Source organism: Rhinopithecus roxellana, chromosome 8 (genome assembly GCF_007565055.1).
Source record: "Rhinopithecus roxellana isolate Shanxi Qingling chromosome 8, ASM756505v1, whole genome shotgun sequence".
Taxonomy (NCBI): domain Eukaryota; kingdom Metazoa; phylum Chordata; class Mammalia; order Primates; family Cercopithecidae; genus Rhinopithecus; species Rhinopithecus roxellana.
The window spans coordinates 106331311-106383544 of NC_044556.1; the positions used below are offsets into that span (position 1 = coordinate 106331311).

The window sequence follows — 52234 nt, forward strand, 5'->3', positions numbered from 1 at the left end:
GAGTGCAGTGGCGCAGTCTCAGCTCACTGCAAGCTCCGCCTCCTGGGTTCACGCCATTCTCCTGCCTCAGTCTCCCGAGTAGCTGAGACTACAGACACCTGCCACCACGCCCAGCTAATTTTTTTTTTTTTTGTATTTTTTTTTTTCAGTAGAGATGGGGTTTCCCCGTGTTAGCCAGAATGGTCTCGATCTCTTGACCTCGTGATCCACCCACCTCGGCTTCCCAAAGTGCTGAGATTACAAGCGTGAGCCACCGCGCCCAGCCCTGTTTTCCATTTCTTTAGAAGTGTTTCAATCTCAGCTGGGTGCAGCGGCTCACGCCTGTAATCCTAGCACTTTGGGAGGCCAAGGCAGGAGGATCACAAAGTCAGAAGTTTGAGACCAGCCTGACCAACATGGTGAAACCCCATCTCTACTAAAAATACAAAAATTAGCTGGGTGTGGTGGCATGCATCTGTAGTCTCAGCTACTCGGGAGGCTGAGGCAGGAGAATCGCTTGAACCCAGGAAGCAGAGGTCACAGTGAGCCAAGATGTCTCCACACTGCACTCTAGCCCGGGGGTGACAGGAGACTCCATCTCAAAAAAAAGAAAAAGAAAAAAAAAGAAAAGAAACAAAAAGTGCTTGAATCTTCTGCAAATCTTCATATATGGCTTATGTGATACAATTAAAGCAACATTTTAAAAGAAAAGTCTAGATGGATTTCAGCAGTTAAGAGCAAAATTATACTTGCCTTTCAGAGTTGATACGAGGAAGCACTCATTCATTCATTCACATGTATTCATTCAAGTCACTCATTGTCAAGCTCATAAGGGGCCAGGCATAAAGGCCTGAGCAATGAATAAGACAAATGCAGTCCCTGGCTTGATGGAGCTCACATCCTAATGGAAAGACGGATGATAAACAGCTGAACAACAACTAACAGCAGATGGTGACCGGTTTGGTAAAGGTGCTCTAACAGAGAGTACCTCGGAAGACCCATTCACACAGAATGGTCGGTTCAAGCCCCCTCAAGCAAGTGAAGTTTCAGCTGGGGCCTGACGGGTGAGAAAGAGCCAATGGTGCTTGAAGAGCTTTCCAGGAAAAGGAAGAAACAGACTCAGTGAGAGAGCTCCATATGTTCTAGAGAAGAGAAGAAACTCCCAAATTTTGCACAGCTAAGAACAAACATTCTGAGCCTACCCACCTGTGTGGCTGGGCCAGGCTGGGCGAATTCCCAAGGCACCAGAGCAGCAGGGCACTGGTAGAGGCTGGCCCTTCCTCCACTCCCTGACCTACCATTGACCTACCAGAGAAGTTTCTCAGGAGGCTCCAGGGCCACATTCCATGGCCCAAGGGGCCAAGCGGACCCTGATGTGGTGAATACGAAAAAGTGAAAAATTACTCGGGATCTTTGAAAAAATATATTTGAACTACCTTTTCTGGCTGACTCCATGAATGTCTGCTGTCTTTCCCAAACCAATTCCCAAACTGTCTTTCCATCCCGTTAGCTGTTTTTCCCTTTCCTACTTTCCGGTGTGAAGGGATTAGTAAGCCCTGCAGTGCTTCTCCATGCCAGAGCATCATTTTTCATCCCCGAGGGTCCTACACAAACACCTGCAAGGTTGACTCATGAAAGGAGAGGAGCCAGGGCTTTCTGGCAGAGGAGTGCAGGAGTGTGAGACAAGGTCATAGCTGTTTTTACTTTCACCACAGCTATTGCAAGCAGCCTGATCATCTTCACTCTGGGATGCTGGTCTGTCACTAACTACGCTATGTATGTGAAAGTACATAGGGAAAGAAGGAGCTCTGAGCAGCTGACCATTTGCATCCTGGGGGCATCTGCGGCTGATTTGTTGATGTAGAACTCCTATTATGAGATCTGTTCAGCAGGAGGGTCTGATAATTTTTTTTTTTTTTTTTTTTTTTTTTTTTTTTTGAGACAGTTTTGCTCTGTCACCCAGGCTGGAATGCAGTGTCTCGATCTCGGCTCACGGCCACCTCTGCCTCCCGGGTTCAAGCAATTCTCTGGCCTCAGCCTCCCAAGTAGCTGGGACTACAGGCGTGCACTACAACGCCTGGCTAATTTTTCATAATTTTAGTAGAGATGGGGTTTCACTATGTTGGCCAGGCTGGTCTTGAACTCCTGACATCAGGTGATCTGCCTGCCTCAGTTTCCCAAAGTGCTGGGATTATAGGCATAAGCCATGCGCCCGACCAAGAATCATGTAACTAGGGCTACCGCAGTAATATTCGGTTAGCATTTCTCTAAAGTCACTGTTTTATTCTATCAACTTTTGCTTTACTCGTCAAATCCCAGAGTTGTCATGTTCTCATAGAAAGCACAAAACTTTCAATATCAAATATACGTGGGTTCAAATCCCAGAACCTGAGAGTTCCTGATGTTCAGCATTCTGATATCCTTTTGCCTGTTTCAAAATTAAAATGAGAAAATATATGTAAGGTAATTGTATCTATTAGTCAGCCTTTGCTGTGATAATAACCCTCAGTTTTAGTGGTTTATGATCCAAGCATTTATTTCTCAGAGTTTTGCAGGCTGGCATTGGCTGCGCTGGGCTGGGCTCTAGGTGTCTTCTCATTTGGAGAACGAGGCTGAAGGAGCAGCTGCTACATGGGGTATGATGCTCTCGTGGAATACAGCAGGACAAGAAGACTAGATGGAAGGTGGCCTTGGAACTAGCATGCTGTCACCTCAGCCTAGTCCATTGTCCAAAATAAGTTCCCATGTAGAGGGAAGGAAGGGTGAATGTGTGCAAATGATAATGCAATTGTCACATCAAGGCTGGGAGCATGTTAGGTGCTTAACAGATGTTAGCCTCCACCCCTTCCCCAATGCCGACAATAGAATTTAATAAATGAATAGTAATGACCATAAGCCAACTCTGTTGCCAGCCCGTATCTTTGCTTTAATGACAGTCTAAGTGCCTGGATTCACCTCCCTCAGCTTCCTCGCCATTCCCAGATCCATTCCTGAATTCCTTATTCCACACCCTTGCCTCACTTGCCTTTGAAGCACCTCACTTGGCCTTGTGCCCTGACACCTGGTGACGTCCACATACTTTCCACCTTCATGGTAACCCTAATAAGCCCCAGGACCACATGGCTTCCTGCTCTTCTGGTCCTCCCTGGTCTCTGTTGGCTAGGCTCACTGTGACTTTGTTGATCGAGTATGGCATCAATCACCACCTTTATTTTTATTTTTATTTTTTATTTTAAGTTCCGGGATACACGTGCAGAATGTACGGGGGTATTACATAGGTATACGTGTGCCATGGTGGTTTGCTGCACCTATTGACCTGTCCTGTAAGTTCCTGCTCCTTGCCCCTGAGCCCCCAACAGGCGTGGTGTGTGTTCTTCCCCTCCCTGTGTCCATATGCTCTTATTGTTCACCTTCCACTTATGAGTGAGAACATGCAGTGTTTTGGTTTTCTGTTTCCATGTTAGTTAGTTTTTTTATTTTTTTGAGACAGAGTTTTGCTCTTGTTGCTCATGCTGGAGTGCAATGGTGCGATCTTGGCTCACCGCAACCTCTGCCTCCTGGGTTCAAGCAATTCTCCTGCGTCAGCCTCCTGAGTAGCTGGGACCACAGGCGCCTGCCACCAAACCCGGCTAATTTTTTGAGTGCAGTCATGGTGCCTAGAAGTCCTTCCACAGGAAGGAAGGGAAAAAAAAGAAAGAATGAAATAGATGTGGAGCATACAAGATGGTTTTCAACAGTGTCCTCAAGAGGTGCACAGGCCAGATTGAGTGGCTCACACCTGTAATCCCAGTGCTTTGGGAGGCAGAGGTGGGAGGATAGCTTGAGCCCAGGAGTTCAAGTCCTCAGTAAACTCTGATCATGACACTGCACTCCAGCCTGGGTGACAGAGCAAGATCCTATCTCTAAAAAAATTTTTTTTAATTAAAAAAAACGGCACACAGTCCAGTAGATGGGTGGACATACAACAGATACCATCTGCCGATATTAAGAGACACACGTGCAAGTGCACTGGTGAAAGTGTTGTCAACCCAGGGCCGGGCGCGGTGACTCGCGCCTGTAATCCCAGCACTTCGGGAGGCCGAGACAGGCGGATCACGAGGTCAGGAGATCGAGACCATCCTGGCTAACATGGTGAAACTCCGTCTCTACTAAAAATACAGAAAATTAGCTGGGCGTGGTTGTGGGCACCTGTAGTCCCAGCTACTCGGGAGGCTGAGGCAGGAGAATGGCTTGAACCCGGGAGGCGGAGCTTGCAGTGAGCCAAGATCGCACCACTGCACTCCAGCCTGGGCGACAGAGCAAGACTCCGTCTCAAAAAAAAAAAAAGAAAGAAAAGAAAGTTGTGTCAACCTTCACAGATTTGATTGGCTTGCAAGAAGTTTCCGACCTTCAATTGGCATTAACTCCCAACATTTCAATATTGATCATAAATAGTTAATGATCTAGAATACACACTAATCAAAGATTCATTTGTAGAAATTCTGTGAATCCTTTTGCAAATAGATCGTATTTGTTTTATGTGTATAATTTCCCTAAGTTAGTGCTGTTGTTGTACATTTATATTTTATTTTTATGGCATAGTATTAGCTAGAAATGAGTGCTCTGGGAAGAGGCGGGAGCTCCATGCCTTTAGGCTGAGTGCTTCTAAGCGTTAGTCACAGCATGTGGAATCAATCAATCATTTACTGAACACTTACTTTACACCACCCACTGTGCCAAATACTGAGGAGCAACATGTATGTGGCCTTGCCCATGTTTCTTATTGTGAGCAACACTTAATTGCTAGCATTAAATCCATTTCACAGAGATTAACTAAGCAGACTGTGAGCTTAAATGACTTCCTACATCAGCAGCTGAGTTGGGACAAAAAGTCGGAATCTTGGCTCTTTTGATAGTTTGAGCCTTGAAAAAATACTCTCCTTCCAGCTTGATCCAATTAACTCATCTACAGTCTTTTGGCAAAGAAAATCTGAAAGGATACCTGGTTAGTCTGAAACAAAACAAAACAATGCTTGACATTCCTTTTTAACTTTTTTTTTTTTTTTTTTTTTTTCTTCGAGATGGAGTCTCGCTGTCTCCCAGGCTGGAGTGCAATGGCATGATCTTGGCCCACTGCACCTTCTACCTCCCGGGTTCAAGTGATTCTTATGCCTCAACTTCCTGAGAAGCTGCGATTACAGGCTCCCGCCACCATGCCTGGCTAATTTTTGTATTTTTAGTAGAGACGCGATTTCACCATGTTGGCCAGGCTGGTCTCAAACTCCTGACCTCAGGTGATCTGCCCACCTTGGCCTCCCAAGGTTCTAGGATTACAGGCATGAGCCACCGCGCCCGGCCTCCTTTTTGACTTTTTTTTACATAAACCACAAAGCTGAGCATCCCCGTTTTTAGGAGCAGAGTCTTCCCAAGCTGTGTGAGGCGTATCTGCCCTAGGTTTCTGGCCTCTGCAGCAGCAGAAGTCCTTCCTCAGATACCTGACATCTCTCACACTGAACTCTGTGAAGCTGCAGGCAAAGTCTGCAAAGGTTTATAAAAGAAACAGGGGATACTCTCAGGCCCAAAAGCCAGGGGAGCCTGAAGGTTTTTTAAAATTGTTGTATGAGGCCAGGTGCGGTGTCTCACACCTGTAATCTCAGCACTTTGGGTGGCCGAGGTGGGCGGATCACCTGAGGTCAGCAGTTTGAGACCAGTCTCACCAACATGGTGAAACCCTGTCTTTACTTAAAATACAAAAATTAGCTGGGCGTGGTGGTGCACGCCTGTGGTCCTAGCTACTTGGGAGGCTGACTGAGGAGAATTACTTGCACTCGGGAGGCAGAGTTTGCAGTAGGCTGAGACCACACCACTGCACTCCAGTCTGGGCGACAGAGCGAGACTCTGTCTTGAAAATTAAATAAATAAATAATAAAATAAAAATTGTCGTATGATATACATTGGCTCGGCACGGTGCCTCCCACCTATAATCCCAGGACTTTGGGAAGTTGACTTTGGCAATTGGAGGCAGGAAGTTCACTTAAGCCCAGGAGTTTGAGGCCAGCCTGGGCAACATAGTGAGACACCATCTCTAAAAAAAATTGTAGTATACATAAAATGTACCACTGTAACCACTTTTAAGTGTGCAGTTCAGTGGCATTAACTGCCTTCACACTGTTGTGCAGCCACGTCACTATCTGTCCCCGGGATTTTTCATCTTCCCAAACTTCAACTCTGTACCCATTAAACATTAACTCCCACCCTCCCTTCATCCCAGCTCCTGGAAACTTCTGTCCTGCTTTCTGTCTCTGTGAATTTGAGACAAGTGGAATGAGACAGTGTTTGTCTTTCTGTGACTGGCATACTTCAGTTGGCATAAGGTCCATCAGATTCATCCACCACCTATTGTTGATCCATTCATGCATTGATGGGTACAGGGTTGCTTCCATATTTTAGATACTGTGTTTTTTTTTTGTTTTTGTTTTTTGTTTTTTGAGACAGAGTTTCACTCTTGTTGCCCAGGCTGGAGTGCAATGGCATTATCTTAGCTCACCGCAACCTCCGCCTCCCGGGTTCAAGCGATTCTCCTGCCTCAGCCTCCAGAGTAGCTGGGATTACAGGCATGTGCCACCACACCCAGCTAATTTTGTATTTTTAGTAGAGACGGGGTTTCTTCATGTTGATCAGGCTAGTCTCGAACTGACCTCAGGTGATCCTCCCACCTCAGCCTCCCAAAGTGTTGGGGATTACAGGTGTGAGCCACTGCACCCGGCCTAGATATTGTGTTTTTGTTAGTTAGTTTGTTTCTTTTTAGAAACAGAGTTTCACTCTTGTTGCCCAGGCTGGAGTGCAATGGCATGATCTCGGCTCACTGCAACCTCCACCTCCCAGGTTCAAGCAATTCTCCTGCCTCAGTCTCCTGAGTAGCTGGGATTACAGCTGTGTGCCACCACACCCAGCTAATTTTTGTATTTTTAGTAGAGATGGGGTTTCGTCATATTGGTCAGTCTGGTCTCGAACTCCTGACCTCAGGTGATCCACCCACCTCAGCTTCCCAAAGTGCTGGGATTACAGGCTTGAGCCACAGCGCCCAGCCAGATATTGTTGAATAATACTATACTATGAGCATGGGCGTACACAATCTTGAATTATCTTGTTTATTTATTATTTTTAAATTTCAATTAATTTTTATGCCTAAACTACGAACAACGTAGCCTTGACTTTTTAATGGAAGCTTTTATTCACATTTTGCAAGCTTCAGAAAAAGAGGAGCTTGAGAGCAGCCTGACCAATATGGTGAAACCATGTCTCTACTAAAAATACAAAAATTAGCTGGGTGTGGTAGCCCACCTGTAATCCCAGTTACTAGGAAACTGAGAGGGGAGAATCACCTGAGCCCTGAAGGCTAAGGCCGCAATGAGCCAAGATCGCACCACTGCACTCCAGCCTGGGCAACAGAGCGACACTCTGAAAAAAAAACGAACAAACAGAAAACAAACAAAAAAACAATTGTCTATATCAAAGCTAGCTTTTGCGGGGACTGGGTGTGACGGCTTAGATCTGTAACCCCAGTGTTGGGGAGGCCAAGGTGGGAGGGTTACTTGAGCCTAGGAGTTTGAGATCACCCTGGGCAACAAAGTGAGACCCCATCTCTACCAAAAAAAAAAAAATTAGCCAGTGTGGTGGCACGCACCTATAGTCTTAGCTACTCAGGAGGCTGAGTCAGGAGGATTACTTGAGCCCAGGAGTTTTAGGTTGCAGTGATCTATGAGTGTACCACTGCACTCCAGCCTGGGTGACACTGGGTAACAGAGACAAGACCCTGTTCAAATCAATAAATTTAAAAAAATATACAGATTTGAGAGTTTTTTTTAAATGCATAATCTCTTGACCAGATAAGGAGGGAGAGCCAGTGGGTCAAAATGGAAGCTCAGAGATCTAGAAGAATCTGAAGCAGCTATTCTCTGGAATCCAAATAAGAATATCTCCCCTCCCCTCCCCTCCCCTCCCCTTTCCTCCCCTCCCTTCTCTTTTCTGAGACTTTATTTTGAGACAGGGTCTCCCTCTATGACCCAGGCCAGAGTGCAGTGGCACAATTCCACCTCACTGGCAGTCTTGACCTCCAGGCTCAAGCAATCCTCCCACCTCAGCCTCACAAGTAGCTGGGACTACAGGTCTCTGCCACCACACCCAGCTAATATGTTTGTTGTTGTATTTTTTGTAGAGACAGGGTTTCACCATGTTGCCCAAGCTCAGTCCTCTTCTTAATTGACTTTTCATTCTTTTTGTTTGTGTGTTTGAAATGGAGTCTCGCTTTGTCACCCAGGCTGGAGTGCAGTGGCATGATCTCGGCTCACTGCCAGCTCCGCCTCCTGGGTTCACGCCATTCTCCTGCCTCAGCCTCCTGAGTATCTGGGACTACAGGTGCCCGCCACCACGCCTGGCTAATTTTTTGTATTTTTTTAGTAGAGATGGGGTTTCACCATGTTAGCCAGGATGGTCTCGATATCCTGACCTCGTGATCCGCCCCCCTCAGTCTCCCAAAGTGCTGGGGTTACATGCGTGAGCCACTGTGCCCGGCTGGCTTTTCATTCTTAAACATTGTAAATGATTGCCATTCTCTCCTCATTAAAAAAAAAAAAGAAAAGAAAAGAAAAGAAGGCAGTCAGCCTTCCTACTCATCCCCTGCTTCCACCTCCTCCTCCCGAGTCTCCCTGGTTTAGTCTGGCTTGCTGGGCAACATTCACACAGTTGATTGTGGCTGCACACCCACTCCTGACAGCAAGTCGCATATGGATGTTTCCACCTGACCAGCAACCATCCTGCCTCTCTAATCCCTTCACTCTCCTAGGTAACTGTCACACGTGTTCTCTCTTTCCTACCCTTACTTCTAGCTGAAGACCTTGCTTCCTAGTCTGAGAAAGTTAACAACATGGATAGCATATGTGACCTTAGTAAGAGGGGTTTCCATGGAGTGGTGAGGATAAAGACGGATTAGGTGGATTTAAGAGGGAATGTGCGGCCGGGTGCAGAGGCTTATACCTGTAATCCCAGCACTTTGGGAGGCCGAGGCAGGCAGATCACTTGAGGACAGGAGTTCAAGATCAGCCTGGCCATCATGGTAAAACCCCATCTCTACTAAAAATACAAAAATTAGCTAGATGTGGTGGCATGCACCTGTAATCCCAGCTACTGAAAGGCTGAGGCAGAAGAATCACTTAGACCTAGGAGGTGAAGGTTGCAGTGAACCAAGATTACGCCACTGCACTCCAGCCTGAGCAATGAAGAGAGACTCCATTTCAAAAAAAAAAAAAAAAAAAAGAAAAGAGGAAACGTGCAGAGAGGAATTGGAGACAGTGAGTACAGACAAATCCCTCCCAGGGTTTTGTGGCAAAGGAACCCAAGGAAATACGTGAAGTTTGGAAGGAGAGTTGAGGATCAAGATAATTCACCTAAGTGCTGGCAACATAGTAGTGCACAAAAACCCTGGCCCACATACACTTTGATCCAAAGAATTCTCCCTCTCGGCTTCCCCAACCCCTCAAGAATGAGATCTTGGGCCAGGCGCGGTGGCTCATGCCTGTAATCCCAGCACTTTGGGAGGCCTAGACGGGTGGATCACCTGAGGTCAGGAGTTCGAGACCAGACTGGCCAACATGGTGAAACCCTGTCTCTACAAAAAACACCAAAATTAGCTTGGCATGGTGGTGCATGCCTGTAATCCCAGCTACTCAGGAGGCTGAGGCAGGAGAATCGCTTGAACCCAGGAGGCGGAGGTTGCAGTGAGCTGAAATCATGCCACTGCACTCCAGCCTGGACAAGGGGGAAACTCTGTCAAAAAAAAAAAAAATAATAATAATAAATAAAACAATGAGATCTTGGAAATAGAAGGCAGGAATTGATGTCTATTGCCATACCACCCTGAATGCACCCGATCTTGTGAGAAGGAAGGAATTGAAGGGGGAAATCTCCAGAAATAAGAAGGGATTTCCTTTCCAACTGAGAGCAACGCTTCATTCAGCTGCACTGATTCCCTTCTTCACTGAAGAAGGGCTTTACAGATAGATTTTGGAGTATCCTGGAGGCATTATTCAGTTGGATAACCTAGAGTCGGAAAGAATTCCCACTCCCCTTCCCCACCATATTCCCTTAGCCTGTGGCATTGTCCCTCTGGGCTGACTCCAGCTCAAAAGGAGTCATCTGTGGCTCCATTTTTGTTTGGTTTTCATGAAAGCATAATTAAAATAAGGCATAGCCATTACCAGTGAATTTACTTTGCCATTCTACTTCCGGGGAATGAATCAGAACTCAGAACTGACCACAGCATTGAAAGCAGTTTAAACCTCATTCTGCTGCTCCTCAACCCTGTAGGGAGAAGTGTCAGGGTGAGGAAAGACAGATTCTGTGAGGATCCTTTCCAACTTTGACCCCAGGGGTCGGGCGTGGTGGCTCACGCCTGTAATCCCAGCACTCTGGGAGGCTGAGGTGGGAGAATCACTTGAGGCCAAGAGTTCGAGAACCAGCCTGGCCAACATGGTTGAAACCCCCTCTCTACTAAAAATACAAAAATTAGCTGGGCATGGTGGCGGGTGCCTGTAATCCCAGCTACTCCAGAGGCTGAGGCAGGAGAATCACTTGAACCCAGGAGGCAGAGGTTGCAGTGAGCTGAGATCACGCCACTGCACTCTAGCCTGGGTGACAGAGCAAGACTCTGTCTCAAAAAATAAAATAAAAATGTGACCCCAGGGCTAACACCCAGAGGGCACCATGCACCCCTTTGCAGTACTGTGTAACCCTTATTGCTAAATTCATAGCAAATGGAGGATTATTGCTTTAAGCTTTTTCAGCAATTGAGCTGTCTTCTGATCAATTATGGGGTAGCCTCATTTGATCCACTTGACAGTTTCTGTGGAATAGTGAATGACCTGGACAGAGGTAGGGGACTCTGTAGTCAACTTCTAGAGGATGCTCATGTTACCTACTGACTCTGGGGTATTTCTGAGAGGTCAGGAGGGCTAGAGAGACATTTTGACTAATTGTTTAATTTCTCCACACCTTAGTTTCCTTACTAGAAAGTAGGGATGTACTGTCTACCTACCCACCTCCCAGTGGTTTTGAGGTTCAGGTATAATACTGGGTGAGAAAACAATTTAAAAAAAGAGAAAGAAACAAAAGAGAATACTGGGTGAAAGATCACAGGAAGGATCAAGTGGTAACATGTAAATTGATAGGCCAGCGGCGGTGGCTCACACCTGTAAACACAGCATTTTGGGAGGCCAAGGTGAGCGGATCACTTGAGGTCAGGAGTCCGAGACCAGTCCTGGTCAACATGTCTAAACCTCATCTCTACTAAAAAAAAAAGTTAGCTGGGCGTAGTGGTGGGCGCCTGTAATCCCAGCTACTCGGGAGGCTGAGACAGAAGAATCGCTTGAACCCGGGAGGCAGAGGTTGCAGTGAGCCAAGATCACACCACTGCACACCAGCCTGGGCAACAGAGTGAGACTCTGTCTCAAAAAAAAAAAAAACAAAAAAGATGTAAACTGATGCTGCTGCCATGATGGGAACATGGATTAAATGGGGTTTGAAGACTACAGTAAAGGGTGGCCAGTGGAGACTGTTTCCTTCATATGTTTTCCTTCCACATTTTCCTCCACGTGTGGTTCAATGTAGCACAACTGCCTGATGTGCTGAAACGTGTGGAGTCCACGGCCACTCCCCAGTGAATGTGAAGGATGGCTTCCTGCCTTCCCTCAGTCCACAGAGCCTCCTCCTGCCAGAATAATAGATGTTACTGGCAGGCTGCCTCCTGCTGGACTCTAGGAGGAGTAGCTAACTTTTCACCCCTTACTGTGGTTTCCTGCAGATGAGGAATGTGGATCCTTCTGTGTGTGTTTATTTTATGCACTACCCCACCACGTCAATAACTACAGGTTAGAGGCTCATAGGTTTTTGCTTAAAGCAAGTACTTGGCCAAGTGCTCATGCCTATAATCCCAGTGCTTTGGGAGGTTGAGGTGAGGGAAGATTGCTTGAGGCCAGTTCGAGACTAGCCCTGGCAACATAGCAAGGTCCCGTCTTGGCAACATAGCAAGGTCCCGTCTTAACAACAACAACAAAAATTAAAAAAACAAAATGAGCCCAGTGTGGTGACATTGCCTGTAGTCTCAAGTACTCGGGATACTGAGGTGGGAGGATCACTGGAGTCTGGGAGGTGGAGACTGCAGTGAGCAGTGATTGTGCCACTGTACCCCAACCTGGGTAACACAGTGAGACTGCATCTAAACAAAACAATTGAAAAAATAGGCTGGGCAAGGTGGCTTACACCTATAATCCCAGCACTCTGGGATGTCAAGGTGGGCAGAATATTTGAGGCCAGGAGTTCGAGACTAGCCTGGCCAACTTGGTGAAACCCCGTCTCTACCAAAAATACAAAAATTAGCCAGGCATGGTGGTGTGTGCCTATAGTCCCAGATACTCGGGAGGCTGAGGCAGGAGAATCGCTTGAACTCCAAGGTGGAGTTTGCAGTGAGCCAGTAATTGCACCACTGCACTCCAGCCTGGGTGACAGAGGGAGACTGTCTAAAAAAAAACCAAAAACACAAAAGAGAAGTTAATTGTGGCTAGGTGTGCAGTGGCTCATGCCTGTAATCCCAGCACTTTGGGAGGCCAAGGCAGGGGGATCACTTGAGGTCAACAGTTCGACAAGCCTGGGCAACATGGCAAAAGCCCAGCTCTACTAAAAATACAAAAATTAGCCGGGCGGGGTGGTACACGCCTGTAGTCCCAGCTACTCAGAAGGCTGAGATACAAGAATCACTTGAACCCTGGACACGAAGGTTACAGTGAGTGGAGATTGTGCCACTGCACCCCAGCCTGGGTGACAGAGAGAGACTCCATCTGGAAAAAAAAAAAAAAAAAATTTGTCACAGAGCAGACAGCCTTAAATTGGGAGCCAGAGAAGGTTCTTGGAGAAAATGTCCTCTCTGAAATATTCCTGAATCAATAACATAAGCATCCTCTAGCAGTTGACTGCAGAGCCCTTACCCCTTTTCAGATCCTTCATTATTCCCTAGAACCTCCCATGGGCCAAACATGAGAGGCAACCACAATTGATTAGGAGACAGATCAATTGTTCAAAAAACATAAAACAATAATCTACTGTACACTGTGGATTTAGCAATTAATCAGCCCTAGAGGATGAGTGACTTGGCCAGGTGGAGAGGGGAAGGAAGAGTGTTCCAGTCAGAGGCAACAAAGTTACATGCTGGATAAAACCGAAATGCAACTAGCATGCAGGGACACAGAGGAGCCCATGGCTCAGGAGAGCAGGAAATGGGGAGAGAAGAAGCCAGGAAGACGGGCCCCGCGTTGGTGTTAGGTTAAAATGATTGAACTTTCCTTTTTTTTTTTTTTTGAGACAGAGTTTCTCTCTGTCACCCAGGCTAGAGTAAAGTGGTGTGATCTCAGCTCACTGCAACCTCTACCTCCTGGGTTCCAGCGATTCTCCTGCCTCAGCCTCCTGAGTAGCTGGGATTACAGGCACCTGTCACTATGTCCGACTAATTTTTGTATTTTTAGTAGAGACAGGATTTCACAATATTCGCCAGGATGGTCTCCAACTCCTGACTTCAGGTGATCCACCCACTTCGGCCTCCCAAAGTGCTGGGATTACAGGTGTGAGCCACCGCACCCAGCCCGAACTTTTATTTTCTTTCAAATATGTATGTGTGTGTGTGTGTAAAAGGGGCATGGGGATGAGGGGGTCGGGGTTGGGGACAGGGTCTCACTCTGTTGCCCAGGCAGGAGTGGAGTGGACCGTAGCTCACTGCAACCTCAAGCTCTGAAGCAATCCTCCCACCTCACCCTTTTAAGTAGCTGGGACTGTAAGCGGCCACCCCACCTGGCTAATTTTTTCACTTTTTGTAGAGAAGGGGTCTGCCTGTGTAGCCCAGGGTATTCTGGGACTACTGGCCTCCAGCGATCCTTCCGCCTCGGCCTCCCAGTGTACCGGGATTACAGGCGTGAGCCAACGCCCTCGGCCGAAGTTGATTGGACTTGATCTTAAGGTTAGATAAGAGTGTTAAACACTTGAAGGAGGGCAGTGCCATGATGAGATTTTAGTTTTAGCAAGATTACTCTTAAGGCGTGCCTTGGACGTGGTACAGGAGGAAAAGGAGATGATCAGATTTTCCTTTTGGAAATAATCCCGGGCCTGTAAGGAGCTGAAGGGGGTCTACAGGTACCGAGGGAGGGTACCATTGTAGGATTTTCAGTAGGAGAGTGACAAGATGATATATGCATTTTAAAAGGATCACTTTCCTAGAAAGACTCGAAAAGCTATAAAATGATAAGCAACTGGGAGCCAGAGGAAAATTAGACTCAAGGCGGGAGTCAGGCTCTCCGCCATGTCTTCCATCCGCTTCCTGTGCCACCGCTGCCACCAGGCTCTAAGGCTGAGCTGCTCCTCGGAGTCCGGGAGCCTCCCTGCAGCCCCGACGCTCACCTCTGGGCAGGCTGAGCCCGCAGACACCCGGGAGCCCGGCGCCACCACCAGGGAGGTGACAGATGTTGAGGAACAACAGGACGGCGCCTCTAGCAGACCCCTTCCAGGTGATGGCAGTGTGTCCAAGGACCATGCCAACATCTTCACCCTGCTGGGGGACCTTGGCCCCATGCAAACGCTCAGTAGCATCCAAAAGGCAGCTGGGGACATTTTTGACATCGTCTCTGGCCAAGAAGATGTGGACCATCCCCTGTGTGAAGAGTGCACCGACAGTCTTCTAGAGCAGCTGGACATCCAGCTCGCTCTCACAGAAGCTGAGAGTCAGAACTACCAACGCTGCCTGGAGACCGGGATGCTGGCGACCAGCGAGGACGAGACGACTGCGGCGCTGCGGGCGGAGCTGCGGGACCTGGAGCTGGAGGAGGCCAGGCTGGTGCAGGAGCTGGAGGATGTGGACAGGAACAATGCAAGAGCAGCCACGGATCTTGAGGCAGCCCAGGCAGAGGCTGCGGAGCTGGATCAGCAGGAGAGGCAGTACTACAGGGACTACAGTGCCTTGAAGTGGCAGCAGCTGGAACTGCTTGACCAGCTGGGGAACGTGGAGAACCAGCTGCAATATGCCAGGGTCCAGATGGACCGGTTGAAGGAAATCAACTGTTTCACTGCCACGTTTGAGATCTGGGTGGAGGGCTCCTTGGGCGTCATCAATAAATTCAGGTTGGGCTGCCTCCCCACTGTCCCTGTGGGCTGGAATGAAATTAACGCTGCCTGGGGACAGGCGGCTTTGCTGCTCCTTGCCCTGGCCAATACAATTGGACTGCAGTTTCAGAGGTATCGACTCATGCCCTGCGGAGACCATTCCTATCTGAAGCCTTTAACAGATGACCGCACTGAGCTCCAGTTGTTCTGTTATGGGGGGCAGGATGTTTTCCTCAATAACAAGTTCGACCGCGCGATGGTGGCCTTCCTGGACTGCATGCAGCAGTTCAAGGAAGAGGCTGAGAAGGGTGAGCTGGGCCTCTGTCTGCCCTACAGGATCCAGGTGGAGACAGGCCTGATGGAGGACGCTGACGGCCGAGGGGAGTGCTATTCCATCAGAACCCATCTGAACACGCAGGAGCTGTGGACAAAGGCACTCAAGTTCTTGCTTATAAATTTAAAGTGGAGTCTCATCTGGGTTGCCTCAAGGTATCAAAAGTAGCTTTCTTGAGTCTCGCTCTGTCACCCAGGCTGGAGTGCAGTGGCGCCATCTTGGCTCACTGCAACCTCGGCTTCCCGGGTTCAAGCAATTCTCCTGCCTCACCCTCCCGAGTAGCTGGGATTACAAGCGCCTGCCATCACACATGGCTAATTTTTGTATTTTTAGTAGAGACAGGGTTTCGCCATGTTGACCAAGTTGGCCTTGAACTCCTGGTCTCAGGTGATCCACCTGCCTTGACCTCTCAAAATGCTGGGATTACAGGCGTGAGCCACCACACCCAGCCTTCTTTTTTGAGACAGAGTCACACTCTGTGGCCTAAGCTGGAGTGCAGTGACACGATCTTGGCTCGTTGCAGCCTCCATCTCCTGGGTTCAGGCAATTCTCCTGCCTCAGCCTCCCAAGTAGCTGGGATTACAGGAGCCCACCACCACACCCAGCTAATTTTTGTATTTTTAGTAGAGATGGGGTTTCGTCATGTTGGCCAGGCTGGTCTCAACCTCCTGATCTCAGGGGATCCGCCCACCTCGGACTCCCAAACTGCTGGGATTACAGGCATGAGCCACCCCACCTAGCCCACTTTCTTTTTTTCTAAAGTACTGTAAATATATTATGAGATAAGCCTTCCCCAACACACCTTTATCCCTTCCTCCTTGTAACTTCCACTCCCCTTCTCCACCCGAACATTCAAAATGACAGGAAAAATTAAATCACAAGAGGCTAAGATTACTTCTGCATAAAGGGATAAAGGGACACAGAGGACAAGGACTAAGGGTGGGGAGGAAAGAGGGCATGGTGAGGAGCAAGGTGGAGGTTTTCAATTTTTTAATTTAAAAACATTTTGGGCCATGGATGTATGTAATGAAACATTGGAGTCGGGGGCAGGGGAAAGAATACTCAAAAATTTCGTTTTTGTTGTGAAGCCCCTCCTCTTCATCCCTGTTGTGTAAGCCCCTCCTCTTCATCCCTGTTGTGTAAGCCCCTCCTCTTCATCCCTGAGAAACTTTCAATAAATTTCGACTGTTCTTTAATGATTTAAAGTGAGAGGTGAGTCTTACTGGACTGTGTCATGATGTTGAGATTAACTGTGAGGTGAGGGGCTGAGGTGGACAGGAAGTGACTGGTAACATTGGCTGGTAGATAAATTAAGGGGTCTTGAGATGAACGCTTCCAGAAAGCTGAAGATTGAATCCTAGCACTTTGAGAGGTGGAGGAGGGAGAATTGCTTGAGCCCAGAAGTTCCAAGACCAGCCTGGACAACCTAGAGCAACCCCATCTTAACAACAATTTTTTAATTAATTTTATTTTATTATTATTATTTTTTTGAGACAGAATTTGGCTCTTGTCTCCCAGGCTGGAGTGCAGTGGTGCAATCTCAGCCCACGGCAACCTCTGCCTCCCAGGTTCAAGCAATTCTCCTGCCTCAGCCTCCCTTAAGTAGCTGAGATTACAGACATCCACCACCACACCCGGCTAATTTTTTTTTTTTTTTTTTTTTGAGACAGAATCTCACTCTGTCATCCAGGCTGGAGTGCAGTGGCACAATCTCAGCTCACTGAAACCTCTGCCTCCCAGGTTCATGATTCTCCTGCCTCAGCCTCCTGAGAAGCTAGGATTACAGGTTTGTGCCACCAAGCCCAGCTAATTTTTGTATTATTTTAGTAGAGACGGGGTTTCACCATGTTAGCCAGGCTGGTCTCGAACTCCTGACCTCAGGTGACATTTGAGAAGTAGTCGCCCTCTGTCACCCAGGCTTGAGTGCACTGGTAAATATTTTAGGATTTTGGGTCCATGTGGTCTCTGTTGTAACTACTCAATTGTGTCATTATAGTGTAAAAAGCAGCCATTATATTTACCACCTCTTTTGGTGGGTAGGATTTGGCCAATGGGTCATCATTTGCTGACTCCTGCTTTAAATGATAGAGCATATCAGGTCATGGACTCTTGTTTGCAATCAGGTGCCTAACAGCCTGCACGGCGCCTCCTGCAGAGTAGACATTCAAGTAATAGTTGAATGAATAAATCACTAAATTATACTGACTGGTGGGATTCTGGGAAATTTTATTGTCTTCCTTTTGGCTTATTAAATACTCTCTAGTACTTAATAGTAAATTAGGAGCACTTAATTAAGAGTATTTAATATTCTTAATTTCTTTTACCTTTTTTTTTTTTTTTTTTTTGAGATGCAGTCTTGCTCTTGTCACCCAGGCTGGAGTGCAATGGCACGATTTCGGCTCACTGCAACCTCCACCTCCTGGATGCAATTCCCCTGCCTCAGCCTCCCGAGTAGCTGGGATCACAGGCATGTGCCACAGGGTAATTTTTTTGTTTTAGTAGAGAAGGGGCTTCACCATGTTGGCCAGGCTGGTCTTGAACTCCTGACCTCAGGTGATCCACCCACCGTGGCCTCCCAAAGTGCTGGGATTACAGGCGTGAGCCACTGTGCCTGGCCTCTTTTATCTTAATAAAATATATATATTTTTTAAAATAAAAGAGATTAAGGGGTATGAATAGACACCAAGTTAGGCAGCTGTTACATCATTCTGTTTCATTTTAAGACTACCTTCATCCCCTGCCCCATCCCCAAATTTCTCACATAGGCACACATTTTCCACTGAAATCACGTGAATGGCAGAAACTGCTGGGCCAAGAGATTTTAGGTGCATGAAATAAAAGAGAAGTCAGTAATCAGTTTTACAAAAGAGAAGTTCAGCTGAGGCTGGAGCACTGTGTTGCAATCAGAGCTCACTGCAGCCTTGAACTCCTGGGCTCTAGCAATCCTTCCACCTCAGCCTCCAGAGTAGCTAGGACCACAGGCTTGCACCACTGCACCTAATTTTTTTTTTTTTTTATCTTGTACAGACAGGGTCTCCATATATTACCTAGGCTGGCATCAAACTACCGGCCTCAAGTGATCCTCTGCCTAAGCCTCCCAAAGGGCTGAGATTGCAAGTATGAGCCACCACACCCATGTAGGATTGTGTTTCTTAGCACTAGGCTGGATGAGATCATGTGACTAGTTCTGGTCGTTGTATGGTAAGCAGAAGTGACATATGTTACTTCCTGATCAGGGAATTTCATTGTTGATGTGAGACCCTCCAGTGATCTTGTTCCCCACCGGCATGGTGAAAATACTGGTTACGATGGGTGCGGTGGCTGACGCCTATAATCCCAGCACTTTGGGAGGCCGAGGTGGGCAGATCACCTGAGGTCAAGAGTTTGAGACCAGCCTGGCCAACATGGTGAAATCCTGTCTCTACTAAAAAATACAAAATTAGCCGGGCGTGGTGGCACATGCCTATAGTTTTAGCTACTTGGGAGGCTGAGGCAGGAGAATCACTTGAACCCAGGAGGCAGAGGTTGAGGTGAGTCGAGATTGCGCCATTGCACTTCAGCCTGGGCAACAAGAGTGAAACTCCATCTCAAAAAAAAAAAAAAAAAAGGAAAAAGAAAAAAAAAGAAAAGAAAGAAAAAAGAAAAAGAAAATACTAGCTGCTCTTTATGGAGTAAGTGAATTAAAGAGAAGGAGGATCGCTGATTTTTGGAGGTGGGGAACTGGAGCATTTGATCTCTAGTAGTCTTTCATTTGGTCTTCAAACAACAACCTGCAATAAGTAACATAAAACTCTTAGATTTCATTAAATATTTCTTTCTATAAAAAAGTTAGTATTAATTTTAATTGAACATCAGATACTGAGGGTATGAATCATTTTTCTGAGGTTTTTTTTTTTCATTTTTGTTTGTTTATTTATTTTTGAGACAGATTTTTGCTCTTGTTGCCCAGGCTGCTATGCAATGGCAAGATCTTGGCTCACTGAAACCTCTGTCTCCTCGCTTCAAGAGATTCTTCTGCCTCAGTCTCCCAAGTAGCTGGGATTACAGGTGCCTGCCACCATGCTCAGTTCATTTTTTAACTTTTTTTTTTTTTTTTTTTTTGAGATGGAGTCTTGCTCTGTCACACAGGCTAGAGTGCAGTGGTGTGATCTCAGCTCACTGCAGTCTCCGCCTTCTGGGTTCAAGCGATTCTCCTGCCTCAGTCTCCTGAGTGCTGGGATTACAGGTGCCCACCACTGCCACCCGACTAATTTTTGTATTTTTAGTAGAGACGGGGTTTCACCATCTTGGCCAGGCTGGTCTCGAACTCCTGACCTTGTGATCCATCCACCTCGGCCTCCCAAAGTGCTGGGATTACAGGCATGAGCCACCACACCCAGCCCTAATTTTTTAATTTTTAGTAGAGACGAGGTTTCACCACTTTGGCCATGCTGGTCTTGAATTTGTGACCTCAGGTTATGCACCTGCCTTGGCCTCCCAAAGTGCTGAGTTTACAGGCGTGAGCCACTGCGTCCAGCCCTGAGTTTATGTTTTAGATGAGATCAGGGAACATTGACCCTATTTCTCAGGAATCTGTGTCTCTCCTAAATGAAAACTTGCTTTTTGTTTGTTTGTTTTGAGACAGCCTCACTTTGTCCCCCAGGCTGGAGTGCAGTGGTATGATCTCAGTTCACTTGCAACCTCCACCTCTCGGGTTCAAGTGATTCTCCCACCTCAGCCTCCCAAGTAGCTGGAATTACAGGTTCGCACCACCACACCTGGCTAATTTTTGTGTTTTTAGTAGAGATGGGGTTTCACCTTGTTGGCCAGGGTGGTCTCAAACTCCTGACCTCTGGTGATCCACCCGATCACCAGATGGTCCAAAGATATTAAAGGAGAGAAATTGTTAACTTTTTGGTTCAGAGACTCCTTTAAGAATGGGAAAATTGGCCGGGTGTTGGGGAAGGTAAATGAAAACCAAAACCATCTTAAACTGTGATGAAGTGGATAAAGAAAACTAATACAGCCTCCTAAAATGCTGAGATTACAGGCATGAGCCACGGCACCCGGCCCCAAATAAAAACTTTTAAAATGAGAGTCTACATTCACTGAGATGAAAATCTAATACATAAACTTTTCCTCATTAAAAGACATGTTTTAATGAACATGTTAAAGCATGCTAAGCAATAGAAAAATAGTATATACAAGGAGCCTCAATAAACCACTACATAGATTGAACAGTTATGAATATCTTCATTGATTTTATTTTATTTTATTTTTTGAGACAGAATCTCACTCTGTCACCCAGGCTGGAGCACAGTGGAGCGATCTTGACTCACTGCAAGCTCCACCTCCTGGGTTCACACCATTCTCCTGCCTCAGCCTCCCGAGTAGCTGGGACCACAGGTGACCGCTGCAACGCCTGGCTAATATTTTGTAATTTTAGTAGAGACTGGGTTTCACTATGTTAGCCGGGATGGTCCAAAAATATTAAAGGAGAGAAATAGTTGTAAACTTTTTGGTTCAGAGACTCCTTTAAGAATGAGATAATTGGTCGGGTGCGGGGGAAGGTAGATTAAAACCAAAACCATCTTAAATTGTGATGAAGTCGATAAAGAAAACTAACACAACGAAGCAGAGGCCAGACGCGGTGGCTCACGCCTGTAATCCCAGCACGTTGGGAGGCCGAGGCGGGCGCATCACCTAAGGTCAGGAGTTTGAGACCTCATCTCCTCTAAAATTACAACAAGTTAGTCGGGCGTGGTGGCAGACACGTCTGGTCCCAGTTACTTGGGAGGCTGAAGCATGAGAATCACTGGAACCCAAAAGGCAGAGGTTGTAGCGAGCAGAGATTGGGTGACCGAGCGAGACTCCATCTCAAATAACTACAACAAAACAAAACATAGGTTGGGGGAAAAGGAAGAGAATGAAACCAATTTTGTGACTTTTCTTTTTCTCTTTCCTTTTTTTTTGTTTTTTGTTTTTTGTTTTTTTTTTTGTTTGTTTGTTTTTGAGACAGGGTCTCACTCTGTGGCCCAGGCTGGAATGCAGTGGCACAATCATAGCTCACTGTAACTTCAAGTGATCCACTTCAGCCTCCCCAAAGTGCTGAGATTATAGGCAGGCACCACCACGTCAGGTCTATTTTGTAACCTTTTATTATGGAGTATTTCAAACATACACAGAAGTTTCTAGAAGGATAATAAATACCCACCATGCATCTTTAACAGTCTTCAATAAGTAGCTAATTTTGTACTGTCTACAACCCACTAATTTACTCCTCTCCAATTATTTTGAAGCAAATCCATATCATTTCACCCATAAAGATTTTAGTATGACCTGGGTGTGGTTATTCACATCTGTAATCTCAGCACTTTGGGAATCTGAGGCAAGAGATTTGCTTGAGCCCAGGAGTTTGAGGCCAGCCTGGGCAATATAGCAAGACTCTGTCTCTATTTTTTAAAAACGATTTTCGTACGTATATTCTGAGACCTAGACACAAAGCCATTATCATACCAGAAACAGAAACAAACTCCTCTTTTACTAATCAGTGATTGAAACTGCTTTTGATATATTGGCTCAGGAACACCTCTTTAAGGAGGTGGCATTAGATCTGAGACACAGGGCAAGGCTTCCTAAATTATATGTTGTAGGGACTGGTTTTTCGGTTTTTACAAATTTCTAATCTGATGTGAAATACATGAAATGTGATAACAATTGCCTCAAGTAAATTTTTTTTTTTTTTTTTTTTTTTTTTTGAGATGGAGTCTTGCTCTGTCGCCTAGGCTGGAGTGCAGTGGCGCGATCTTGGCTCACTGCAAGCTCCGCCTCCTGGGTTCACACCATTCTCTTGCCTCAGCCTCCCGAGTAGCTGGCACTACAGGTGCCCACCACGCCCAGCTAATTTTTTGTATTTTTAGTGGAGATGGAGTTTCACCGTGTTAGCCAGAATGGTCTCGATCTCATGACCTCATGATCCGCTCACCTCGGCCTCCCAGAGTGCTGGGATTACAGGCGTGAACCACCACACCCGACGCCTCAAGTAAAAATTTTAAACTTATACAGAGCAGATATTATATAACCAACAATGTCCCTGGGCCCAAATCAAGTCTACAGTCTGATTGTTTATAGTTTATAAGCTTAGAATGTTTTCACATTTTAATGTGGTTGGTACAAAATAAAAAGATTTCATGACATGTAAGAATTATGTGAAATTCAGTACGGGTGCAGTGGCTCACACCTCCAGCACTTTGGGAGGCTGAGGCAGGAGGATCACTTGAGCCCAGGAATTTGCTGCTGCAATGAGCTGTGGTCAAGCCACTGCACTCAAGCCTGGGCTACAGAGCAAGACCCCGTCTCAAAAAAAATTCAAATATCAGTCATCGTAAATAGTGTGATTGGAACATAGCCACACTTGCTTGTTCATAGTATGCTCAATTTCATGTTTCTCACTGCAACAGCAGAGTTGGATATGACAAAGACCATGTGGCCCTCAAGCCTAAAATATTTGCTATCTGGTATTTTACAGAAAATTGTTGACTCATAATAAATCCAAGACCCAATTTTATATTCTCATATTCAAGAGACAAAACTACTCTGTCAAATAACTGTCAACTTTGCTCTCAATTTTTTTTTTTTTTTTTTTTTTTTGAGACAGAGTCTTGCTCTGTCACCCAGGCTAGAGTGCAGTGGTGCAATCTCTGCTCACTGCAAACTCCGCTTCCCGGGTTCATGCCATTCTCCTGCCTCAGCCTCCCAAGTAGCTGGGACTACAGGCACCCACCATCACACCTGGCTAATCTTTGTATTTTTAGTAGAGATAGGGTCTTCCCATGTTCGCTAAGCTGGTCTCGAACCTCTGACTTCACGTGATCCGCGCACTTCGGCCTCCCAAAGTTCTGGGATTACATGTGTGAGTCACCACGCCCAGCCTATTTTTGTACTTCTTTGTACAACAGTGGGTGCAAAATTATGGTGGTGGGAAAGATCTTGGCATGGCCTAGGCCAGAAGATGCAGACTGGACTTCCACAGACAGTGTTCCCTTAGACAGGTGTCTTTTGATCTCATGGTGTTTTAAAATGAATTAGTATTCTTTGCCAGCATTTTTTTTTTTTGCATGAGTGATTTCTTTTGAAAGCTGGAGTACTGACTTATGAAAAATCTGAAAATGTGACCACTATGGAATCACACAGGGACTCATCAGTCTCCTGGGGCTAAGCAGCATCTTTCCATTGGAAACAGGGTGTATGGGTGCATGACTCCACCACAGTCCCTCCATCACTCATTGGCAAGGGCTGCCTTGTAGACATCCGAGTTTGTGATCTCTGCTTTATGGCTCTCAGGAAGTCAGGGGGTCTGGAACATAGCAAGCAAGAGTGCAGACAAGGGAACTATTTGGAGAGGCAGGTGGGGACCAGATCTCTCAAGATCAAGAGTCCCTGAGAAAGGGATTAGATGGGATGCCCTGGAGGAGTGTTTAGTAAGGGGATGCATAAGGTTGTGTGGATAACAGACTGAGGCCACATGTGCCCCTAGGAGAATGGTAGGAAACTGCCCGGAGGTCAGGGAAGAGATGGTAGAGATGGGACTAGAGACCACCTGGGGAACTGTGGAAATCAAGACGTATCTTGGAGAAAAAAAATGATAGGATTTGTTGACAGATTTGAGGTGGCACTGGGAAAAGTGAGAAATCCAGAATGGGGTTTCTTATTTTATTTTATTTTATTTTATTTTTTTTTGAGACAGAGTCTCGCTCTGTCACTTAGGCTGGAGTGCAGTGGTGCAATCTTGGCTCACTACAACCTCAGCCTCCTGGGTTCAGGTGATTCTCATGCCTCAGCCTCCCGAGTAGCTGGGACTACAGGCATGAGTCACCACACCTGGCTAATTTTTTGTATTTTTAGTAGAAATGGGGTCTCATCATGTTGGCCAGGCTGGTCTCAAACTCCTGACCTCAAATGATCCACCTGCCTTGGCCTCCCAAAGTGCTGGGATTCCAGGCGTGAGCCACCGCCCCGGACCTAAGTTTCAGGCTTCATCCACTGTCTGGTCGTTCAATGGTGTCATTTGTGATGGGGAAGTACTAGCAGAAGAAGAAGGCTGGAGACGATGCTCAGGAGATGCCCAGAGTACCATTGTGGACCCAGTGTGAACTGTGTGAAATTCAGCAGTGAAGCTGCCATGTGGGTAGTTGACTAGAAGCATGTAAAGGTTGGTAGAGAGGAATTCCTCTCATTTAGTCTTAGAGGAGTAAACGTACAACTTTCTAAGATCACCACCCTCTGCCCCTCACTGCCCTACCTCCTTCAACACCCATGGCCACAAAGGCAATAAGCATTCATGGAAGGACCCTCTTTCTATGAGGCAATCTCTGATGAGGTCCAAAAGATGCAAAGATCCCTGTCCTTCCAAATCCCCCTGTCTGAGGAATGAATTCCAGGCTTTTAACCAAGCATAGTATTATTCTGAGTATCACAGCTCAGCTAACTCCATTACACATGAATGGAAGCTATGCCCTACGAGGATGGGAACGTGTGTTGGAGGATGGAAGGGTGTGTGTGTGTATATATATAATCTCTAGATTAAACTGGAATATAAATAAAAAGTGATAGATGACATTACTATATATATATTTTGTTTTGTTTGTTTTGTTTTGTTTTGAGACAGTCTCGCTCCATAGCCCAGGCTGGGGTGCAGTGGTGCAATCTCCAATCTCGGCTCATTGCAACTTCTGCCTCCCAGGTTCAAGCAATTCTCCTGTCTCAACCTCCGGAGTAGCTGGGACTACAGGCGGGTACCACCATGACCGACTAATTTTTGTATTTTTAGTAGAGATGAGGTTTCACCTTGGTCAGGCTGGTCTCAAACTCCTGACCTCAGGAGTTTCCACCAGGCCCCATCTCCAAAACTGAGGATCAAATTTCAACATGAGACTTGGCAGGGCCAAACAACCATATCCAAATCCTAACACTGAGTCAAGACAAAAACAAGACCACTCCATAATCATGTCTGAACACAGACAGAAACATGAACATTGTCCAAGCCATAAAAATGACCAAACAGCCCCCATCCTGGCTAGAATGAGTGACTGCTGCTTCTTTTCTTTTCTTTCTCCCTTCCTTCCTTCCTTCCTTCCTTCCTTCCTTCCTTCCTTCCTTCCTTCCTTCCTTCCTTCCTTCCTTCCTTCCTTCCTTCCTTCCTTCCTTCCTTCCTTCCTTCCTTTCTTTCTTTTTCTTTTTTTTTTTTGAGATGGAGTCTCCCTCTGTTGCCCAGGGTGGATTGCAGTGGCGCAATCTCAGCTCACTGCCAGCTCCACCTCCCGGGTTCACGCCATTCTCCTGCCTCAGCCTCCCGAGTAGCTGGAACTACAGGTGCGTGCCACCACGCCTGACTAATTTTATTTTTGTATTGTTAGTAGAGACGGGGTTTCACTGTGTTAGCCAGGATGGTCTCGATCTCACCTCATGATCCACCTGCCTCAGCCTCTCAAATTGCTGGGATTATAGGCATGAGCCACTGCGCCCTGCCCTTTTTCTTTCTTTTTCTTTTTTGAGAGGGAGTCTCGCTGGTGTTGCCCAGGCTGGAGTCCAGTGATGTGACTTCAGCTCACTGTAACCTCCGCCTCTTAGGTTCAAGCAGTTCTCCTGCCTCAGCCTCTTGAGTAGCTGGGACTACAGGCACACGCCACCATGCCTGACTTATTTTTGTATTTTTTAGTAGAGATAGAGTTTTTCCATGTTGGCCAGGCTGGTCTCAAACTTCTGACCTCAGGTGATCCACCCACCTCAGCCTCCCAAAGTGTTGGGATTACAGGCATGAGCCACTGCTCCCGGCCTGCTGCTTCTTTTCAGTTGAAGCCTTTACCTCCCTTTATTTTTCTTCTCTTATAGATAGAAGTATTAATATATCTAATTACCCCTGCTTCCTGACAGCATCCAATCCAGAGCAAAACCATTTCTCCAAGCCCTCCCAAAATTACCTAATATAGACCCAAACCCCATACCACCTTTCTATCTCCCATTTCCTGTAGCTCCTTGTGTGTATTCTCCCTCACTGTAATGGGTAATACACCCAACTTATTCAACTATAGATGCATTGCTGGTGGCCTTTGGCAGGAGAGTATTAACACATGTCATTCTGTTTTTTCTTTAGAGATGGGGCCTCACTCTGTCACCCAGGCTGGAGTGCAGTGGGATGATCATAGCTCACTGCAGCATCAAACTCCTGGGCTAAAGCGATCCTTCTGCATCAGCCTTCTGATTAGCTGGGATCACAGGTGCACACCACCTCATCTGGCTAATTTATTATGTTTTTGTAGAGATAGGGTCTTGCCGTGTTGCCCAGGCTAGCCTCAACTCCTGGGTGCAAGTGGTCCTCCTACCTTGGCTTCCCAAAGCACTGCAATTACAGGTGTAGGCCACCATGCCCAGCTGCAATAACACACTTAAAGCTAAACTATTCTTGGGAAAATGAACGAAATGGCCAATTGCAAATTTTTTTTGTCTCTCACCAAGAAGCTTTCTTGAAGTAGAATATAGTTACCTGGATACTTGTGCAAATGTAGACCATTTAACTCAGCATCTTAAAATTTAGAGATTCCCTGTGTATTGTCCAATACACATTATAAAGCCTAACATTAAAAAAAAAAAACCTAAATGAGTGATTCTGAATTGTCTGAAAAGACCTCCATTAGTCTGCGGATGGGCGTCGGGTTTGAGAGGGCAGCAGTGTGCAGCATACAAGAAAGTGCATTGCACAAGTCTGGAGGCTCCACTTCCACTGACCACGATGAGAATAGAAACCCCTGGGTTGGGCGTGGTGGCTCACGCCTGTAATCCCAGCGCTTTGGGAGGCCAGGGTGGGCAGAGCACTTGAGGCCACGAGTTTGAGACCAGTCTGGCCAATATGGTGAAACCCTGTCTCTACTAAAAACACAAAAATTAGCCGGGCATGGTGGCGGGCGCCTGTAATCCCAGCTACTCGGGAGGCTGAGGCAGGAGAATCACTTGAACCTGGGAAACAGAGGTTGCAACGAGCTGAGATGGTGCCCCTGCACTCCAGCCTAGGCGACAGAGTGAGACTCCATCTCAAAAAAAAAAAAAAAAAAAAAAAAGAATAGAAACCTCATATTGTCTCTCCTAAATGAGACCAAAAAAATTAGATTATACATGTCTGGTGCTTCATGAGGTGAGGGCTTTCTGGCCGTTGTGTCCCTTGCATTGTGCAACATGGCTCTCCTGAATGAGACAAAATGTTGGGGGGAAAAGTAGCGAGGCAAATTAAAAGAATTCCAATAGGACACGAATATTAACCAAAGGGCGTCAAATTGCCGGTCAATGCAGAAAGCTGAACTGCTGAGATGAGGAATGCAGCCACCTTCATGGAGGAAAACACAGCCACCAAACCCCTCATGCTGCCATGGCAACGGGAGCTCACACATGATGCAATTGCAAAGGCAGCTGGACACTCACGCATGTGACTGTTGGAAGCTGGGGCTGGGGGTGGAGGGGAGAGTGAGGGCAAGATCCCACCATGAGGGAAGTGGAAACCAGGCAAGGAAAATGTACGCTAATCCTGGTAATGAAAATAAAATTGGTCACAGCTGTGAGCTGTAAGAGACGGGAAAAGGGAGTAAGCATATTTCATTTGTGCATGATGTCTTTCACCAAATATTATTAAAATACACTTCACTATCATTAATTCATTCCCCTAGCACCATGCTCAGAGTGCAGTCACCCCATTTTATAGGCAATATGGTCAGCTCAGTGACTCATAATTAGGAAGAAAAGGAATTATATGAATAAAACATTCCACAGCAACTGGCCACAGTACTAAATATTGCTAACTCATTTAAACCTCCAAAGTTTTCTTTACCAAAATTTCTCTAAACTCATTCATTAAAATTTAACATTAGAAGGGAAATTTTCTCTCAAAATGGAGCAAAATAAAATTCATTTGTGAATCTTAGGGAAGGGCATGGGGAAGTTCCTTGTACTAATCTTGCAGTTCACCTCTGAGTTGGAAATTCTATCAAAATGCAAAGTAGCAACAAAATAATTTGATTATGAATGCCTGGCACTTCATGAGGTGAGAGCTTTCTGGCCATTGTGTCCATTGCTATGGCTAGTGCTGTTCCAGGAAAGGGGTCCTGATCCAGACCCCCAAGTGAGGGTTCTTGGATCTTGTGCAAGAAAGAATTCAGGGCGAGTCCATACAGAAAAGTGAAAGCACGTTTATTAGGAAAGTAAAGGAATAAGAAAATGGGCTATTCCATAGACAGAGCAGCCCCGAGGGCTGCTGGTTGCCCATTTTAATGGTTATTTCTTAATGACATGCTAAACAAAGGTGGATTATTCATTCTTCCCCTTTTTAGACTACATAGGGTAACTTCCTGATGTTGTCACGGCATTTGCAAACTGTCATGGTTCTGGTGGGAGTGTAACAGTGAGGATGACCAGAGGTCACTCTCATGGCCATCTTGGGTTTGGTGGGATTTCGCCGGCTTCTTTACTGCAACCTGTTTTATCAGCAAGCTCTTTATGACCTGTATCTTGTGCCAACCTCGTATCTCATCCTGTGACTTAGAATGCCTTAACCGTCTGGGAATATAGCCCAGTAGGTCTCAGCCTCATTTTACCCAGCCTCATTCAAGATGGAGTTGCTCTGGTTTACATGCCTCTGACAATGCCACGCTCAGGGGACTGGCCACAGTGGTGTTTAATCAATGCTTGTTGAGTGATAACAGGCACAGTGAGTGGTAAGGACTATTAGTAAAGCCAGCTTGCCAATGCCTTCTCAATCAAGTGCCAGCTAAGCAACCTCAACAGGCCTACAGTATGGGAAATTCTCCAATGACTTCTTTGGTCACTCATATTCTTTCATTCATTCTGCATGTATTTTCCAAGCGCCTACAGGTGCTAGGAGCTGCGCCAGATGCCGGGTGTTCGGGGTTGGTGAATATTCAGCACACACACTTGTTTAGTCTGGTAGAAGAAACAGAGATTGAACAAACAGCTCAAAAATTAAAATTGACCTACAGTGGTGACAAAGACTACAGGAAAGCCTGGGCCTGAGAAAAAGAAGAGAAGAGTAAGAACAAGCCACAGATACTGAGCAAAGCAGACGATGGTGTAAGGTGAAGCTAGAGGAATGAGTGGAACAGGCCATGCCAGGCCTTGTGGCTGCAGTCATGGATTTGAGCTATATTGTACATATTTAAGGTCCACAACATGATGCTTGTCTATGCATATGCATAGTTTAAATGATTAATACAGTAATTTACTCTCTTAGCAAATTTCCAGCATATAATGCAATGTTAACAATAATCCTTAAGCTGTACACTAGATTCCTAGACATCCATTCAACATAACTGCAACTTTGTACCCCTTGATCTACAGTTCCCCATTCTTCCCCCAAATCCCAGTCCTGCCGTTATACTGGTAACCACCATTCATTCTATTCTTTTCCTATGTATTAAACTTCTTTCACATGCCACGTATAAAAGAAATCATGCAGTATTTTATTTTATTTATTGAGACTGAGTCTCGCTCTATCGCCAGGCTGGAGTGGTGCGATCTCGGCTCACAGCAACTTCCAACTCCCTGATTCAAGTGATTCTCCTGCCTCAGCCTCCCGAGTAGCTGGGATTACAGGCACACGCCACCAAAGCTTGCTAATTTTTGTATTTTTAGCAGAGACAGGGTTTCACTATGTTGGCCAGGATGGTCTCAATCTCCTGACCTCATGATCTGCCCACCTCGGCCTCCCAAAGTGCTGGAGTTAAAGGCTTAAGCCACCGCGCCTAGCCAAATCATGCAGTATTTTTATTTCTGTGTCTGGCTTATTTAACTCAGCATAATGTCTTCTAGGTTAATTCATATTACACATGGCAGGATCTCCTTCTTTTTAAGGCTAATATTCCACTGTGTCCATATAAAGAAAAAAATCTATACACATATACATATACATCCCACATTTTTAAATCTAATCTGTCAGTGAACATAAATTGTCGTATTTTGGCTATGGAAATAATGCTGCCATGAATGTGGGAGTGCAGATATCTCTTTGAGATGCTGATTTCATTCCCTTTGAGTATATGATTTATTTATTATTTATTTATTTATTTATTTATTTTTATTTTTGATACAGAGTTTCACTCTTGTTGCCCAGGCTGGAGTACAATGGTACGACCTCGGCTCACTGCAACCTCTGTCTCCTGGGTTCAAGCAATCCTCCTGCCTCAGCCTCCCGAGTAGCTGGGATTACAGGGGCCTGCCACCACGCCTGGCTAATTTTTGTATTTTTACTAGAGACAGGGTTTCACTATGTTAGTCAGGCTGGTCTTGAACTCCTGATCTCAGGTCATCCGCCTACCTCAACCTCCCAAAGTGCTAGGATTACAGGCATGAGTCACCACACTGGCTGAGTACATAATTTTTTTTTTTTTTTTCTTTTTTTGAGACAGAGTTTCACTCTGTTTCCCAGGCTGGAGTGCAGTGGTGTGATCTTGGCTCACTGCAACCTCCACATCCTGTGTTCAAGCAGTTCTCCTGCCTCAGCCTCCCGAGTAGCTGGGACTATGAGCACGCACCACCACGCCCAGCTAATTTTTGTATTTTTAGTAGGAGATGGGGTTTCGCCATGTTGGCCAGGCTGGTGTGCAACTCCTGACCTCATCATCCACCCGCCTTGGTTTCCCAAAGTGCTGGGATTACAGACGTGAGCCACCGGAATTCTGAGGCATATAGGATGTTAAGTAACTTTACCAAAGGCACAGAGGGAGTGGGGAAAATAGGATTCATGTCCCAGCCGATTCCCAAACCAGTGATGATGGGAATGAAGGGGCTTAGGATACGTCGCCCCCAAATACACTGCCTCAGCATAAGGATTATCCTGAGTTGAAGGCACTTGAGAATCAACAGATGGAGGAAGAGTTCTCTGCCCTTCCCTTATCTGCCTAAAAGCAGGGCATACATTTCTATGTGTGATGGCACTTCCCCCGCCCCTCCCCAAAGAGCTACTCTCTCCACTGGAGGAAAAGAGTCAACGCGGAGGTAAATTTGCATAAAAAGAAATACCTTACTAGAATAGCCTTTGTCTTTCGCTGGCCTCCCCATTTATTTCCTAGTCACTTTCCTGTAACTTATTTTCTGTCAAATCCCAAACTCCTTTTTTTTTCTTTTTTTTTTTTTTCCAGAGAGGGACTTGCTCTGTCATCTAGACCGGACTGCAGTGGTGTGATTATAGCTCACTGCAACCTCTAACTCCCGGGCTCAGGGGATCCTCCCACCTCAGCCTCATGAGTAGCTGGGACTACAGGCACACTAATTTCTTTTTCTTGTTTTTGGTAGAGGTAAGATCTTGCTGTGCTGGTCAGGCGCAGTGGCTCACGCTTGTAATCCCAGCACTTTGGGAGGCAAAGGCGGGGGGGGGGGGGGCGGTGGATCACAAGGTCAGAAGTTCAAGACCAGCCTGGCCAAAATGGTGAAACCCTGTCTCTACAAAAAATACAAAAATTAGCCAGGTGTGCTGGCTTGTGCCTGTATTCCCACCTACTTGGGAGGCTGAGGCACAAGAATTGCTTGAACCCAGGAGGCGGAGGTTGCAGTGAGCTGAGATCACACCACTGCACTCCAGCCTGGCCAACAGAGCAAGACTCTGTCTCAAAAAAAAAAAAAGAAAAAGAAAAAAGAGAGAGAGATCTTGCTGTGTTGTCCAGGTTGATCTCAACCTCCTGGGCTCAAGCAGTTCTCTCACCTCAGCCTCCCAAAGTGCTGGGATTATAGGCATGAACCACTCACTGCACGCGGATCTCCTTTCTTTTGATAAAATGGCATATAAATTCCCAGAGCCTAATTGCTTTCTCAAGTTTCATTTCTTTTTGTGAACTTTCATGCAGTACTTATAAACATTAATAAAAATGATGTTATTTTTCTCCTGTTGAGCTGTTTTTTTGTTAATTTGATTTGCAGATCCCCAGACACTGGACCTAAGAAAGCAGAGGAAACGTTTTTCCTCCCTGATAATAGTAATGCGAGCCTGGATCACGGAGGGATTGGTCAGGTCCGACCGCCACATGGCTGCCCTGAGAATCAGATACACAGAGCCCTGGCTCCCATACCACTGTGAAAGCACTTTTGAAACACAAAATGATCATGAAGTAAGGCATACATCGAACACAATTTACCTTTGGTTTTTTTTTGTTTGTTTGTTTTTTTGACTCAGAGTCTCGCTCTGTCACCCAGGCTGGAGTGCAATGGTGGGATTTCAGCTCACTTCAAACTCTGCTTCCCGGGTTCAAGCGATTCTCCTGCCTCAGCTTCTCAAGTAGCTGGGATTATAGGCGCCCACCACCATGGCCAGTTAACTTTTTTTTTTTTTTAAAACAACAAACACAATTTAAAAACAATCTTGGCCAGGTGCGGTGGCTCACACCTATAATTCCAGCACTTCGGGAGGCTGAGGTAGGCGGATCACCTGAGGTCAAGAGTTTGAGACCAGCCTGACCAACATGGAGAAACCCCATCTTTACTACAAATACAAAATTAGCTGGGTGTGGTAGCACACGCCTGTAATCAAAGCTACTTGGAAAGCTGAGGCAGGAGAATTGCTTGAACCTAGAAGGCGGAGGTTGCAGTGAGCCGAGATCACACCATTGCATTCCAGCCTGGGCGCACGAAACTCCACTTAGATTCTGTTTTCACAATCTTGGTTTTCCTTGTCTCTGGTGAAGAAAGTTTTTGCAAAGATCATGGAGAGATTGTTCCTGGCCCCACACATATCCCAGGCCCTACCCTTACAGAGCCTGCTCCTGACCCTCTAGTGCATTGAGCTCAGGCTGCTTTGAACCCAGGGCAGGACCCAATCCCAGGCCAGAGTTAGGTGGTTGATTCACTGGCATTCCTAGAAGACTCAAGCTGCTCCAGCATCGACTTCTTATTCTCTTTCTGGACCTGTTGCTTGCCTAGATGGGAATACTTCTTTTTGTCTGGCTTCCCTCTTGCTCCAAGGCCCCTCTGATGGAGGCCCAGCCCTGACTTTCAGTACCACAGCCACAGCTGATGAAGGATCAGTCCTTATGCAACATGACTGTCATTGCGGCTGGAACGTCAAGCTGTTGAATGAAAGAAGACAGCAGTCTTTGTGGAGGGGTCTAGGCCAGGCCGGGCGCGGCGGCTTATGCCTATAATCCTAGCACTTTGGCAGGCCAAGCCGTGCGGATTGTCTGAGCTCAGGAGTTTGAGACCATCCTGGGCAACAAGGCGAAACCTCGTCTCTACTAAAATACAAAAAAAAGCTGGGCATCGTGGCAGGTGCCTGTAGTTCCCTCTACCTGGGAGGGTGAGGCATGAGAATTGCTTGAACCTGGGAGGCAGAGGTTGCAGTGAGCCAAGATCCCACCACTGTACTCCAGCCTGGGCAATAGAGTGAGACTCTGTCTCCAAAAAAAAAAAAAAAAAAAAAAAAAAGAGTTCTAGGACAGGCCTGTAGCAACAGGTCACCTGGAAATGTGTTTAAAATGTTCAGGCCCTTGATGCTGTGAATGAAATGGTTATGGGGCGGGATGGCGGGAATGTCGTTCCAGCTCCACCCTACACCCTAAATCAGTGATCCCCAACCTTTTTGACACCAGGGCCAGTTCTGTGGAAGACAAAATCCGGTCGGAGGGCAGAGGTGGTGGGATGGGGGATGGTTTGGAGATGAAATTGCTCCCCCTGAGATCATCAGGCCTCAGAATCTCACAAGGAGCGCGTAGCCTAGATCCTTTGCATTGCAGTTCAAGATAGGATTCACACTCCTGTGAGAATGTAATGCCGCCTCTGGTCTGACCGGAGCTCTGGCCACGATGCTCACTCACCTGCCACTCACCTCCCACGGTCCGGCCTGGTTCCTAACAGGCCACTCACGGTTACAGGTCTATGGCCTGGGGGTTGGGGACTTGTGTCTTAGACATTCTGACTCAGAAAGTCACCCTTAGGGTGAGGCCTGGCAATCTTGATTAAAATAAGTCCTCCAATTCTATGAGTTGTAGGCTTCAAATAAATAAATGAGATAAGCCCTCCAAGCGGATGCGGATGAGTGCTGATGTTTCAGAGTCATTGATCCAGCTGAGGTCAGCCAACTGTGGCCCATGGGCCAAATCCACCCATTACATATTTCTGTACAGCTCTCTAAGAATGCTTTTTGCATTTTCAAATGATTGGGAAAAAAACAAAAGAAAAATAGCATTTCAGGACACGTGAGAAAGTTTAAATTCAAATTTCGGTATCCATGAAGATAATTTTATCCCACAGCCATTTATTTACTTATTGTCTCTGGCTGCTTTTGAACTACAATGGCAGAGTTTTTGAATGGTGGCAGACAACTTTGAGTCTAAAATATTTACGATTTTGCCCTTTCCAGAAAAAGTTTCTGGACCTCTACTCTGGGCAAAGCTGTTTTGAATTCTCAGTATTTGCTGAGGTGCGGCAGCTGTCAGCTGCACCCCAGATACAGGCCAATTCCATGGAGGGAAATCAGTCATCCCAGGCTCTGCCACATATAATCCATTTCTGTGCCACCAAGTGAAATTATTTTGCATCTCTAAAAGATGCTAAAAACGGCACTGAGGTTTAGAAAAATTTCCAAAGGGCCCATCCAGTCCCATATCCAAATAAATAAATGTGGTTTTCACAACGCAAACTTTTGTTTTTATTGCTGAAAATGTTGCCAGATATGCCCAGCTGGTGTTTACGTATTTCTCTACAGAGCAAATATGGGGCAGGGAGCTTAATTTTCTTAGGCTCATTGGGAATGTGATTGGAAGAGGGCTAGTTAGAACAGGAATTCTCAGGGTTTCATCTGAAGAATTTTTTTTTTTTTTTAATTGAGACAAGGTCTCCATATGTTGTCCAGGCTGGTCTCAAGCTCCTGAACTCAAGCAATCCTCCCATGTCAGCCTCCCAAAGTGCTGGGATTATAGACATGTGCCACCATGCCCAGCCTCTGAAGAATGTTAAGTACAAAAAAAGAAAAGCCACATGAAGAAGCAGCAGTCACTAAAACATGCTACAGACACAACGTACCAGGCGAACTTGAGGATAGTCCTTAAACACAAATAAAATCTGTCTGTCACTTTGGCATAAGAAGTAGAGTCCTAAGAAATGAGGTCAGACAGGTAGTTCATTGAGGACCTCACATAACATACCATGGATGCTAGTAATTATCCAGCATACAACTGGGAATCATAAAAGAGTTTTGGCCGAGTACGGTAGCTCACACCTGGAATCCCGGCACTTTGGGAAGCTGAGGTGGGAGGATCGTTTGAGCCCAAGAGTTCAAGACCGGACTGGGCAACACCATAAAACCCCATCTCTTAGAAAAAAAAAAGAAGTGTTTCAAGAATAGGGGAGTAGTATTTATTTACTTTTATTATTTATTTATTTATTTTGCAGAGACAAGTGAACGTTTACTTTTATGGCTTTCTTCCTATGTGTACTTCAAGTTTTTTTCAATACAAGGCCCCAGGACTCTCCAGATTCAATTATGTCCTTGGGCTTGGTCAGCTGCTGCAGGAGTCTTAGGGAGCCTTGTGTGAATGCTAGAGTGACTCATTTACCAACATTAAACCCTAGGATAGATGCAACAAAGCAGGACCCTTCCTCCACGGAATGTGCTGATTTCAGACGACGCAGCACCCAATGTAGAAAACGCTGGAATTTTTCCTTGGAACTGGACTGAGATGAGAGGTGCTTGCCATAAACGTAAGCTACTGTCTTTTCTTTTCTTTGAGATGGACTTTCGCTTGTTGCCCAGGCTGGAGTGTAATGGCGCGATCTCGGCTCACCGCAACCTCCGCCTGGAGATTCTCCTGCCTCAGCCTCCCGAGTAGCTGGGATAACAGGCATGCACCACCATGCCCGGCTAATTTTTGTGTTTTTAGTAGAGACGGCATTTCTCCCTGTTGGTCAGGCTGGTCTCAAACTCCCAACCTCAGGTGATCCCCCCGCCTCAGCCTCCCAAAGTGTTGGGATTACAGGCATGAGCCATCATGCCCAGCCAGCTACTGCCTTTTCTTTGACCCTTCCTTTCCAGTTTTTGAAGATAAAGCAGGAAATAATCTTCTCTGAAGATACTTGATAAAAATTCCCCAAACAACAAAACACATGCTTCTACTTCACTGATAAAAATTTACCGCAGTTTGACACCTGGGTCTAGTTCAGCTGGTGGATAAGCTGATTGATGCGTTTACCCTGATAGCTAGGTGTGCCCATCTCCTTGAGGAAAGTCCACTCTATTTTTGGTAGCATGACCGGCCACTGAGAGGTGGAAAAGACACAAGAACCATGAGATCTCCTGGAAATGCTTCCCTGGGAAGGCAATTTCATGAATGAGGTCTTCCACGCAAATGACGCCAAACTTCCCCAGGTGCTCCTCAATCACTGTGTTGTCTGTCAGAGGAATGGTCTTATTCTTGACCGAGGCTTGACCACGTTTCAAAATGAATTCTCGGACAGACTTCAGATTTGGAAATCCCCAGGTCACATAAGGTTCCACTATACGCATCATTTTTAGGTTCTGGGGGGTGACTTTTACAAAGACACCACTAAAAATCTTCCTTAGGCGAAGTCTTGCAATGGTTCTCTGCACCAGTAAACTCACGCCATCAATCCTTTCGATGTGTACAACAAAGGCCAAGGAATGTTTGTCTGGCAATTCCAAGGCATGAGGTTTCACTTCTAGTGGTCTGAGAGGCACCTTGTCGCGTTTCTGCTTCCAGGAATCACGTAGGAATGATTCCAGTCACCTAAACCTGGCCCTTTTCCTTTTCTCTGCTCCTTCTTTGCCAAAAGTGCCTGCTTTGCCGGGGTGGCTTCGAGGGCTTGATAGGCCTTCCTCTTTTTCTGCAGATTTTCTGGAACCAAAGGGATTTTTTTTCGCTCTTGCTCCGCCATCTTTCTAGTGGTGCAGCTACTGTCATGTGCAACCCCACCCTCTTATTTATTTTTTGGAATGGAGTCTCGCTCTGTCGCCCACGCTGGAGTGCAGTGGTGCAATCTCGTCTCACTGCAACCTCTGCCTCCCAGGTTCAGGGGATTTTTGTGCCTCAGTCTCCTGAGTAGCTGGGATTACAGGCATGCACCAGCATGCCTGGCTAATTTTTGTATTTTTAATAGAGATGGGGTTTCACCATGTTGGCCAAGTTGGCCTTGAATTCCTGACCTCAGGTGATCCACCTGCCTCGGCCTCCCAAAGTGCTCAGATTACAGGCGTGAGCCACCATGACAGGCCAAAGAGGCATGCTTCTGGTTTCCACTTAAACTCAACCTGCTTTGTTATCCATGTCGGGGATCACACAGTAAGGGGTAAAATTGTGTATTCCTCCATCCTCTGCCCTTGAGGACTAAAAACTTTATGTTAAAAGTAAACCAGGCCGGGCGCGGTGGCTCACGCCTATAATCCCAGCACTTCGGGAGGCCGAGGCGGGTGGATCACGAGGTCAGGAGATCGAGACCATCCTGGCTAACATGATGAAACCCCGTCTCTGCCAAAAATACAAAAAATTAGCAGGGCATGGTGGCGGGCGCCTGTAGTCCCAGCTACTCGGGAGGCTGAGGCAGGAGAATAGCATGAACCCGGGAGGCGGAGCTTGCAGTGAGCCGAGATCGTGTCACTGCACTCCAGCCTGGGTGAGAGCGAGACTCCGTCTCAAAAAAAAAAAAAAAAAAAGTAAACCAGAGGCCGCACGCGGTGCCTCACACCTGTAATCCCTACACTTTGGGAGGCTGAGGCGGGTGGATCACCTAAGGTCAGGAGTTGGAGTTCAGCCTGGCCAACATGATGAAACTCCATTTCTACTAAAAATACAAAAAATTAGCTGGGTGTGGTGGTAGGTGCCTGTAATCCCAGGTACTCAGGAAGCTGAGGCAAGAGAATCACTTGAACCCAGGAGGCGGAGGTTGCAGTGAGCTGACATCATGCCACTGCACTCCAACCTGGGCAACAAGAGCAAAATTCCACCTCAAAAAATAAAAATATGTTAAAAAAAAATAGAAAGGTAAACCAGATAGAGGGCCAGGTAGGGTGGCTCATGCCTGTAATCTCAGCACTTTGGGCAGTGGAGGCAGGCGGATCACATGAGGCTAGGAGTTCAAAACCAGCCTGGCCAACATGGTGAAACCCCATCTCTACTGTAATAAAAATACAAAAATTAGCTGAGCATAGTGGTGTGCTTCTGTAATTCCAGCTACTCAGGAGACTGAGACAGGAGAATCACTTGAATCCAGGAGGTGGAGGTTGCAGTGAGCTGAGATCGCACCACTGCACTCCAGCCTGGGCAACAGAGCAAGACCCTGTCTCAAAAGAAAAAAGTTTTAAACAAAAAGAAAATCTCTTTACATTTGTGCAAAAGCTCTATACTCTCAGATTTGACTTCTCTTAAAGAAGGGATTTGGAGTTTACCAAATACCCAATAATAATGTAATTAGTCCTGAAAAAAAAAAAGTTGCGGTGGGCGGGGGGCGGTGCAGTCCAGGCACAGTGGCTCACACCTGTAATCCCAGCACTTTGGGAAGCCAAGGCAGGTGGATCACGAGGTCAGGGGTTCAAGACCAGCCTGGCCAAGATGGTGAAACCGCATCTTTACTAAAAATACAAAAAATTAGCCAGGTGTGGTGGCAGGCGCCTGTAATCCCAGCTACTCGGAAGGCTGAGGCAGAGAATGGCTTGAACCTAGGAGGTGGAGGTTGCACTGAGCTGAGATCGTGCCACTGTACTCCAGCCTGAATGACAGAGTGATACTCAGTCTCAAAAAAAAAAAAGAAAAAAAAAAGGAAGGGCAGCTCTGCCCTCTTCTACTTCACTACACCCACACCCCTCCAGTCTGGGAGCCACACCCTTGCCCCACCCCACATTTGCATGGGTAATTTATTTAGGTTCCAACCCGAAAGCCACTTTTTCTGAAAGATCTTCAGAACTGGCTCAGAAAATCTGAGCATGTTATCACCAACAACATTGTTCTTAGTCGTTACTTTGCTCTTTTATTTGTTCTACTTTCATGATCTACATTATCTGTTTTATGTTCGTTGTCTGAAGGAGCTTTGATCCCAAGTCTTGGTCTATGAGTTATGACATCTGCATTGTGTCTCGGTTTCTTCACCTGTGTTTTTTTATTTTAGCAAACTCCTTGTTATCTGCATATAAACAAGAATCTGTTTGGAAAAATAGATGTGAAGAAGTCAAGAAAAATATGTTTACTATCTTTTGCTTTTGTTTTTGTTTTTGTTTTGAGACAGAGTCTCTCTCTGTCACCCAGGCTAGAGTGCAGTGGTGTGATCCCGGCTCACTGCATCCTCCATCTCCCAGGTTCAAGCAATTATCCTGCCTCAGTCTCCCAAGTCACTGGGATTACAGGCACGAGTCACTGTGCCTGACTAATTTTTGTATTTTTAGCAGAGATGGGGTTTCACCATGTTGGCCAGGCTGGTCTTGAACTCCTGGCCTCAAGTGATCTGCCCACCTCAGTCTCCGTAAGTGCTGAGATTACAGGCGTGAGCCACCATGCCCAGCCTGTTTACTGTGTTATAATGATTATTTGCTGTTTATCTAAAATTTAAATAAGGACCCAAAAGTTAGGTGTATATTTTCATTTGTTTTTTGTTTGTTTTTGTTTTTGTTTTGTTTTGTTTTGTTTTGAGACAGAATCTCGCTCAGAATCTCGCTCTGTCGCCCAGGCTGGAGTGCAGTGGCTGGATCTCAGCTCACTGCAAGCTCCGCCTGCCAGGTTTACGCCATTCTCCTGCCTCAGCCTCCCGAGTAGATGGGACTACAGGCGCCGCCACCTCGCCTGGCTAGTTTTTTTTTGTAGTTTTTAGTAGAGACGGGGTTTCACCGTGTTAGCCAGGATGGTCTGGATCTCCTGACCTCGTGATCCGCCCGTCTTGGCCTCCCAAAGTGCTGGGATTACAGGCTTGAGCCACCGTGCCTGGCCTGTTTTTGTTTTTTTTTGAGACAGAGTCTCACTCTGTTGCCCAGGCTAGAGGGCAATGGTGCAGTCACCACTCACTGCAACCTCTGCCTCCCAGGTTCAACTGATCCTTGTGCCTCAGCCCCCCGAGTAACTGGGATTACAGGTGTCCACCACCAGCCCAGCTAATTTTTGTATTTTTAGTAGAAACAGGGTTTCACCATGTTGGCCAGGCTGGTCTTGAACTCCTGACCTCAAGTGATCCACCTGCTTTAGCCTCCCAAAGTGCTGGGATGACAGGCATGAGCCACCTCACCTGGCAATTTCATTTGTTTAAAAATTTGTGTAAGGAAGAGTTAGATTCCTAAGGGATGGGGCCATCCACAGCCCATGCTTGGGCACACACAGAATTGCCAGATTTAAAAAGTAAAAATACAGGACACCCTAGTTCAATTTAAATTTCAGATAAACAACAAATAATCTTTTTTGGTGTCTGGCCTACATGGTATTTGGCACGTAGGATGATACAAATCTGAATCTCATTTGCAGGATTACTGATTTTGTGCCTTTAGGAAAATTACTTGGTTTTTTTAAATCTCAGGTTTTTTGTCTTTAAAATTTTGAATAATAATAATATTAATAAATATTTTTGAGACCAGGCATGGAGGCTCATGCCTATAATCTCAGCACTTTGGAAGGCTGAAGCAGAAGCATTTCTTGAATCCTGGAGTTCAAGACCAGCCTGGGGCAACAAAGTGAGGCTCCCATCTCTGGTTTTTCTTTAGACTGAGTCTCACTCTGTCACCCAGGCTGGAGTGCAATGGCACGATATCAGCTCATTGCAACCTCTGCCTCCTGGGTTCAAGCGATTCTCCTGCCTCAGCCTCCTAAGTAGCTGGGACTATAGGCATGTGCCACCACGCCTGGCTAATTTTTGTATTTTTAGTAGAGACGGGGTTTCACCATGTTGGCCAGGCTGTTCCCAAACCCATGACCTCAAGTGATCCACCTGCTTCGGCCTCCCAAAGTGCTGGGATTACAGGCGTGGGCCACTGCACCTGACCCCGTCTCTAAAAATACATACATACAAACATACGTACATAAACTCTTTCAAAGACTTACTGAATATTGACTAAGAGTTTGAGGGCCATTGTGGATCCTAAACAAATACTGAGTAAAATGGAAGGAGCACGTAACCAAGCCAAGATAGTGCCTTGAACCTTGAAAAACGAGTGGAAGGAGCTCATCCCTAGAGGGAACACACTCTAGGCAAGAGAGGAAACATCATGAGCAATGATGTCAAAATGTGAGGGAAACAGGCCATGGGCCAGACAGAATGAGCCACCGAGTAGGGCCAGCTCGTAAAATGTCAGGATGTGGCATGCAAAGCCATTGCAACATCTTTGAGGGCCAAAGCAAGGGGCGGTTCCCAGAAAATACGGCACTTAGAAGGGACCATGTCATTTAAATCCACAAGCCACTGTCTATTTTGTTTTACATCTGGGGCTGGTTGTTTTCAGTATCTGAAACCTTCTGTCTCCTATTGAGAGCATCCCTCTCCTTTTAAAACTTTTTTTAAATAATTTTTTTTTCTTTAGAGATGGGGTCTCACTATGTTGCCCAGGCTGGTCTTGAACTCCTAGCCTCAAGCAATCCTCCTGCCTCTGCCTCCCAAAGTGCTGGGATTACAGGCATGAGTCACCATGCCCAGCCTGCATCCTTCTCTTAATATCAAGTCACTTTTTCTTTGAGATGGAGTTTCGCTCTTGTCGCCCAGGCTGGAGTTCAATGGCGTGATCTTGGCTCACTGCAACCTCCACCCTCCAGGGGTCAAGCAATTCTCCTGCCTCAGGCTCCCAAGTAGCTGGGATTACAGGTGTACATCACCATGACTGGCTAATTTTTGTATTTTTGGTAGAGATGAGTTTCACCATGTTGGCTAGGCTGGTCTCGAACTTCTGACCTCAAGTAATTGGCCCTCCTTGGCCTCTCAAAGTGCTGGGATTACAGGTGTGAGCCACTGGGCCCAGACTGAACTAGCTTCTTTTGTTTGTGAAAGAAAACAATAGACACTTAGAAATCTCCCATACAGGCAAGGTGTGGTGGGCTCACGCCTGTAATCTCAGCACTTTGGAAGGCAGAGTAGGAGGATTTCTTGAGGCCAGGAGTTCAAGACAAACCTGGGCAATATAGGAAGACCTCAACTCTATACCTTTTTCTGTTTTAATTCGCTGGGCATAGTTGCACACACTTGTAGTCCTAGCTATTCAGGAGGCTGAGGTGGGAGAATCACCTGAGCCCAGGAATCTGAGGCTGCAGTAAGCTATGATTGTGCCACTGCATTCCAGCCTGGATGACAAAGTGAGACCCTGTCTCTAAAAATAATAATAATAATAAACAAAAAATTTAAAAACTTGGCCAAGTGCAGTGGCTCATGCCTGTAATCCTAGCACTTTGGGAGCCTGAGGTGGGTGGATTGCCTGAGCTCAGGAGTTTGAGACTAGCCTGGCCAATATGGCGAAACCCTGTCTCCACTGAAAATACAAAAAATTAGCTGAGTGTGGTGGTGCGTGCCTGTAATCCCAGCTACTCAGAAGGCTGAGGCATGAGAATCACTTGAATCCAGGAAGCGGAGGTTGCAGCGGATGTTGCAGTGAGCCGAGATTGTGCCACTGCACTCCAACCTGGGCGACAGAGTGAAACTCTGGCTCTAAAAAAATTTTTTAATAAAAAAAATAAAAAATAAAAACCCTCTCGCCAGGTGCAGTGGCTTATGCCTGTAATCCTGGCACTTTGGGAGGCCAAGGTGGGAGAAGCACTTGAGTCCAGGAGTTCAAGACCAGCCTGGGCACATGGCAAAACCTTGTCTCTACAAAAAAAAAAAAAAAAGTTAGCTGGGCGTTGTGGCATGCACCTATGCACCTGTAGTCCCAGCAGAGAGCTGTGATGCCACCACTGTACTGCAGCTGGGCGACAGTGTGAGTGAGACCCTGTCTCAAAAAAGAAAAAAAAAAGATTAAATACAATATAGCCAACATAACTGGCACATCAACTTATAAAAAACACCTACAGCCGGGTGCGGTGGCTCACGCCTGTAGTCCCATAATCCCAGCACTTTAGGAGGCCGAGGTGGGTGGATCACGAGGTCCGGAGATCGAGACCATCCTGGCTAACACAGTAAACCCCGTGTCTACTAAAAAATACAAAAAATTAGCTAGGTGTGGTGGCGGGCACCTGTAGTCCCAGCTACTCAGGAGGCTGAGGCAGGAGAATGGCGTGAACCCAGGAGGCAGAGCTTGCAGTGAGCCAAGATCACACCACTGTACTCCAGCCTGGGTGACAGAGTGAGACTACATGTCAAACAAACAAACAAACAAACAAACAAACAAACAAACAAAACACCTACATAAAAGACCCTCCTGTATGTAGTTTAGCGGCAAAGGAAAGGTGAGGGGATATTGAAGATACTTGTGAGACTAAGAAGGCCTTCTGAGTTTTGAAGAACTCTGCCTGTATTAACTCCTCCAGGCAAGGGCTTGGCAGTACAGAAGTCAGTAGCAAGCCCAGTAGACTTGGCAGTGCCTTTCTTCTTATCTCATGCGGGACCAAAACAACAACAAAAAGACTCTTTCTTCCTTCCTTTCTTTCCTTCTTTTCTTTTCTTTTCTCCTTTCCTTTCCTTTCTCTCTCTCTCTCTCTTTCTTTCTTTTTTTTTTTTTGACAGAGTCTAGCTCTGTCGCCCAGGCTGGAGTGCAGTGGCACGATCTCAGCTCACTGCAGCCTCCACCTTCCAGGTTAAAGTGCTTCTACTGCCTCAGCTTCCAAGTAGCTGAGATTACAGGGATGTGCCACCACGCCCGGTTATTTTTTGTATTTTTAGTAGAGATGGGGTTTTGCCATGTTGGCCAGGCTAGTCTCGAACTCCTGACCTCAGGTGATCCACCTGCCTCGGCCTCCCAAAGTGCTGGGATTACAGGTATGAGCCACTGCTTCCAGCCCTAAAAGACCCTTTCTATTGTGATTTATTCCCCAGGATATCTTGATAGAACTATTACTGTAAACCTAGAACAGAGGTCAGCACACTTTTTCTGTAAAAGGTCAGATAGTAAATATCTTGGGCTTTGCAGATTCTATGGTCTCTGTGGCAGCTACTCAACGCTGTCACTGTAGCACAAAAGCAGCCAGAGACAATAGTTACCCAGTGGGTCTGGCTACATTCCAGTAATACTTTACTTATAAAAGTAGACCCCAAGGCAAATGGCCCATGGGCAGTAGTTTGCTGACCTCCAGTCTAGGCACTGAAGTGAATCTGGGGCCGGCTGTAGATCCCATGTTAGCAGTGACATAAGCAGCTCGTCCCCATTTATTTTAGGGGGTGGGGAGAGAGTGACTAATACATTGCAACAAGCCAACTGCCCGCAAAAAAAAAATACTGGCTTCCCAGCTTGACCCAATGACTAAAAACAGCCACTCATACCACCAAAATTCAATATAAGTAGTTCTGTTTTTTCCCTCTGAAGTTGACACTGCAGGTGCTCTAATTTATCACAAAGTATTAATTAACTACGTAAGATGTACTTAGCATTTCTGGGAGCCATGAGCAATGAAAAAACATGTCACAGCCCATGTTCTTTAGCAGTTTCCTTGGTGTTACTATGGTGCTAAGACACAGACACACAATCACAGCACTTTCAAACACCCATGGAGAGATTATTCAGTAAATGTGCGTGAGAAATTGGTTAGGCATTTGGAAAAAGATGAAACCTGGTTGGGAGGCCGAGGCGGGTGGATCATGACATCAGGAGCTTCCAGCCTGGCCAACATGGCAAAACCCCGTCTCTACTAAAAATACAAAAATTAGCCAGGTGTGGTGGCACATGCCTGTAATCCCAGCTACTCAGGAGACTGAGGCAGGAGAATTGCTTAAGCCCGGGAGGGAAAAGGCTGCAGTGAGCCGAAACGTGCCACTGCACTCCAGCCTGGGCGACGGAGCGAGACTCTGTCTCAAAAAAAAGTAAAATAAAATAAAAACAACTATGTGAGAAAATTTGTATAAACAAGATCAAAATAAATGGAGCAATTCTTTTTAATATATATGACACATAATGAGTTAATCACTCAACTACAACAATCAATAGAAAAGTATGAAAAGCCTAAAGAAAAGTGATACTTCACAGAAGTACAAATCACTGATTAATTTTAAGTACCTGAGTAGATGCTTTAAAAAAAAAAGATCCAGACTAAAAACAATTGAAAAAATCAATCCCTTATGGACAGATGAGCATGTGTCTTGGTGTTTTGGGTCACGTGCTCTCTGGCCACTCCTTCCGAGCCTGCTCCCTCCCGGAACCCAGCCACCTGCAGAGTCACTCCAGTCTTCAATCCCAGCTGGCACCAGCCTTGAGTCATCCCAGCCCAGGGGCTGGACTTGCGAATGAAGAAGCCCTGGATGATGTCAGCTCCCAGCCATTTTTGTTGTTGTTGTTGTTTGTTTGTTTGTTTGTTTTTGAGACGGAGTCTCGCTCTGTCGCCCAGGCTGGAGTGCAGTGGCCGGATCTCAGCTCACTGCAAGCTCCGCCTCCCGGGTTTACGCCATTCTCCTGCCTCAGCCTCCTGAGTAGCTGGGACTACAGGCGCCCGCCACCGCGCCCGGCTAATTTTTAAAAATTTTTTAGCAGAGACGGGGTTTCAGCGTGTTAGCCAGGATGGTCTCGATCTCTTGACCTCGTGATCCACCCCTCTCGGACTCCCAAAGTGCTGGGATTACAGGCGTGAGCCATCGCGCCCGGCCGCCATTTATTTATTTATTTATTTATTAAACAACTCTCTCTGTTGCCCAGGCTGGAGGCGATCTTGGCTTACCGCAACCTCCACCTCCCGGGTTCAGGCAATTCTCCTGCCTCAGCCTCCCGAGTAGCTGAGAATACAGGCACATGCCACCACGCCAGGCTAATATTTTGTATTTTTAGTAGAGACGGGGTTTCACCATGTTAGCCAGGATGGTCTCGATCTCCTGACCTCATGATCCACTCGCCTCGGCCTCCCAAAGTGTTGGGATTACAGGCATGAGCTACTGTGCCCAGCAGCTCCCAGTCGTTTAAGTCACTCCCAGCCTTCAGGTCTTTCCAGCTGAGTCCCCAGGCACCGTGGAGCATAGACAAGCTGTCGCCGTGTAGGCTTTCTGAAATCCCCTTACCCATAGACTCCATGAGCATAAAAAATGGGTGGTTGTTTCATGCAGAGTTTTTACTGGTTACCAAACAATGCCCACCCTCAACAAGGCAGCCGAAGTCATCCTTCACCTCTCTGATGAATGTACGAGGGGAGCCACATCAGGAAGGATCTTGGAGGGCAAAGAGAACTTGAGAGCTCACCCAGATGCATATCCAGGGGAGGACCTTGCATCTGCAGTGTGGTGACAACCTACACTGCTGTGATCCAAGAAGGACTAAGGAAGTGGAGAAGGCTGGGAGCAGGAGAAGCAGCACTGGGCATAGGCAGTTAGGTGAGTGTCCAAGGCCAAAGATGGCTTCTCCAGTTCAAAGTCCACCTTAGAATGGCTCACACCTGTAATCCCAGCACTTTGGGAGGCCAAGGCGGGTGGATCACTTGAGGCCAGGAGTTCGAGACCAGCTTGTCCAACACGGTGAAACCCCATCTCTGCTAAAAATGCAAAAATTAGCCAGGCATGGTGGTAGGTGTCTGTAGTCCTAGCTACTCAGGAGGCTGACGCAGGAGAATCACTTGAACCTGGGAGGTGGAAGTTGCAGTGAGCTGAGATCAAGCTGCTGTACTCCCGCCTGGGAAACAGAACAAGACTCCACCTCAAAAAAAAAAAAAAAAAAAAAAAAAAAAAAATTTCACTCCAGAAAGTAGATTTATTTGGGAAGAATATTCATTGATCCAGGCTAAACAATAAGAGTATGTCTGGAGAAGGAACCTAGGAGTCAGGGTTTTTACCTGGCATATGGCACAGATGACTTGAAGGACATATTAGAGGAACTGACTAGAGCAGACAAGCCAGGGAGGGCAAGGACAGCCACAGGCAGGAGAGAGGGTGAGCAGCCACCTGGGAGTGGGGGAAGCAGGCCGGAGGAGGAAACAACAGGCCCCAGAGGAAGTGAGCCCAGGAGATCCACCAGGCCCAGCGCTGTTGAGGGACTTTAAGGAGCTCATACCGTCTCCGAGTCCCAGTTTCTAGAACAAATAGTCTCTCTCAGCTGGGCACGGTAGCTCATACCTGTAATCCCAGCACTTTGGGAGGCTGAGGTGGGTAAATCCCTTGAAGCCAGGAGTTTAAGACCAGCCTGGCCAACATGGTGAAACCCCATCTCTACTAAAAATACAAAAATCAGCCAGGTGTGGTGGTGTACACCTGTAATCCCAGCTACTCGGGAGGTTGAGGCATAAGAATCGCTTGAACCTGGGAGGTGGAGGTTGCAGTGAACCAAGATTACGCCACTGCACTCCAGCCTGGGTGACAGAGCAAGACTCTGCCTCAAAAAAAAAAAAAAAAACCTCTCTCTCTCCCATTAGGATGCTTCCTCTTTCCCATCATTCATCTTTAATAAAAGTTCGAACACCTTAACAAAATGTACAGGGCCCTGAAGACCTGCCTAGTCCTTTCTCCCTGTCACTGGCTGCAGACACCCTGGAATCCTGTTTGTAAAACTCTTCAACAGTAGGACCCTTTTCTCAATCACGCCTTCCTCTACCTGGTGTGTTCCATCTCCACCATTGGCTCCGTCCCGTCATTCTGACCCAAGTGAAAATTATTCCCCCTCTGATCACCTGGAAAATGCATTCCATCTGCCAATCACTGAGTTTTTTTCTTCTTTTTTATTGTACTTCTAAATATCTGAATGCTATCTTCCTTTCCTTGCTAGCATTAAACTGGGCTCCATGAGGGCCAGGACCTTGCCTACCTTGTTCATTGAGGTATTTTCAGAACCCAACATAGTGCTAGTAGATAGTCAGTAAATGCTCAATAAATGTTTGCTGAATATCAATCAAAACTCCTTCCTAGATAAACTCTCATCCACACTTCAAAACCCAGTTCACGAACCCAGGAATTTGAGGCTGCAATATCTCCTGTGACCATACTCTCCAAGCACTTGTTCTTGTTGTACTGTTGAGGAATGAAACACCCCATTTTTTGTTGTTGTTTTTGAGACAGGGTCTCATTTTGCCACCCAGGCTGGAGTGCAGTGGTGAGATCTCAGCTCACTGCAACCTCTGTCTCGCAGGCTCAAGCAATCCTCCTGCTTCAGCCATGTAACTGGAACTACAGGTGTGCACACCACCACCCAGGTAATGTTTGTATTTTTTGTAGAAACGGGGTTTTGCCATGTTGCCCAGGCTGGTCTCAAACTCCTGAGCTCAAGCAATCCACCTGCCTTGGCCTCCCCAAATGCTGGGATTACAGGTATGAGCCACAACGCCCGGCCTTGAAACACCCTATTGTTACTGCATTCATAGCGCTCCACTGTACCTCCTGTTCCCTCTGTAGGCTGTGTTAGTGTCACTCAACACTGTAGCTCAAGGATCCCGTACTTGTCAAGTAAAGTAACTTCCACTTAGGTAGGGAGCCCAACGGAGAGCCAGCAGCCTGGCTTGTAAAAGTGGCTGCCCAACCTCAAGTCCTGATGAGACGATGTTGTGTGAAAATGGAAAATATTCTTGGCCTCTCTGGGCCTCAGTTTCCCTATCTGTAAAACAACAGTAACATAACCCAGGGTCGCCAGTTTGTTGAGTATGCACTGGGAAAACCTATCCACTGGTGACCTGCTGCACCTTAAGTTCTTGTTTCCAAAAGTGACAGGAAGAAGCTCAGCCCCAGGAAAACACAAAAACCAGTTGGATCCAGAGATGCCTGAGTTGGAGCTGAGCTTTGGTGAACTCTCTTCATTACCACACTAAAAACCCCCTCTCTGGCCTGTGTGGTGACTAATGCTTGTAATCGTAGCACTTTAGGAGGCTTAGATGGGCGGATCACTTGAGCCTAGGAGTTTGAGACCAGCCTGGGTAACATAACAAGACCCCGTATCAACAAAAAATTTAAAAAATTGACTGGGCATGGTGGTGCACACCCCCGTAGTCCCAGCCACTCTGGAGGCTGAGGCAGGATAATTGCTTGAGCCGGGAGGTGGAGGTTGCAGGGAGCTGAGATTGCACTACTGCACTCCTGCCTGGGGGAGACAGAGTGAGACCCTATCTCAAAAACAAAACAAAAAAAGGTTCAGTCGTCTCTGATGGTGTCATCAAGGTGTTCAATGACATGAAGGTGTGTAAGTCTTTGACACCAGAGAAGGTGAAGCAGCACAGGAAGGCGTTGCTCTTCTGCCTGAGTGAGGACAAGAAGAACATCATCCTGGGGGAAGGCAATGAGACCCTGGCGGGTGACGTGGGACAGACCATCCATGACCCCTACACCACCTTTGTCGAGATGCTGCCAGATAAGAACTGCCACTATGCCCTCTATGCCACAATCTACGAGACAAAGAGAACAAGGAGGAGGACCTGGTGTCTATCTTCTGGGCCCCTGAACCTGCACCCCTTATAAGCAAAATGATCTATGCCAGCTCCAAAAATGCCATCAAGAAGAAGCTGACAGGGATCAAGCATGAATTACAAGCAAACTGCTTCGAGGAGGTCAAGGACTGCTGCACCCTGGCAGAGAAGCTGGGGGCATTGCCTTCATCCCCCTGGAGGGTAAGCCTTTGTGAGCTCTTTCTGGCTCCCTGCCTGGAGCATCTGGCAGCCCCACCCCTGCCCTCAGGGGATGCAGGCTGCCCCCTTCCTGCCAGACCGGAGGGGCTGGGGGGACCCCAGTAGGGGGAGGGCAATCCCTTCACCCCAGTTGCCAAACAGATCCCCCAGCCCTGGGTTTTCCTCCTGCCTCCATCCCTGAGGGTTCTGGCCTTCCCAAACTGCTTTGGATCTTCTGATTCCTCTTGGGTCGAAGCAGATCAAGTTCCCCCAGGCACCCCAGTTGTGAGGGAGACTGTACTTTTTTTTTTTAACAACACCCCCACTCCCCACCTATTCCTCCCCCTTCCCATGCTGTCAACCTTTTTTTTTTTTTTTTGAGACAGAGTCTCACTCTGTTGCCCAGGCTGGAGTGCAGTGGCACGATCACAGCTCACTGCAACCTCCACCTCCTGGATTCAAGCAGTTTTCCTGCTTCAACCTCTCCAATAGCTGGGACTACAGGTGTGCACTGCCACACCCAGCTAATTTTTTGTATTTAAGTAGAGATGGGGTTTCACCGTGTTGTCCAGGCTGGTCTCGAACTCCTGAGTTCAGGCAATCTGCCCACCTCAGCCTCCCAGAGTGCTGGGATTACAGGCGTGAACCACCGCGCCCAGCCTCATGCTGCCAACTTCTTCTGTTTTTTTGTTTTTGTTTTTTTTTGAGATGGAGTCTCGCTCTGTTGCCCAGACTGGAGTGCAGTGGCACGATCTCAGCTCACTGCAAGCTCTGCCTCCTGGGTTCACACCATTCTCCTGCCTCAGCCTCCTAAGTAGCTGGGACTATAGGCGCCCGCCACCACGCCTGGCTAATTTTTTGTATTTTTAGTAGAGACGGGGTTTCACCGTGTTAGCCAGGATGGTCTCGATCTCCTGACCTCATGATCTGCCTGCCTTGGCCTCCCAAAGTGCTGGGATTACAGGCGTGAGCCACCGCACCCAGCCTTTGTTGTCAACTTCTAACCACAATAGTCACTCTGTGCTTGCCTAGTTCTGTGTATAAATGGAATGTTGTGGAGATGACCCCTCCCTGTGCCCCCTGGTTCCTCTCGCTTTTCCCCTGGTCACAGGCACTCATGGAAGCAGAACCAGTAATAAACCTACCATTTAAGTCTGGGCACGGTGGCTCACACCTGTAATCCCAGCACTTTGAGAGGCCTGAGGCGGGCAGATCACAAGGTTAGGAGATCAAGACCATCCTGGCTACGGTGAAACCCCTTCTCTTTAAAAAAAAAATGCAAAAAATTAGCCAGGTGTGGTGGTAGGCGCTTATAGTCCCAGCTACTTGGGAGGCTGAGGCAGGAGAATGGCATGAACCCGGGAGGCAGAGCTTGCGGTGAGTGGAGACTAGTGCCACTACACTCCAGCCTGGGCGACAGAGCAAGACTCTGTCTCAAAAAACAAAACAAAAAAAAAGCAAAAAAAGCAAAAAAAAGCCGGGCACAGTGGCTCATACCTGTAATTCCAGTACTTTGGGAGGCCGAGGTGGGCAGATCACCTGAGGTCAGGAGTTTGAGACCAGCCTGACCAACCTGGAGAAACTCTACTAAAAATACAAAATCTCTACTAAAAACACAAAATTAGCTGGGCGTGGTGGTGCACACCTGTAATCCCAGCTACTCAGGAGGCTGAGGCAGAGGAATCTCTTGAACCCAGGAGGCAGAGGTTGCAGTGAGCTGAGATTGCACCACGGCACCCCAGCCTGGGTGACAGAGCAAGACTCTGTCTCAAAAAAAAAAAAAAAAAAAAAAAAAAAAAAAAAAAAAAAAAAAAAAAAAAAAAAAAAAAAGAAAGGCTCATTAATAGTGAAAAACAAATCACCTCCTAGGAGAAGCTTACTCACAATTTTCTACACATGCGACCTATGTAGAAGCATGCCCGGCGACTGTGCCTGCACTCCTTGACTCTACCTCTGCACACAATGACTCAGCTAACCAGCACAATAAATGGCCTGCGTTCACTTTTGTTCAGGGAGGCACTGCTTTGGGAACTATCCCCAGTGTCCTCCTTACTTGTTAGAATTAATAAAATCCCCTTTTAAATTCCTCCTTGGGAGTAGTCATTGGACCGTCACC

The 52234-nt window shown here is 46.7% G+C and overlaps 1 protein-coding gene and 2 pseudogenes across 1 annotated transcript; 2 read left to right on the top strand and 1 right to left on the bottom strand.

Annotated features, from left to right (window-relative positions):
- Positions 1-14356: 14356 nt before the first annotated feature.
- BECN2 (beclin 2) lies at positions 14357-15655 on the top strand. Its single transcript, XM_010384706.2, has one exon. The coding sequence runs from the start codon at positions 14357-14359 to the stop codon at positions 15653-15655; it is 1299 nt and encodes a 432-aa protein (XP_010383008.2).
- A 21003-nt stretch (positions 15656-36658) lies between these two features.
- LOC104679209 lies at positions 36659-37414 on the bottom strand (annotated as a pseudogene).
- Positions 37415-46673: 9259 nt separating this feature from the next.
- On the top strand, positions 46674-50135 carry LOC104679226 (annotated as a pseudogene).
- Positions 50136-52234: the final 2099 nt, after the last annotated feature.

Excerpts from the sequence above, each read along its gene's own strand:
- BECN2 (XM_010384706.2), top strand. The coding sequence starts at position 14,357 with ATGTCTTCCATCCGCTTCCTGTGCCACCGCTGCCACCAGGCTCTAAGG.